Raw genomic sequence first — 72,089 nt, 5'->3', positions numbered from 1 at the left:
ACTCACAAATGCCTTTTATGAAAGGGAACTTCCATCCTTACCTGGTCTGTCCTATATGTGACTCCAGACCCACAGCCATGTGGTTGACTCTTAGCTGCCCTCTGGTCAATTAGGGATGAGCAACTGGCCAACTAGTGATGCCCTCATCCCACTAATGAATAAAAAAATAAGTTGGACAGTGGGAGCAGTGTGCATCTTCTGCTGGATGCATTACAGCAAGGCTCCTGCTACAGCACCCCCCAAACCCACAACTCTACTACATAGAAAGATAAGTGCAGGAAATGCAGGGGAGCACAACCATCTGCAATTTATCCTCCAAGGCATGCATCATCCTGACTTGGAATAATATTGCTGTTCCATCACTGATGCTGGATCAAAATCCTGCAATTTGTAACAGCTCTAAAGGTGAACCTATGTTCCAAGGAATGCCACAGTTCAAGAAGACAGTTCATCACTATCGTTTCAATGGCAATAAGGGATGGACATTTACTGCTCACCAACATAGAGTCATAAGAATTAAAATAAGTAAAAGAAACTTACAAGGCTACAGAGAATAGAGAAATGCAAGAGATTGGATTAATGTTACGGAATTAATGGGCCGAATAATGGCTCAATTACACTCAATTAGCATAATTCACTATTATGAGACAACAATGGCAATTGCATCTCCTCAGGTGTATTCAATCACAGCGATAGGACCAGTAACAAATATGTAGTTGTGGTTATCAAGAGCAATAATGCTTGATAACCATAACTAGATGAGCCCAAATAAATTGAAGTGAGCCCAGAGCAGCGTATCCCTTGCCACATCCTAATGCTTTCTCCATCTGTGTCTGTGTTTGCATAAAGACTTATCATAATTCACATGCAACTACACTTTCAAAATCCCAATTATTGAGAATTTGGCCCTCCATTTGACACAATATTTCTACAGCTGCAATATTTACTCAGTTGTAGCCTTTGATGCCCTGATCTCCACTAAAATCATTTCTGTCATCCTGACTATTCCTCTTGGTTATCTCTGCTTCCTTAAATCCAAGTAGTGCAGACTTGAAAGAATATGGTAGACAAATGGTTGAATAATTCACTGTTGGATCTGGCTGGACCACACAAAGCACTATTGGTTCCTGCAGTCATCTGCTTAAACTGCTTACTCTTTCAGGATTATACAAATATAACCCCTGGCTTCAAAACATAATAAATGGGAGCAACTCAGTATAGTCAGTTGAGCCTGTATGAGTTCAGTATGATCATTACTGACCTTAGATTTCAGCTCTGTGTTCCCACCTACTCCTCATATCTACTGAGTCCCCAAAACACCGAAAATCTGTCTATTGCACCCTTAAACGTTATTCAGCAATGGAGTAACTACAAGCTAGGTGAATTCTAGCCAGGTGGTGAACTACAAAGTATGACACAGATTTGTCTCCTTGTCAGTGGATTGAATCACAAAATATGTCACTGCAGATCCTTGTCTCAAAAATATTAACTCCTACCGTCTCTTCTAATAATCTTTCAATAAAATCAATAATCAATGAGATTAAGAAGTTATCACTATTGTTAACATGTTATTATATCTTAAAACTAAAAATTAAAATAACATTTCCTGGGGATGATAACGCAGTCCCTTTTAATACTCTCCTGAGCAGTCCACAATATTTGATATTCTCAAGCAGTCACCCATCCAAGTACTAAATGTTGTGCATTTGTGTGCGTATGGTGAACTATCACTTTAAAAGTGATATTGCATGATGTAATTATGACATCATTGACTATTTTGGGAAGGAAACAGCTGAGTCTAAACACACTGCCTGAAGAGTAAATATCTGCATAATACAGTTCCTGCTGTTAACATTTTGGACTCCTGGTCCTTCTTGGAATTTTACACGAGAAGAAAACTGGTGGTAAGGATAAAAACTGCTTTGAGATCCACTGGGTCAATACGCTCATAGGTGCTCATATAAAAAGGAGAAAATAAATCAAAAAATGTCATTACTCTACCAGAAGCATGTATCATCATTGAATTAAAAAAACAGAATTCACTCCTGTGACAATGCTGTCACTTTAAAAAGATTATTTTGTCCTTGATTTTTTTCAAGTGAGGTCGTAAAGGTAGAGGTGCAGAAATGTCATGGCAAAATTGCAGGGGAGTTGTCAGTTCTCCCAGTTCAGATTTTTTCTGGTTTGCCTTAGTTGTAACAGTGAGAAGCTGCTGCAGTGTGGAAAGGTTGCAGGCTTCAGCAGATGGTTCCGGACTGGCTTTCTCTCTGAAATTTCTTTGGAAGTTGTTCCTTCCTGCCTGCAAGAACCTGAGTTTGAATTTACTTTTTGCCAAGGGGTGTGTTTATATGTTGCAGGAATTGAAACAGCTCCTTAGTTAAGTTGTGGTATGGAGTCAGTCCTGATGAAGGGCTTATACCCAAAACATTGATTTTCCTGCTCCTCAGCTACTGCTTGACCTGCTGTACTTTTCCAGTGCCACACTTTTTGACACTGACTCTACAGCATTTGCCGTCCTCATTTTCTCCTGAGTTCTCAAATAGTTAAGTTATTCTAAATACTATTTTCTTTTCTTCATGTTTCAACTGTAGTATTTGAATTGATTCTATTTTGCTTAAAGTCAAGGTTAGCAGGGTTAGATCTGATGGGATACAGGGAGAACAAGTCATTTGGATGCAGAACTGGCTCAAAGGTAGAAGGCAGAGGGTGGTGGTGAAGGGTTGTTTTTCAGACTGGAGGCCTGTGACCATTGGAGTGCCACATGGATCGGTGCTGGGTCCATTACTTTTTGTCATTTATATAAATGATTTCATTGTGAGCATAAAAGGTAAAGTTAGTAAGTTTGCAGATGACACCAAAATTGGAGGTGTAGTGGACAATGAAGCCGGTTACCTCAGATTACAACAGGATCTTGATCAGATAGACCAATGGGCTAAGAAGTGGTAGATGGTGTTTAATTTAGATAAATGCGAGGTGCTGCATTTTGGGAAAGAAAATCCTAGCAGGACTTATACACTTCATGGTAAGGTCCTAGGGAGTGTTGCTGAACAAAGAGACCTTGGAATGCAGGTTCATAGCACCTTGAAAGTGGAGTCACAGGTAGATAGGATAGTGAAGAAGGTGTTTGGTAAGCTTTCCTTTATTGGCCAGAGTATTGAGTACAGGAGCTCAGAGTTCATGGTTCATGTTGCGGCTGTACAGGACATTGGTTGGGCCACTTTTGGAATATTGCATGCAATTCTGGTCTCCTTCCTGTCGGAAAGATGTTGTGAAACTTGAAAGGGTTCAGAAAAGATTTACAAGGATGTTGCCACTGTTAGAGGATTTGAGCTATAGGGAGAGGTTGACTAGGCTGGGGCTGTTTTCCCTGGAGCGTTGGAGGCTGAGGGGTGACCTTATAGCTGTTTATAAAATCATGAGGGGCATGGACAGGATAAATAGACAAAGTTTCTTCTCTAGGGTAGTAGAATCCAGAACTAGAGGGCATAGGTTTAGAGTAAGAGGGAAAGATATAAAAGAGACCTAAGGGACAACCTTTTCATGCAGAGGGTGGTACGTGTATGGAATGAGCTGCCAGAAGAAGTGGTGGAGGCTGGTACAATTGCAACATTTAAGAGGCATCTAGATGGATATATGAACAGGAAGGGTTTGGAGAGATATGGGTCGGGTGCTGGAACTAGATTGGATTGGGATATTTGGTCAGCATGAACAAGTTGGCCTGAAGGGTCTGCTTCCTCGCAGTACATCTCTATGACTGTATGACTCTATGAGTGTTTTGACCAGTTACATTACACCTGGACTATCCACTTCATATTTGCAATGAGAAACTTTAGGGTCTGAGCTACCTTCTTACTATATTTTGAGGAGGTCTGGCCTGGTGGAAGAGGTGAATAGAGCAGGAGAAGCTCATTACATGCTGCACTCTGAAGGAACACTGTGAGTAATGACTTCCCTACATGGAGGAAAATCTTTTTGAGCTACGAGTGCAGACTTGGAAAGAAACAGGCAGCCTCAAGAATACTTTGTTTTAAACAGGAAGAAGCAAGATAGTGCTAAGGTTTTCATGGTGCACAACGGTGCAGAGCCTTCCAATTTAATAAACAAAAGGCAGGACATTTTGATGCCAGCGGATCATATGACAAAAACATAGAGAGCTAGAACTCTTACACGGAAAGATTCCGTTGTTTTATTCAGACTAGCAAAGTTGAAGCAGACATAGTCACCCCTACCTTCTTGAGTATTATGGGGGGGAAATCTCCTAACCTCCTGAAGAGTATGGTACAGCCAGAGATGTCAGGTTCCAAACCTTGTGAAGGAATAGTGGAAGTTTTACAGAGCTATTTTTCACCAAAGTTGTTGGTGATTGCTGAGAAATTTTGCTTCCACAAACGCAATCAGCATATGGTGTATCTATCTCCCAGTTCATAGCAATTTTAAAGAGGTTTGCAGAATTCTTAACTGATGCTATCGGAGACAGACTGGTATGTTTAAGATGTAAAGCAATCTATAAGAAATATACAATTAGACCGGATATGAGACTTAAAGAAAACACTGGAAATAGCAATATCAATGGAACTCGCAGCCAATGAAGCTCAACAGCTAAGCTTCAGCATGAGCGTTCGCAAAACAAGAATTGAGAACCAACACAGACTCAAAACTACCATCAATGTGAAAAAGTGTGTCATGCAACAGCATATTGTTGGTATAACTAAACTGTGTACTGAAACTGCAGCAAAAATGGGCACATTAAACAGGCATATTAGAGGAAGAAACATGAACAATATACGGCAAAAGGTAAAAAATTGAAGAGTCAAAAGAAAATCCCCTCAGTACAAAAATGGCAGAAGAAAGGCCCAGATTCTCAGTCTCTAGAGAAGCTGTTATTAAACATACTGGCCATGGCTGGTGATGCCAACTGATATTGGGTCACTCCCTTACTGAATGACAAATTGTTCAGCGTAGAAGTGGATACCACAGTGGTTTCATTGAAAGCATGTGTCACAACATACTGCAACCCTCAAAAATTGTATGAAGAATGTACACAAGCAAAATGGTATCTTTTAAAGGGTTGTATCAATGTGAACAATAGAATTGTTCCCTCCAGCATAAGGTCAGAGGTGGGATGTTCTCTGATATTGCACAATGTTGAGCACCATGCGCAACTCCTCAGATACTGAAGCAGTCCGTGGTCAAATACAACAAAGCCTGGACAGAATCCAGGTTCAGGGTGACAAGTGACAAGTATCATTCACACCACACAGACATCAGTTAATGACCATCTTCAATTTGAGATAATCTAACCACCACCCCTTGACATTCAATGGCATTGCTGTCATTGAAATCTCCACCATCAATAACCTGGGAGTTACCACTGACCAGAAACTGACTAGACTCATTACGTAAATACAGTGGCTACAAGAGCAGGTCAAAAGCTAGGAGTCCAACTCGGAAGACCCCAAATGCTGTCCACCATGTACAGTACAAACAAAAAAATGCATCGTGAGATTCGACTTTCATCTAATTAAAACTGGATGCAAGCTCAAGTCTTAGAGTTGAGAAGTTGATATACTATTTCACTAATCATTAGTTTCTCACATAATTATGCTTTAAAAATAAGTCAGCAGAAGGTCCAAGAACACTTCACACAAGGATGCCGATATTTACAATTTGAGCCATCTTTACGGACAATAGAGGTAGGAAGATAGAGGAGACAGGAAGAAAATAATAGACTATAACAAGAAGCAACAGCCTGAATTTTCTATTATGAATGTTAAATCAAAATGAATATTGATAAATTTGCATCTAACTTATTACAAATCGTTAACCTAGTTACAAGTGTAGTTTTGGATGAGTGACTGTAAGACTTAATTTTTCATTTAATACAATTGTAGCTGATCTTCAACCCTAATTCCACCATCTTGCACAATCTTCCTATTCTTCAATTCCTTTAGTATTCAAAAGTCTAGCCACTTCAGCATTGAATATATTCAGTGACTGAGCATCCAGGGCACATTGGGCTAAAGAATTCCAAAAAAATCACAAACTTGAGTGCTCATTCTTTTTCCTCATCCCAGTCCTAAGTGGACATTCCCTTACTCTAAACAAGGAAGTGCATTAGTGTTGAAAGGTAAAAGTGATTGTAGGTAAAATATAAATAGAGAAGAACAACTAAAATGAAGTGTTTTTTAAAAACCGTCAAATTCTAAAAGGCCTATTTTTAGAGATAAAAGACATCGAAATCCATCAATAGTTTATTTTCCCCCAGGCTTAAAGGAGAGAGATTGGAGAAGTGTTGGGAAAGGGGATGGAAAGCCAAGATACATGCAAGTGAAAGAACTGTCCAGTGCACTGTACCCTGTTCAATGGCTGCCAAAGTGCCATCTTCATTGATCAATATTGCAAGACACAAGGAGGGATAGCAAAATTCAAGTAACAGTTGAACATGAGAAGCAGTGGATGTCTCAGCCCATTACTGTCTCTGACAACAGATGTCCTTGCAACCAACAAATATTTATACTTCTGTTCCTCTGATTACCTGTATACTGAGAAAGTATTCTTCATTGTCTATGCCAGGTTGATGAACCAGGATCTGCAGAAACACTCAGCAGTCATCTTGATAAATTAGGACAACATGGGCATCATTGGCCTTCTAGCAGCCTGGTACACTTTCATTCATTCAGAACTCCTAAAGAATGACATACTGTGATTGGGGTATTTACTGAATACGTCCAAGTAGTAAGGTTTTCTGGCATTCACTTTCTTATTGATAGAATTGGAGGTCTGCTATCCCAGCTTCCTTTGAAAAGGAGGGCCTCCATCAGGACTAATTCTCATACAGAGCCATGTACATTCACTGTCGCCTGTGGTTGAAAATGTATAGATACTAGCTGGAAGTCACTAAATACTTACCATGCAGCCTCACCTGCCTGGCATCACCCCTTAGGGTCACCTGTAGCAAATTCAGATATTCATTTCAAATGCACATTCTCTACATCTATCATTCTGATGGCAGAACATCAAGGAATGGCAAGCAGGACTAACACAGTAGTAAATGAACCACTAAATGATAGCAGTTGAATCAAACGCTGCTAGTATTACACATTAAAAATTACACAGTGGCACAACTCAAAAACTATGACTGTTTTTATGTATTGAAAGGACCTTTGGATTTCTACACATGAAAGAAAACATTTAGATTATACGATTAGCTCAACTTTGTTGTACCCCTGAGAATATCGTAACTTGACATGTGATCCAACTCCACCTTACTATCAAGTATTTACAAATAGTATGCTAGTCTTCATGGGACCTACTGCATACACCTTGGTAATATTTAATGAGGGAAAGAGTTACTTCACTTCGTGGAATCCCAGGAGGTCCAGCCTCTGACAGCAGTTACTCATTATCCCTGTGAATGCACTTTGTGTTTTTTGTCTCACAACCCATAGCCACTGCTATAATTTACATTGATGGGAAGCTAAACCTGGACCTTAATTCTCAAAACATGACCCCTTGAGAAATTTATTTTCTTGTTAAGATTTATTTCCTTTGGAGATGGACTAATGGACAATCCCAGAGCAGGCAGGTCACGGAGTTCAAACCATTTTCATGCGCTCAGCTGAGAATAGGTTATACTATTCCTAGCAATATCCACTTAAATTGTAATTTGAGCTCAGATTAATCTATTAAACTAGAGAGCATCTTCTTGATTAAACAACTGACAATACACATTCAACCAAACACCATTAACAATAAAAACACAGGAATTTATTAGCGATAATGTCTTTTTGTCTTTCAATGCTCTTGTTTTTATCCTTTTTGACTCATTGCTTTCTCTGATTTGCTTCTTCTTTAATCCCTCGTGTGTGTGGAAATGTGAAAAAAATGTAGCACAAGTATTATTTGTTCTGTCTGCCATAGATTGACACAGGACAACAATTGCTGGAGCTCACCATCTCCTAATGAAATCAGATGAATTAATACAGGTAGCTGTTCACTTATATATTATCTTTTGGATTTGTGCCATTGAATGAGATGACATCCTGAGAATAGCCACATTACGGATAAGAGATTATAATAGTCCCTGACCTTAATACAGCTGAATCCAATAAAAACTCACTACTTATGGTAAAAGTAGTGAACATGCAGCTGTCCATATTTTTTAAATGAGCTGTTTAATGTTATTAGAAAGCCATGAACACACTTTGTTTGAAAAGGATTACAATTAGTAAGCATTGAAATTGCAAGGTGACAAAAGACTACGGTCCATCTAATTTACTAATCTGCTATTGTACTTTGGTTGGGTCTAGGAGAGGAATTGGTAAAGATTCTAGGCATCCTTTTTGTTGTCAATTATTATCTTTTATTTGAACATGGTAAATACTCTATACAGGACATGACATCAACTCTTTCTCAAGAATGCTAAAGAGAATCATCTCCAATCACTTAATCTTACATCATTCCCAATAATGATATAAACTATCTCATTTACATATTCACATTAACCATTGACAGTACATTCCCCAAGTATCTGACTCTACCCATTACCTCCTCCTTACTATTTACTTCTCCTTATCTTACATCTCCTTGTAAGTCTCCAACTTCACCTCTGAATAACACAGATAACAGCTGTAGTGGTTTTGCCAATCTGCATGATTATGTTTTCAGCTATAGGAGGAGATTGAGAATTCAAGTTCTCTGCACTTTCCCTCAAGCTCAGTCAAGTAGAATAAGAGTAATCAGATAATATCAATTCATGATATATAGGTCTCATAAGGAATTGGCCAACCCCATCAAAGTTTCCCTCTTTATAGAAATTAGTGTACTTCTGTTTCTTTTCCATATTCTGTTTTTTGCTTCCAGAAGATAGAAACACAGATGTCTGTTTTCTTAAGAAACAGGCCTTGACGACTTTGATAATGAATTCAGACTACTCTCTGGCCTGGAGATTTTGGAATTTTTGTACTTGTGTATAGTGATTATTGTAAATCTACATTTGATCAAAACATCTTTCTCCCCCATCTCGTTCAAATCTGCTGCCACAAGACATGACATCGGTATATAGAAAGTTGAGTCTTCAACCTTCTTTTTAAAAAAGGCCCATTCAGAGCCTGCCATTCTGAAGTGGGGTATAATGATAGATTTGCAGTGCCAGCTTAATGTCATCATTGCTTTTTTAAATAAAGCTTTTACCATCTGAATTCCACTATCAGCCTCACCGCTAGTGTGCAGACATCTCAATGACCTATTCATGTGGACAAACCTTTCAGGAAATCATTCAAGTATTCCTTCATTAGCAAATTGTGGGCCATTGGTCCGAGATAGTAATATCAAAAATCGTATGTAGTGCAAATTTCTTTCAATGATACAATAACAGTTTCAGAGATGTGGCCATTTAAATGTTTTATCTCTACTCACCTTGAGCCATTATCAAAAATGTCTTCCCTGTGAGCTCAAAAAGATCCATTCTGAGTTATTCCTGCAGCCTGGATAGAAATACCATGAATAGTTAAATTTATTCCTGCTGACAGGATACATGATGCAGTTTGATATTATTTCTACTAATGATATGGAGGCCCTAGTGAGCAGAGAGATCTCAGGGTCCAGGTACATAACTCCTTGAAAGTTGCCACCCAGGTTGATAGGATTCTTAAGAATGCATACGGTGTGTTAGCTTTTATTAGTAAATGGATTGAGTTTCAGAACCATGAGATCATGCTGCAGCTGTACAAAACTGGTGCAGCCACATTTGGAGTATTGCGTACAGTTCTGGTCGACGCATTATAGGAAAGATGTGGAATCTTGGAAAAGGGTTTAGCGGAGATTTACTAGGATGTTGCTTCGTATGGAGGGGAGGTCTCACAAGGAAAGGCTGAGGGATTTGGGGCTGTTTAGAGGTAATTTAATTGAGACATATGAGATAATCATATGGTTAGATAGTTTGGATAGTGAGAGCCTTCTCCACGGATGGCGATGGCTAACACGAGGGGACATAGCTTTAAATTGAGGGGTGATAGATATAGGACAGATGTCAGAGGTAGTTTCTTTACTCAGAGAGTAGTAGGGGTGTGGATCACACTGCCTGCAACAATAGTAGATACGCCAACTTTAAGGGCATTTAAATGGTCATTGGATAGGCATATGGACGAATGGAATAGTGTAAGTTAGATGGGCTTCAGATTGGTTCCGCAGGTCAATGCAAAATCGAGGGGTGAAGGGCCTGTACTGCACTGTAACGTTCTATGTTCTAACCTCTGAAGCTACTCAAGTCTGAGGACTCTAGGTATGACCAGTCTCTCATCATAAATCAACACCAAATTGTTTTCTGTTCTCAAAATATTACCTCAGAATTTATTTTGGCCACCATTGATTCAGTACTCATGGGTTTGAGTACTTTCATTGTCTGACTTTTGTACAATTCTAAACTCATTTAAATATATGTTGTGCTGGTATGTACTTGGTCATTAGTGAAGTAAAGATCTCCACACCTTCAACAAAACTTAAATCTTTTTGTATGGGCCTTGCTGCAACATGCAAAAATGCATTTGCTGTTGCCATTTCTCCCTTCCACATATTCAGTCATAGCATCAAATCTCAACAATTTTTAACAAAATCTCTGCATTTTGATGGTATATTTGCTCATTTCTTAGCATTCAATAAAATAACCAAAGGTTTATAGTGAGTTTTGATTGTGAGTTGAAGGTCCTGTATATAGACTTAAAATGTTTGAAAAGTCCAGGTAGCAGCTAAGGTTTCTTTTTCAATAACTGCATACCTGGACTGCATACTCCTGTTTCAGTCAAAGAATGAGATGCATGGTACAGCTTGCAATCCGGTTCATGATATATCTGTGGCCACAATCGTAGACAGTTGTGGATCATACTGAGGCAATATGTCTAGTGAGATTGACTTTTCTTTGATTCTTTCAAATGTCTTCTGTTGGGCCTCTTACCATCACAGAATCTTAACTTACCTTAGCAACTGACTTAATATTTACATTCACTAAATTGAATAAAAACCGCTCCAAACAATTTGTAATCACCATAAATAACTAAAATTCTGTGATTTTTCAAGGAGGGGAAATTTCTTTAATTGTTTTGGTTTTCAGAGAATCTTTCCTGACACCTGGTGCATGTACAATGTGCCCTAAGAACCTAATCATCCACTTTCATCTCACTATGGTATCATGCTCATTTGTGTTGGAATCCATGGATTAGGACATCATTCACATGGCAAATTACTCCCTCTAATCTTTCCAGGATAGTTATAATTGTCCACTGAAAAAAATTATGGTGAAAATGTGATACCAAAGGGAAATCGATTAAAACAATAATTTCCTATTGCATAATCAAGAGTGTAAATAATTTTGCTTTCTCATCTGAAGGTAATTCTGAAAGCCACCAGTCTAGCCTGTGAAAGTTGAATTCTTTTGCAGCTTTGATAGACTTTCATTCACAGGTGATTTTGTATGAATTTCTCTTTTAAATCTCCCTTTATTTAACTGTGTGATGTCTACACAATGTTTAGTGATGCATTTGGTTTTGGTATGGAACCATGTCTGAAAACGAACTTGTAGGCTCTGCTACAGATGAGATATCTCCTTTTCATAACATTGAGTCAACCTCTTGCTTTACTTTTTGCAAAAAATGGATGAGGAAGTTTCCTCAATGTAGCCAAACACATAGTCTTTGCTTCTTGGTGAAAGTGATGTCATTATTTACAGCTTCCCACCTTTACACTTGCGTGAAAATACAGCTCTAAACGTTTTGAGCTTCTGTTGATTTCCCACCTCCTCTACTTTATAAATTAGCTATAAATCTGACAAGTTCTTCTAGTTAAAAGTGGACAATCCTGGTTCTTGATTGCATACATTATAAGGTTTTTGTTATTTCCTCTGTTTGTAGCAGTCACCTATGACTTTAATTTATATGTCTCCTGATCCATGGATTTTTACCTTTGATGGCCAAAGAAACACTTGCTCCAACTATGATTCAATATGATACAGAACAGGAGTAGGGTCTTTGGCCCACCAAGCCTGTGCCAAATCCTAGTCCTTATTTAGACCCACTACTTATGGCTCATGGGTGGTTTCTATCCCTCAGTTCACCTCCCATTCATGTGTCTATCAAGATACGCTTTAAATGTTTCCAATATGCCTGCTTCCACCACCTCTACTGGCAGTGCGTTTCTGGCACCCATCATCCTCTGTGTGAAAAATATTCCCCACACATTTCTCCCCTAAACTTGCCCCCTCTCACTTTGAACCTGTACCCTCTTGTATTTGACTTTTCCACCCTGGGAAAAAGCCTCTGACTATCCACCCTATTTATGCCCTTCAGCTTCCACCTTTCCAGTGAAAACAATCCAAGTTTATCCAACCTTTTGTCATAACTAAAAGCCTCCAAAATAGGCAACATCCTGGTAAATCTTCTCTGCATCTTCTCCAAAGACATCTCCATGTCCTTCTGGCAGAGTGACAACCAGAACTGCACATAATATTCCAAACGTGGCCTAACTAAAGTTTTGTACAGCTCTAACTTAACTTGCCAATTTTTATATTTTATGCCCAAGCTTATGAAGACAAATTTGCTGAAACCTTATCCACCTGTGTTGCCACTTTCAGGGATCTGTGGACCTGTATGTCCAGATCCCTCTGTATATCAATGCTTCTAAGGGTTCTGCCATTCTTTATATAATTTCTACCTAAATGTGATCTACTGAAATGCATCACCTCGCATTTGTCTGGATTAAATACCATCTGTTTTTTCTCTGCCTAAATCTGCAATATATCGATATCCCATTGTATCCTTTGATAACCTTCCTCACTATCTGCAACTCTGCCAAATTTGATGTCATCCACAAGCTTACTAATTAAACCACCTACATTTCCCTCTAGTCACTGATCTCCAGTCTGAAAAGCACCCTTCCATCGCTACTCTCTGTCCTCTATGACCAAGCCAGTTTTGTATCTATCTAACCAGTTCACCCTGGATCCCATGAGATTCTACCTTCTGTACCAGCCTGCCATGATGTACCTTATCAAACACCTGACTAAGGTCCATGTAGACAACATCCACTGCCCTTCGCTCATCAATCATTCTTGTCACCTCCCCAAAAGACTCAGTCATTCAGTACCAGAAAGAACTGAAAGCTCCAGTTTTCAGTTTAACTATATTGGTGTTAAACTTTTATACCAATATGGTTATTGTTCATGTGTAGTGTCAGATGTTCATAGTTTTTTTCAATCCAAAATGCATTCACTGTGTACATTTGGATCAAGTTAAATCTCACATTCCTGTGAAGTAATCACTATCTGGATTTCACTAATCCATCAATATTAAGGGAGATGTAAGATTCTAATTTTACGAGCACATAAAAATGATCATAGTTATTCATTACTTGTGCTCGTAATGTACAGCCACGTGTTCAGAGGCATGTGCATGCACAAAGCCCACCACATAGCAAACAGGAACAGAAGTACTGATCTACTTTTCCCATCCTGAGTTCAGTACCATTGAAGTAAATTAAACATCTCAGACTGTTCATTGTCAAAGGTCATCTAACATAATGCAAGCTAGAACTGAAACCTGCACTTGCCTTTAGCTATTACAGCATCAGAGATTAATCTACTTAATCCTCACTTATTATATGTTTGTATCTATCCTATATGTTTAAATCTAATATATATTTATATGTTTTAAAATAATAAATAATAACAAATATGCCGCTCTATTGATGAACCTAACTTTTCCTGATCCTATGGCAAGGCCAAAATCAGCAAGCACAGAACTGGCTCGAAGGCAGAAGACAGAGGGTGGTGGTGGACGGTTGTTTTTCAGACTGGAGGCCTGTGACCAGTGGAGTGCCACAGGATCGGTGCTGTGTCCACTACTTGTTGTCATTTACATAAATGATTTGGATGTGAGCATAGGAGATATAGTTAGTAAGTTTGCAGATAACACCAAAATTGGAGGTGTTGCGGACAGCGATGAAGGTTACCTCAGATTACAACAGGATCGTGATCAGATAGGCCAATTGGCTGAAGAATGGCAGATGGAGTTTAATTTAGATAAATGCGAGGTGCTGCATTTTGGGAAAACAAATCTTAGCAGGACTTAATGGTAAGGTCCTAGGGAATGTCGGTAAACAAAGAGATCTCGGAGTATAAATTCATAGGTCCTTGAAAGTAGAGTTACAGGAAGAGATGATAGTGAAGACAGCATTTGGTATGCTTTCCTTTATTGGTCAGAGTATTGAGTACAGGAGTTGGGAGGTCATGTTGCAGCTGTACAGCACTTTGGACAGGCCACTTTTGGAATATTGCGTGCAATTCTGGTCTCCTTCCTATCAGAAGAATATTGTGAAACTTGAAAGGGTTCAGAAAAGATTTACAAGATTGTTGCCAGGTTTGGAGGATTTGAGCTACAGGGAGAGGTTGAATAGGCTGGGGCTGTTTTCCCTGCAGCGTCAAAGGCTGAGAGTTGACCTTATAGAGGTGTATCAAATCATGAGGGGCATGGATATGATAAATAGATAAAGTCTTTTCCCTGGGTTGAGGGAGTCCAGAACTAGAGGGCATAGGTTTAGGATGAGAGGTGAAAGATAAAGAAGAGACATAAGGGGCAACATTTTCACACAGAGGATGGTGCGTGTATGGAATGAGCTGCCAGAGGAAGTGGTGGAGGCTAGTACAATTGCAACATTTAATAGGCATCTGGATGGGTATATAAATAGGAAGGGTTTGGAGGGATATGGGCCAGATGCTGGCAAGTGGCACTTGATTAGGTTGGGATATCTGGTCTGAGCGGACGAGTTGGATCGAAGGGTCTATTTCCATGCTATACGTCTCTATGACTGTATGACTCTATAACTGATGTTGTAACTTCTGGTTGTAACTTCTGGTAGATACCTGCATGACTCATTCTGTCTGCACTGATATCATTCCATGCTTATCAAATTCTGCTGTTAATCAATATCAAATGGTAGCTGTCACTGAACCATTTCTTCATCCAACATTTTCCACTTGTCCAACTAATATACCTAAGAATAAAGCAACTTGCCTCTTCCAGCACTGTTTCTGGAAAGGTTTATAAGTCCCATTTGAGTCAAGGTTCATTAGCTCCCACTGTAACATATTGCATTTTTCAGAGAATTATAGAAGGTCACAGCACAGAGGCCAATTTCAGGCAATTTTGTGCTGGATCTTAGATAATTAGATAATTCAACCTAATTTCCTTGCTCTTTCCCCTTTAGCCCCCTAATAGTTTTCCTTTCAAGCATTTATCCAATTCTCTTGTGAATGTCACCAATGACTGTGTTTCCACAATCCTTTCAGAAATTATGTTTCAAATGTTTCCTCCATTGCCATTGGCTCTTTTGCCAGTTACCTTAACTGTTTCTGTTGGTTCCTGAATGGTCTGCCATTGGAAACAATTTCTCATTATTTACTCAGTCAGAGACTTTCCTGATTTTGAAACTCCATCAAATCACTACTAAAGAGTTTCATTTTAATATTAGTGAGATTTAGTATATTCCAGTATTCACGAAGTTGTTTACAAAAACTAAAATTGTAAATGATGATGCGTGATATTCTTTGTGTAGGGGCATGGTTCTTCCCTTATACCTTCTACTCATATATACATCAACATCTGTCTTGGTTTAGCTTTTCTTCACTGAGAACAACCCAACCCCACCAGACAATATATGTCAGAACTTGGAACAATAGGGGAATGCACACAGTCATTAACACAGCATGTTCTTTGGTGAGGCACAAGCCCTGGGCATCCTTTTCCTTCATTTTTGCCTTAAGACAAGCTTCCTCTGTACTTGTTTCCTGTTTCCATGCCTTGTAATGCAACTCAGAACCTTAAAGTCAAGATCGGTTTTAACAGTAAATCACCTTCTTCAGCAGTTCCTCGGGACCGAGGATGACTTTCTTCCACTCAACTTCAATGGGTTCTGAGATGGCTGAACAGTCTAAATTTAGCTTTTGACATGCCTTAACCTTTTTATAACAATAAGAAATAAATTGAAGGGAACAAGCCGATGGAGCAGAAATCTTATAATTGAACTACAATTTTGCAAAACTTATTGCTGTGAAATTGAAAATGGGAATTATATTTGATTGTATTCCAACAGCCCATAAATTTTTTGTGCCTTCCCATGTAGAAAAAAAATAAAAGATCAGGTTACTGGCATCATTTAGTGTCACTCTTATTTCCCTCACCCAGAAATAATAAATATTTTCTGCGATAACCAAACTGTTTATAATGCTCCATCTACCAGGGGCCAACAGACAGTTCTTGGCTGTACAGAGTAGACCTCCTGCAGTACTGTCCAGCTCCCAGGGGCTGCCAGTCCTGAGGCTGGTGTAATTGTGAAGGGGTAGGCAAGACCTCCATATCGCGGTTAGGGGCCACTCACCACTAAAAATGCCCACTCCACCACTCCCCTCCTCCAATACCATGTACAAAGTGCACTAAATCCAGTCCATGGCATTGGGACAAATTCCTGACATTACTCTGTTAAACAATTTTTCAAAATGTGAGTCAGTGGTTAATGGATTGACCACAAGTAATTTAAAAAGGCTGTTAAACAGCCATTTGACTGAAATTTCAAGGGTGTTTTGATTTTGTGAAGCGTGTATGGATTTCTTTCCACCGGAGACTCTCCATTGAGATTAATGTGTTAGCTCACTGGTAAAGAGAAGTGGTAGGCGTTGCTTGCAGCTTTCTGCTGAAGTAAGCAGATTACACAAGATACACAAGCTTATCATATTGTAGCCTTGCAGAGGAGAAGTGCAAACTTTGAGTGTTAATGGAAGAGTGTCTGTCAGAAGGTGTCAGCCATTGTCAGGGCAAGGTTCTTGAGAGTTTCAGTGCATTGGAGGCTTCCTTTCGCTGTGGTTTCAGCGTTTGAATCCTCCAGCAAGGAGATAGCACAGAGATGAGCTTGCAGCCGTGTGGATTGGCTGTCCAGTGGCCAAAGGAGCTCCAGTAAGTTCAGGGAGCCATTGAGCACGAAGTAATAGGGTGAATGGGGGTAAGAGGGGAACTTCCTGGTTGCAGAAGACACTATCCAATTTAAAAGGTGCATCTTCAAAAATTTCAAGATATCTAAGCATCAATGTCTGTGAAAACTGGCTCTCTCCAGAGATGAGAAGGTGCTGGTGTTGGACTGAGGTGATCAAAGTTAAAAATCACATAACAACAGGTTATAGTCCAACGGGTTTATTCAGAAACAATAGCTTTCGGAGCACTGCACCTTCTTCAGGTAGCTACCTGACAAAGGAGCAGCGCTCCAAAAGTTAGTACTTCCAAATAAACCTGATTTAGAGATACTGGTGTTGGACTGGGGTGTACAAAGTTAAAAATCACACAACACCAGCTTATAGTCTAATCTGTTTGACTATAACCTGGTGCTGAGTGATTTTTAACTCTCTCCAGAGAGGTATTGTTGTAGCTGTGCAGAAAGCTTGAGCCTAGGTTGTGGTGTGAGACATGACGGATAGGAAATACTTGTAGCATTAAATATGATGGTAGTGCCCAACACTTTTTGTCTGTGGTTCATTCTGAAGATCAGTGCTGCCATGGTTCCTTCTTTCTTTCCACCACTACTTTTTCTGAATAACTTTTAGCCAAGAATATTATGTTCACAAGTGTTTTCTTCTCTGAGGTAGATCTCCGTTACTCCCACAATATCATAGATCCATGCGCCAAATTATGCTTACAGTTTGTAAACCTTATTTATTACCCTTTGTTCATTTACACATAGAGTCTGATCTCACTGACTGCTTTGCATTTGCTCCCATCTGATCTCTCCTAAACATTACTATGCTCGATGTAAATCTATTGTGAGCTACAGAACCTCAGGCTATACTATTAATTAGAGTAAAATAGTTCAATAAATGTTTGATATTTTCTAATGATAATTCCATAAATTTAGGCATGATTGAAACTGACAACTTTAATGTAATTTGAAATGTAACATTATACAAAATGCCACAATTATACAAGTGCACTTCTTCCAATGAATGCATGTTCTGCGTCAATACATTGAGACATTCAGTAACCAGTGAAGAAAGGACATTTGCCAGAATATTTTGGGAACTTAAATGTTTTTAAAGTTATGCTGAAATGATTAACCATTTAGCACAGCAAGAAAAAAATTGACACAGTAATATCAAAAATGTTTTATTTGACAATTCATGAAAGAACACATCCCAACATTTTTACAAAGATAATTATTGACATATATAGTCACTGGTAATTATATTTGAATATACAGTAACTCTATGGTTTGCTTTTTTTCTGCCTTTAAATGGATAAACGATAATTATCCACTCTTGGGACGTGGGCATCACTGGCTGGCCGGCATTTACTGTCCGTTCTTATTTGCCCTCAAGAACCTGGTGCTGAGCTGCCTTCTTGAACTGCTGCAGTTTATGTGCTGTACATTGCCCTCAGAGAGGGAACTCCAGGATTTTGACTCAGTGACACTAAAGGAACGCCAATATATTTGTCAGTCAGCATGGTGAGTAGTTTGGAGGACAAATTACAGGAGGTGGTGTTCCCATGTATCTGCTGCCCTTGTCCTTCTAGATAGAAGTGGTCATGGGTTTGGAAGCTGCTGTCTTTGGTGAATTTCTGCTTTGCATCTTGTAGATAGTACACACTGCTGCTACTAAAGGACAGTGGCAGAGGGAATGGATGTTTATGGAGGTTGTACCAATCAAGTGGGCTGCTGTGTCTTGGATGGTGTCAAGCTCCTTGAGAGTTATTATTCTTCAAAGAAGCAGCTTGAACCTTTCTTTCGGAAAATAACCAGCTGACTGTTTTACATCATTATAAAGCAATGTGATCTGATTAAAAAACCAGATTGTAAAAATGATTATGTTGTTGGTGAGCTATATGTTATCATCTAATATGGTCTGGAGAGATGCCCAAGATTGGATGGAATAAGGAAACAGATGACGGATGTATTAAGTAAGGATTAATTGGGTGTGAATCCATTGTGTATATACCATAAGCTTGGAGAAAGACCTTTGTGGTGCAGTGGTGTAAGGATCTAAAATCTGGATTTAGGCTGTTGTCAAGAGCAACCATTTAATATATGCTTCTACTAACTACAAAATGGCTTCTTAGTGCAAGTAACATAAAATAATATAACAATTGGCTTCTAGGAGCAATGGCATCTAACTCTGATTAAAACTGCATTCCTGAACTAATTGAAAGAGATTAGCAAACAATGCCCTGTTCATAGTATGAATTAACTAAGTAAGACATGATATTATTAAAGTATTGACCTTGGAAACCAGGTGTCCCAGAGATAAAGACGCATAAAACAAATCAGTTCCCAGGAAATATCATTGGTTTAATTTTATGTCTATTTATCATTTTATTTCATTTTGTTTGATTAATTTTGCAATTAAGGCTGCTCTGTTTGTTAAGAGACCGATAAAAGTTGCATGTGTTTAAGCTGAAGTACAGCAACTTTTCCAGAGTACACAGAGGTGCTTAACCCCTGTGTTGCTGGATAACCTATGCCTGGTATTGTAATAAATTGTTGAATCAGACTGAGCTGCTAGCGTTTATTTGACTGATCGTGGAACTGAGAGGCCCGTCCCGGGGTTCCAGATTTACAGTAGTATCCCTACCTCTGAGCTCGGAGGCCAGGATTCAAATCCCACCTAGTACCGAGGTGTTATTAACATATCCGAGCAAGTTAATCAAAAATATGAATAGGGGACTGGGAATCAGGAGGGTGTGAATTTTTTTTTAAGAATGTAGTTATCAGAAATACATACTTCACTAAATTGTGGGTTTGGACTCTGTTCAAAAATATTTATCTTTTTGTATGTAACACTATAAAGCAGGTTAATAGATCTTTGGTGGGAAAGGCCCACACTTCAGGTGGAATATGATAAATAACATAGAAAAATCAAATACAGGTTTTCATTTGTCAAAACATTTACTCAGCAATAATATTGATACCAAATTGTATATGTTTTCTCAAAAAAAATCTTTTATCTCTTGCATAATGCATGTAAACACAAACTAACAAGGAACATAACAGTAGATGATAAAAACCTTTTCAAGAATATGAAATGAGGTCTCAGCAAATGGTTGAATTTTACCAAAAGTCAACTAAACGTCAAATTTCAGAAGTATCATGGTGGGTTTCTCTCCATGAGTTCCAGTGACCCATCACACACTTGTCCACTGTTCACCTCGTTAGACATACACCACTTCCCTATGCTCACCAGTGGCAGAAATATTTACTATTGCCCTGATTCTTGCCATTCTTACTGTTGCATTCAGCATCTTCCTTCATTGCTCTAAGCTTCCTGCTCACTTAAACCACCATTCCTCCAGCTGCATTGTCTCACTATTTCAAAGAAACCCAAGGAAATTTTGATGAAATTGAATTCAAAGCAAGAGAAAACCTGTCAAATGTTGACTACGTGTGTGAATAAGTGTAAATGAATGAAATAAAAGGTCATGTTGATGATGTGCCTAATGCAGATGAAACACTTTCTCCAGGGGACAGGTTTTGAAGGAAATCCTTTGATCCTATGTTGGATGCATTCAAACCAACTTGCAGAAAAGATCAATCAAGAGGAAAAGCGGCAAATGATTGTTTTGGTTGTCGTTTGATTTAGATGCCTTGGAATAAACAACGTTTTGAAGTTGTAAAATTTTTGATGATGTTGATGTTGATGTTGAAGAAATAAAGCACTTCTAAGCCTAATTCATTGAAAATTATTTGCCTAAAGGACATCTGTATCATAAGAACAGTATCTGTATCATAAAAAAAATAGGAGCAGGAGTAGGTCATCTGGCCCTTAGAGCCTGCTCCATCATTCAATAGGATCATGGCTGGTACTTTTGTGGCCTCAGCTCCACTTAACGCCCTCTCACCATAGCCTTTAATTCCTTTACTGTTTAAGAATCTTATCAATCTTAGCTTTAAAAGTCACCATCCATGATACAATTCAGTTGGCTTTCCCTAATTAGAAACTATTTTACAGCTCTCTTTTAGTACAATGGTAACTGCTTGGAAAAATATCAAGATTGAATTGTGGTCAATGGCACTGCAAGAAAAACTGTTTCATTAAACAATTTTCATATATGCTAATTAAGTAATCATAAAGTATACTTATTCAAAAGCACTTCAAAATGCAACTTGGCTTATTTCAAGGTATATGTTTTAATTAATTTACAAGTTCACTTATAAGCACATGGAAATCATGTACTTGGATGTTACTATTTTTATTGTCCTACCCGTTTGAATACTAAGCCTTTATTTTGGAAATGTCATTGGGCCTCTTACACTTAAAGCCTCAGCATGTCCTAATCTGGCCTGGTTTTGGGATGTTTCCACAGGCATTGATAATGGTCCAGCACCTAATCCTATTGGCTCTTATTAATGCATAAGAATGACCAATATATATTTGGAAAGTTAGTTGACCACAACACCTGATATTCTCCTCGCCTAACCTAACACTCACATATGTATACTTTAAGCAGGATTCAACTGAAAGCAATCAGGATTGAGATCACAGCCCAATATTCTTCTTCCCGACATTGAGACAAGTCATAAAATCACTTAACGCTGTTTTGCTTGATGTCAGCTAACTCAGCACTGGCTTAGGATTCACTGATATGTGTTGTTGGACTGAGTACTTCATCATTTAGATTTGATTTTGTTTGTTGTTGCTTTTATATAATAATTCTGTTGTCATGCTAAAAGATTTTTCTGGATATTTCACTATGCAAGTCTTTTGTGAAAAGTCATTGATAGGACCCCTGTTGCTTGTAATATATGCAAATGATTTGGAAGAGAATGCAGATGGCATGATTAGTAAGTTTGTGGAAGACATAAAGACTGGGGCAGCTGCAGATAGTGAGGAGAATTGCCAGAGGATTGGTGGGCGGCTCGGTGGCCCAGTGGTTAGCACTGCTGCCTCGCAGCGCCAGAGACCCGGGTTCAATTCCCGCCTCAGGCGACTGACTGTGTGGAGTTTGCACATTCTCCCCGTGTCTGCGTGGGTTTCCTCCGGGTGCTCCGGTTTCCTCCCACAGTCCAAAAGATGTGCAGGGTCAGGTGAATTGGCCATGCTAAATTGCCCGTAGTGTTAGGTAAGGGGTAAATGTAGGGGTATGGGTGGGTTTCGTTTCGGCGGGTCGGTGTGGACTTGTTGGGCCGAAGGGCCTGTTTCTACACTGTAATGTAATCTAATCTAATGTAATCTAATCTAAAAAAGGATACAGAAGGATATAGTTAGGCTGGAGATTTGGGCAGAGAAATGGCAGATGGAGTTTAATCCAGACAAATGTGAGGTGATGCATTTTGGAAGATCTAATGCTAGAGGGAAGTATATAGTCAATGGCAGAATCCTTAGTAGCATCAACATACAGAGGGATCTAGATGTACAGGTCCACAGTTCCCTAGAAGTGGCAACATATGTGGATAGGGTGGCCTTCGTCAGTCAGGGCATAGGATATAAAAGTTGGCATGCATTGTTGCAGCTGTATAGAATTTTAATGAGGCCACATTTGGAATAATGTGTACAGTTCTGATCACCACACTACCAAAAAGATATGGAGGCTTTGGAGAAAGCACAGAAATGATTTATTAGGATGTTGCCTGGTTTGGAGGGTATTAGCTATGAGGAGCAATTGGACAAACTTGGGTTTTGAGTTTAGAAAGACATCTTGCATTGCACAGTCTTAGCGGGCCAAAGGGTATGTTCCTGTGCTGTACTGTTCTTTGTTCACTCGGAATGGTGCAGAAATCTAGATAAACCCTTAAAAGGGTTTTCCAAATATACTTGGCAACATGGCCTCCTCTTTGTTTCTTTATTGATGCAATTGTTTACTACCCATTAATATTGCCTCCATATTTTTGGTTGTGTGTGACTTGATTGTTGCACTGTGCAGCATGTTTTGGATTGTTATATGGCACACATTCCCATGCAGCTTGAGGGGAAAATGCTGCCTATATTTCATTTATACCTTCTTTATCCTTTATGATTGGTGCTTTTCATTACTACTGTTAATTGAGACCTGCTGCCTGAATCCTAGCACTCTTTAATTCCCATTCATTCATCAGCCTGTATTGACTGACATTTATTAGTTCCTCCTCAATTTTTAAAGTCTCATATAGCTTTTAATTTCCTCCATGGCCTTTGTAATCCAGCCCCACAAAGTTCCTTCAATTCCAGCCTCTTGAGCAAATCTGATTTTAATGGCTGCAATACTTAGGCATGACTTCAGTTGTCAACACCCTAAATCAGGAATTTCTTTGCAAAACCCTCCACCTTTCTCTCCTCTTACAAGATGATCCCTAAAACCTAAGTCTTTGACTGAGCTTTGGTCACCTGTGCTTATGTGACATCATGTCAATATTGGTTTGAAAACATCTCTATGAACCAGGTAGAGGTTGCACTGCCTAGGTAGTATATAAATATTTTTCCTGATTGGTACATTCCCTGTACCTGTTTCTGATGATTTCTTGCTTACTAACATGGTGTGACTTCAGAAAACCCCATGGAAGTGTGGGACATAATTTGCAAAAGATTGCATACCTTTTGAAATTAGAAGCAAGCAGTTTTGTATGCTTCTAAATTAGGGGTAGACTGTTCCCTGTCTATTGCACTAAAGTCATAAGATCATGAAATCTATTACTGCTGTCATGTAAACTGAGACTGCTGCCATCATGGTTGTGGATCACAGTCCTCAAAGCGACATGCATCAATCTATCTACTGGTTATTGTTCCAGGAATACAGTTTAGCAGCAGCTTCATGCATTTCCAGTTAGGGGACTCTGATCCTTTGTGAAGTTTCTTTTGTGATACGTTAAAATTCTCTCACCATTATTAACTATATTTGCTGTCAAACCTTTAATTCATTTGGAAACTTATAGTTCAATGAGAAACATATTTGACTCAATTCATTTCTTAAATTCTGGTTTGTTTCTTAATAGTCGTAAGGATTTGAATTGATTTTTCTCTCAGAGTCTTCCATTGCCACCTGCAGTCTCAACACATTAATATTTCACATCCATCAGCTGTCTTATTTCCATGGGTGCCTTTACACACATTTGCAGAAAGAAACCAGCTAATATTATTCTGCTGAGATAAACAGCGCCTGAAACCATTCATTTCCATTCTGATCTGGGTCACTAAACACTGTAATTCATTTTTATAAGCCCTGCCGTCTATAATAATAAACTATGTTGTGCTAATTATTCATGAGGCAATGGTGCTAAGGCTTCACAGTGTGGGTCAGGCATGGTTGATCTGCATTGTATGTTTTTGAAATACCTTATATTAAGCTGCAGTGATTGGACATTGACACCTGGCGTTATGGCATTCTTATAAATGTCCATAAACTCTCTATAAAAAGTTGCATCCATCAGTAATTTGCATGAACGAGAGCACATACTATTGGCCTTAGTTGCCACAATACATACCAGCTTTTTGATTGCCATTAAAAAATCACAAAATAAAATGGTAAACATGCAACAACAAACGTGTCCTGGTTAATCTACAGTTAAAGATCTCTGTGTCAGTTTGAGTACTCCCCATACAGACAGAATATTGTGTCCATAGAGAATACTGCACCACTACTTCTGGTGATGTCAGTTGCTGAAGCTCTAAGCTCTGGACTTTCCTTGCTTAACCTCTCCAGATTGCTACCCTTCTGTCATTCTTTCAGACATTCTGTAAAAGCTCCCTCTTTGGACAAGCTTTTGATTCCACAGATGGGAGAAAATGGTCAAAAACACAAAAGGCACTGAGGTGTTTTTAACAGTGCTTCTAAACTTCTGATGGAGTGTACAGATAAATATTCTTTCCTTATTACAATTCCTTTCTGAGTCAGAGGGTGTAAAATTGATCTTTTCTCACAGCTTGAAAACTTCTATAAAAGTACTTTTGGTTGGAAACTCTACAGGCAAGAGAGACTTCTGCTAAGGTGACTGGTTCCTCTATACAGACTGAAAAACTCTTTTCTCCTTCTAAAAGGAAAATTTCCTCTTCTGAACTGTACTCTGAGCTCTCTGCTCTGAAGTCAAAACAAATTTCCTTAATGTGTTTACATTGCCTTTCATAAACCCAACAGTATAAATCTCTTTTCAATGACAACATTGACCTTCACTGGAACACTTCTACTGTGTAGACTTGGGACAGAATGATAGCATGGAAGCAAGATGGTTTATTGAAATTGCATGCAACTGGAATAACAGGGTCATTCCTACCGATGGAGCAGAGATGTTCCACTAGGCAGTCATCCAGTATGCATCTCACCAATGTAAAGGAGACTGCATTGTGAGTAGTGAATACAATAGACTAGATTGAAACAAGTACAGTAAAATACTGCTTCAACTTGAAGGTGTATTTGGGGTCTTGGACAGTGAGGAGTGAGATGTTGAATTGTTAAGTGTTACACCTTGTGCAATTGCATGGGAAGGTTCCATTGAGGTTCAAGGAAGTGTTAAAAGTGATGGAGGAGTGGACCAAGATGTGACACAGGGAATGGTCCCTGCAGATTGCTGTCAGTAGAATACTCAGGCCATTCTTTGTATTTGCAGTTTTAGAGCAAGAGTATGAAAGCCATTTTTATAATGGTACTTGAAGTTATAGGCCTGTTAAGGACAGTGGCCCAACTATTCTACCCTCCCAGGTCAATCAAAGCTTGGCAATGGCATCATTGAGGAGGCTATTGCTGAGGTTGCAGGGAGAAGTAAAGACCACCTCCATGTTAAGGTCTTGATGGTCAGAAGGGTCAACCCTCCGGAGAATGGTGTTGAAGCCACTGATGGCAATAGACTGATGGCAAGGAAGGCCTCACTTTCCCCAGGAAGCCAGTGACTGGTCACTTTTTTGTTCATTGCAAGCTGACCATATGGTGGGGGGACCATTACAACACTGTTAAAGTGACGACGGCAAAGCTATAAATAGTCACAGTTAAGGATCTTAATTGACATGCATCAGGTGGTCAAGCCAAGCAGTTCCCACCTTTCAGAATATCCCGTGACAGTCCAATGTCAGGCTTCCCTTCCAATGCCTTCCATTGTCATTTTACCAGTCCATCTCTAGAGGGCTGTAAAATCCTTGTCAATGAACACCCATGAAATTGGCAGTGGGAAAGCTGTACTGGAAATCAGCATTGTTACACAGAAAACCAGTATTACTTATCTTTCAGGTAGACATTAAACTAAGGCTGTATTTGCCCTCTTTAGTGGCCAAGAGGGATTCCTTGGCATTATTTTGTAGAATAGCCAAAGAGTTTAGTGGGTGGCATGGTGGCACAGTGGTTAGCACTGCTGCCTCACAGCACCAGAGACCCGGGTTCAATTCCTGCCTCAGGCAACTGAATGCGTGGAATTTGCACATTCTCCCCGTGTCTGCGTGGCTTTCCTCGGGTGCCCCGGTTTCTTCCCACAGTCTAAAAACAAAATGTGCAGGTTAGGTGAATTGCCTGTAGTGTTAGGTGTAGGGGAATGGGTGCGAGTCGGTGTGGACTTGTTGGGCTGAAGGGCCTGTTTCCACATTGTAAGTAATCTAATCTAAGCATTCCGTCCAACAACCTATCTATTAACTATTCTCAACTAAAACTACTAAAATAGATTATTTGATTGTTTTCAGCTTACTTTTTGTGGAAGGTTTCTGTGCTCAAATTAGTAGCAGTATTTCCTCCATTACAATTGTGACAACAGTTCAAAAATACTTTCTTGTATACAGCATACTTTGGCATGTCTGTGGTGGTTAAAAACTGATGTATGATGCCAGTCTGTGCTTTTCCTTTTCCCTGGAATTTCTTAGGGGCAAGAAATCACTCACCTGCTACTAGAGTTATGTAAAAATAAGATAGCATTAAGCCAATTCTCTACCTCTGTTTCCAGATATTTAGTGTGGCTTTCTTCTTTGAGTTGAAAAATGTGTTGCTGGAAAAGCACAGCAGGTCCAGCAACACATTTCTCAGCTCTGATCTCCAGCATCTGCAGTCCTCACTTTCCCTTTCCTCTCTGAATACCTCAGTAGCAGCTTCAAAATATTTTAAAGGGGCAGAGCACATTTTGCAACTTGCTATACCCTTTTCTCTCCCAGGACAATTACTCAAACAGTAAATATAAGTTGTTCAAAAATCATCAAATATTCTCCCCAACTATGAATGCTCACAACACAATAATATATATTTAATAATTTCACATTAACGTACAAGGGGAGTTCAGTGCTGGAAATCTATACACAATGACTAGCAATCCATGATACCACATACTCCATTATAGGACTACAAAACTGGTAGCTATTAGAAAAGAGAGAAAACTGAGGAAGAAGATTTTTTTAAAACTAGTCTTTACAACAGCAATGAATATACGGACTCTGAAAGGGGCTATTATTTGCACCAATCCCAACATTTGCACATTTTTTATGATCTCTTAACATGACAACACAAAAAGGAAATCATAATGGACTAGAGAGTTGAGGGCAGGAAATTTGTTAAGTGGAATCAAAGGAAAAAAAAATTAAAAACATGGCAGACTTTCAATTACTACAAAAGACAACAATCATGAGTACTTACATAATTTAATTTATTCTAAAAATGTAACAAATATCATATGTACGCAGAGTAGATACAAGTTAAAATGTCAAATATGTAAGAGAATATTAACTAAAAGTAATGACAACACATGCTACTCAATAATACAATTGTCATTAATTATACCTAGTTAGTTTTTCAGTACTTCAGACCTTTCCAAAAATTACTTTTTTTTTATAATTTGTTCTGAGGTCTTTTATTCATAACAAATTATTTTTGCATTGCAAATATATTCAATGGGAAAATATTTCTTATTACCTGAATGCATGTGGGCATCATATAGCCAAAAAAAAATTACATCTATACAAAATGCTAGAATCTGAATACAAAATGCTTAACACGACAGCACTGTATTTCATCATGTCAGGTTCTTACACTAGCCATCAGGATTTCCTTTGTTTTGTTGATCTCTGAATGTTCCTGAGTGAGTTTAAGAACACACACATAAAAGACATTATCATAGACACATTATTATAGTGTTTACCTTTAATTGCTGATAAAGCTAATTTATCTGCTCCCTGTCTCTTGGGACATGTGAACCTCAGCTTTGATTCTCACCTCGGTCGTCCTGCCTCTTTCAGATATTCCCTTAGAACCAGAAACTAAATATAGGTGCAATTTGGCTTTGTGCAGTCAGATTCAAATCAATCTCCCACCTATCTATCCCCTCCCTACCATTAAAAATACATATGAAAATGCAACATTTTGATATGTGTTTCCATTTCTCTTACGCTATATGCAGTGTTCAGCAAATAGATAAATTCCCTCTCTGTGTAATCTGACACATTGTCCTCTTTAATTCCTACTGCAGTCAACAATAACATTGATTCTTTCTATGTTAAAGTTGACTATCAATTTTCTTTTCATTTTTTTCCTTGGAGTTGATGATAGTACCATGAAGAATGAGTGAGATCGTGCTGACAGTATTTCCTGCTCTGGAACCATCCAATCCCAGCAGTGCAGATTAAGAAGGCTTTTGACTCGTTTGTCATGTCAGTGCAAATGACTTTTTTTTCATTGGCACCTTTCCTCACACTAATGTTATAAAAAAAAGCCATAAAAGTATGCAGAATATCATCAGGTCTGAGCTGCAGAGCAAGAATTTCCTGGTTTCAAATGAGTCTGGAGAAGTGATTCCACAATCCCTTACAGGCAGTGAGTCAACTGTGTTTATTAGCAACATAGCTAAAATAATCAGAGTTATGATGCTACTGGCTGTAAAACACTTTGAATGAATAGACTTTCCTTAAGAGATTGTGGGAACACCACTGCAATTTAACCAATTGCAGATATTTTTTTAAATGAAAATGAAATATTACAATACAGAATATCCATTGAATAAACTACCAACTCCTCTGGTAACCAGTTCCAAATAGGGCTTGCTCGTTTTTTCCATTTTCTTGCATTAAATACATTTCAAAATGGACGCTGTTCAATTTGGCCCATTTTCTCCCGTGTGGACGACATTAGTTGCTTTCTGGATGATGTTGAGCTCTTGCTGCTGATTGATAAAGCACAACTAAAATGTTTTATTAACTGGCTGATTTCATTGTTAATTTTTACCTGCTGTTAAGCCTAGGTGGGTGCTTTCAAAGCATTCATCTGGTTAAATAGAACAGGAGGTGATGAGGGCAAAGAAATTAAAAGCTCATAGAAATTCTAAATTCCTGTTAAGAAGCAATCTGTGTAACAGCACAAATGTACTTCATACGGTCACTTGTTAATAAGCTTTCTGCTGTAATCAGTTCACAGCTAAAAAGAAACATCAGCTTTGTAGTTCATTTTGCTGTCACATGAGCAAAGAAAATAGATTTGCAATAAGGCTGCAGCTTTTAATCGGACTTTTACCAAAATATCCTGTGCACCTTTAACATTTCTTTGGATACTGTCAGAAACATTGTAAATGTGATGGCATATTATTAATAAATAAATACTTGTTTGTAACATATTGCTCATAACATATGCTGAAAAACATGTGAAACCCATCATTCACAAATTGGGCTATCTGTTAGAGGCCATGTACAGAAGAGGTGCAGCAGTATTTTTTTTCCAGTTGTACAGGAATTCTTATAGTATTACAGTATGCTAAATGTTAGTAATGGGCTCAATGCTGTAGGAAAGTTCTGTACATTAAATGGAAATTGTTAGGATTAAGGGCCGTACCTTTAATAATACCTATCTTTCGCACCGGTCAGTTGCACTTCAAATTCACTGTTCACTGCTGCAGGAACTGACCAAAATGGTTGAGGATAGTCTGTTAAGGACATGGTTCTGCTAAGTCATGTCTGCAATGCTCTCCAGCCTCGGTTCTGGATGAGCAGTAAATTATAAGTGTATGTAGAAACAATCCCATTTTAATGAAAACTGCTATTTCACTCTTTCATAAGGTGCATAAAAAAATTTGTGAAACTTTTCTAAAACATAATGTGCAAGATACAAACTACTCCATGGTAGACCCAGAAGAGCCTGTACAGGGTATTATATTTCCCAAAACCACACTGGCATCAAACAAAAAAAACGAAGTCCATGAACTGCCTTCATCAATTCTGCCATGTCTTTTTTTAAGCGTGATCATGAAGTCCCCATTAATGATTTTAGGCAGTTTGGAGCCATTAGTTTAATTTACCTTGTGATGTTATTATGTTCTTTCAAGGCATATTTTTAAATTGCATGAAAACGACATTACAATTAAGAATGATCAGCAATGTGTGAAGTTGATGTTTGCAGTGACATCTCCACAACCAGTCTACTTATTGATATAAATCATATTAACATTAATATTTAAATAACTAGCATCTATTATTTAAACCACCAATGAACATGTGGTATAAACAGAAAGTATGATGAGGAGCTGTGGGATGCCAATTATATAAATCCCACTTGTAAACTCAGTAAGATTTCACTATAAAAGCTCCCAATTTCTCACTTGCAAGGTCAATTCAGTGTGTTTTTAAAATATGAATAAGAGCATATAATTCCCCATCTTGTCTAATTTTGCTCATTTGCTTTCATGTGTTTTTTCACCATTCTGCAAATATTCTTGCCTCCTTTACCATTGTCCTAAAAGTATTAACTCCTTGCCATGCTGCAGTCCCACTGATGTTTGCAAGCGTTTTTCTCTAGCATTAACTAAATTCAATATGTGAACACAGACAGTGAACATTGATAAGTTTTCACCGCACAAAGGGTTAATTAGTAGCACGGTTGTAATGCCATTGGACTAGCAATTCAAAATTCCAGGTCAGCGTTCTGGGGGAAATGGGTTCAAATTCCACCATGACAGATGATGAGATTTGAATTTAATGAAGGCTTTGTCTGCTGCTACTACTAATACTAATGTACTTCAAAACATGCACATTTAATTGATGCAGCCATGCAGAATAGGGGAGAAGAATGCAGGGAACTGGAGAGGGACAGAGCGCCTCCCTTTCTCTCAATTATCATTCCTCTGTGTTCTCATACACAAATTCCAGCCCATCTCCACACTGTACTCTGTTTCAAGATCTTGTTCTCTGCACGTATGCAGTACAACCTTTGCTTCTGGTATGATGACATAGGATCTGGAACTATGCACATGCAGGTTTTCAGATGGACATGCATGCACAATTGCTTGCAGTTGTAGGTGTCAGTAGACACTGCCTTCTGGAACAAGGAACAGGCCTAATGGTGATCATATAACAATAGTACAAATTCATCTGATTCACTAATGTCCTTTGGGGAAAGAAATCTACCATTCTTACTTGGTCTGGCATTCATGTGACTCCAGACCCACAGCAATGTGGTTGATGTAATTGCCCTCTGGGCAATTACGGATGGACAATAAATGCTGACCTGACTAGCAACGCTCTCATCTCATGAACTAATTAATAAAAATGATAGCCAACACCATAGCTGTTCTTTCATTAACCCATACCCCACCTCTCCTTGCCATCCTCACTACCGCAAGGGGTGACCACTTCAAGCAGGATCACTGGATACCAAGCAGAAGTAGGATTCCTGACTGAAGTATCTCCCCAAACTAAAGTCAATTATATGATCATTAGTGTTGCAACAGCTGAGACTAACTCTTTACAGACTCAGGGCAGAAATGGAGGAGTAGGTGTGGGTTGAGGTGGAAAGGGAAGGCAGCAGCAGAGGGGTGGACACAAGGTAGGGGAAGACAGATGAGGCTGTGGGGTGTGAAGTTTGTAATCTTGGAACTTTCCAGCTGAAGTCTGGCTTGAATTGGGCTACAGCAGCCTGACCAATGGCACGAGCTCTGATCCCACAATAAATTCCATAGCCAACATCACTGCACAACAGACAATCTCCAGGCATTGAAAGGTTGCCCACCCACTGGGCAGTAGTAAGCTGCTGTGGGAGTCAAAAGCTGCTAAAGTGTTGGGTATCCTAATTGTTTTAATTGCAGAAATATCAAGGAAATAAAATGTCTGGCTAGTCTATAGGAGCGTTTTGCGCTCCTGGTTTAATAGATCCTGCAGTGGAACTATTGTTGGAAGAAATGAAGCCGAGGAGGGAAACCCTTATGCAGTGGGGGCAGTGGACTCCCGAGAGCCAATGTATTAAGTTCCATCATCTGCAACCTAGAGTCCAAATAAAGAAGGAAGTAGCTTAAAGATGTTGTTAGGTTAGATAGAAGAGCCAGAGATATTTTCTCCTAGCATGCAATGCAGTAAACTAGTCAATCACTTTCAAAAACTCCCTGTTTTACTTGCTTACCATCACTTGCTTATCTTCCCCCCAACCCCACCTCCTTCCCATTTATCTCTCATCCCCGACCCCCAGCCTCATTCCTGATGAAGGGCTTATGCCCAAAATGTCGATTCTCCTGCTCCTGAAATGCTGCTTGACTTGTTGTGCTTTACCAGCATTACACTCTCGACTCTGAGCTCCAGCATCTGCAGTCCTCACTCTCTCCTTACTTACCATCAATGCCCATTAAACAGTATGGTGTATTTAACATCCTTGGCTTTCACTGAGAAGTGTTTATTTAATCAGATTCTAACATCCATTTTCTCTTTCATTAAATGTAACAGGTCATTTAATATATCTATGATCTCCCAGTATGGGCTACGTGCTGACAATTGGGATTTACCACATATCATGTTAATGAAAAGTCCTTCTCACTTTTGACATTCTTTTCCAAGAACAGAACAGCCCATAACAAGCATTAAAGAGCTTTGGAAACTTCAAACTGTTGGCCTTCAAGATCTACCAATCCTGTTTCTCATTATCTCACTGATGCAGACTTTTCCCCTTCACAGTAGCTCTCTCCATTCTTTTTCCTCCTTTATCATTGTCCCTCTCTTTGCTACTCCAGTTCAGTTTCTGTTATTTTGCAGTATGATGCAGAAATCAGTAAATTGGCAAATTGGAACTATGTGCTCCAACATTTAGTTGATGCCCCATTCTCTAATATTGTCAGTAGGGTAGAAGAATAAAATGAAATAATTTTTCAAGTAATTAATTATTTAAGTAATTAATTAAGCATTTTGATAACTGTATCAGTGTCATGTTAACTCTGACAATGAGCCAAAGAAGAAAAATTGTGACATGTTAACAAAAACATAGTCTGAGAGGTGCTTTTGTAGAAATGTCTTGTGGAAAAACCATGAGTTGCAGTGGCAAAGGGAGAAAATTCCAAAACCTAAGAGCTGGAAAATGGAATGAAAGATCTATAATCAACTTAAACAATTTACTACTTTTCCTTGGTTGAGGTTTTGCTTCCCCACTTCCCTTCCTTTCCTCAATCTCTCTGACTCCATTACTGGGGTTGACAATCTATTAATGTTCAATATAAACTCACCACTGACTTCCACAGCTAACCCAACTACATTTCTTCAATATCCTATTTCCTGTAAAGACTCCATTGCACACTCCCAGTTTCTCCTTCAAAATTTGACCTGATGATGTAATCTTTCACCACAGCACCTCTAATATGATTTCCTTTCCCCTCAATCCTGGATTTCCTCCTACAGTGACTCAACCACATACAATCCATTTCCTACATGTCTACACTCATCGCTTCAGCTCCTTCCCAGAGATTCTCCTTGTCCATCAGCCTTCACATTCAAAGGATCACCCTTGACGATCTTCCAAGCTTACAGTTGCCTGCCATTTAATTCATTATCTCGCTGTCATGCTGACATCGGTCTACTGCTGTGTTCCAGTGAAGTTCAGCATGACCAAAAGACATTATCTCAACTGGACATTCTACAGACTCAAGATTGAGTTCAACAATTACAGACTATGAACTCTATCCCCCATTTTGCCATGTGCTAGTTGGAATTTTGTTTTCGGATGTTTTCTGAGCTGTTCATTATTCTTCCATGTACACTTGCACTGAACAAATACTTTGCATCTTGCCACAGCCAATATCTTTTGTCGCATGGCATCTTTGTCATTTACTTTCTCCTGCCCTCTAACCTATTACCATTAGACCATTGCCCCCTTTCTATGGCATAAAATCTATCACATTTCTACCGTCCTTCAGTTCTGATGAAGAATGATGCTTGACTTGAAACATAACTCTATTTCTCTCTCCAAAGAGCTGCTTAACCTGCAGAGAATTTCAGGCACTTTCTTTTTATTTCAGATATTACAACTGGGCAATACTAGTCAGCTCAATGCTCACTGCGAAGGTGGCAGCCTGAGAGTTATGGATATACTGCCAAATGAGCAATATTAACCTTTTCAACAAATTTGTAAGTGACAGAAATAATTCCAGTTTGAAAAGCATGCATAAATGCAGGCCCTTTCTTTGTTAGGTGCATATCAAATTTGTTTCCCTATTTTGTTGACACAATCTGGACAAGGGTTACCAGACACATATAGTAAACATTTATTGTTTGGAAGGTAGCTCTATTTTATTAATGGTTCTGCATTTATCCAAGGGACTCTTTTTACTGAAAATCTCTATTGATATACGTGTTGGCCTGAGTGACCCATGTATGAAAGAAAGTATATATATATAGGGATATATATATATATATATACGCATCTCTACTAACTTTTTAAAATCTTTATATTCCTACATACTAATTACACACGAACATCATTAGAAAATCAACACCACAAAAACAGATGATCTGGTTATTATTACTTTGCTGTTTGTGGGAGCTTGCTGTGCATAAATTAGCTGCTGTGGTGTCCTTAATTACAACAATGAACAAATTTCAAAATCACTTTATTAGCCGTAATGCTTTTTAGGACATCCTTTGGCTGTGAAAGGTACTATATAAAGCCTTTATTAATATTCATACTTATGTGATATATTGTTGCTCTGTCAGGATATCCCTACCTCACAGCACCACAGGTACTGCAGCATATTGGGAAGATAATCCACTTCCAGCTTCTCAAGAACAACCAGGATAGGACAAAAAATGTTGGCCACATCCTGAGAATGAATTTAAAAAGAACATTCTACATGACAGAGGGTTAAGTAAATGTTTCCTCCATCATCCCTCTGTCCCTGTCCATCATATCACAGAGCAGTATTATTATTATACTCAAAGTAATGTAAAAGAAAAGGATTAGATTTAGTTGATTTCTAGCTAGTTTATGTATTTAAAAGAAAAGAAAAAAAGTAACAGTGTGAAGATATTGTTAAATAATGTGGGTATGTTTTGAGAAAATTCAGACATGCCCACAAATGCAAAACGTCACATATCCTTGATAGTTGCTCGGGCTGTTACAGCTCAAATGCCAGAAGTGCAAGTTGTACTTCTTTCAATCACCTGATTTCTGCTATTGCTAGACAGAACAGGTGCACAATGCATCAGGAGATATAGAAAGCGACACTGCAAGTGATTTTGTGCCTTGGCCAAATAACGTTTATAGGTAGCAATCAAATTGGAGAAGTTGGTGATTTAATAGGACTTCAACTCAATGTTCTCTGCCCTTTGAATAAATTCGCTCAGTCCTGTGCTGAAGTGTCAGCCTAGATTATGATCATAAATCCTACAATGAGAGGTGAGAGCATAACCAACTGAATCAAGATGGCATAAGCTGGAATGCATTTGAGTGAAAAGTCAGTTTTTACTATATAGATATTGACATCTGGGACTAGATTGGGTTGGGATATCTGGTCGGCATGGACGGGTTGGACCGAAGGGTCTGTTTCCATGCTGTACATCTCTATGACTCTATGACTCTATCTCCAAACTACTTTTTTCGTTCAATGCCTATACTGCATGTAATTTGCTTGCAAGGCACATAGTCACATCAAACAATTCCCATACTGTTATTATTTCTGTATATTCCCATTACATTAACTTGTTTTAGTTTCATACTGATCATAGCAATTCTCTATCCTTCCACCCACTTCCATGAGGGCCTGAAACTTGCCAAGATGCTGTTCCACAGACACCAACAGTCCTCTGCAATCTTCATTGGTTTTTGTTCAAATGGGGGTCTAGCAGTGAGTAACTTAAATTATTCAATCCTGGGGAATACTATCATCAGGGAAAATCCTGCCCTCACCAGATGTCTGACATGTGCACAATCAGTAATGGAAACGCTTGCTGATATTTCCTAGTAGGCCCACAAGCACTGCAGATGCCCAACAATCCTTTATCTAAGAGACTCTAAATCAGTCTAATCTAGGAATTGAACCTGGGATTTCCTAGTCAGGCACAGCACACTTACCCTCCAAAGCAGCAGGGCAACTACTTTTATTTTTGTCTATTGAATCAACTAAGCGTTCAAGCTGTGTGACATTCTTTGAATGAAAAGTACATTAAATTAATGTAATTTGAACACAATATAAAAACAACCATCCTTAACCGACAGAGAGAGACAACATTCAAAGACATTTAAACAGCCAAACATTTTGTCTTTATCAGTGGTGTTCATGTCTCTCCGGTGAAGGGATCAATGCTGGGAGCTGACCTGGAGATCATGGTAGGGTCAGTTTGCTACATGTTGACCACCAGCACAGCGATGGACAGGATGGGGGTAGTCAGTCCATACCACAGTGACCCGGAGGAACCTTTCAGGCTCTCTCTGTTTGATTCGCTTCTATCGGAATTTTCCATGGTACCAGATGGTCTCACTCTTGAGCTGCACAGTTCATGCAAGTTGCCTTCAAACTGTAACTTTTTCGACTCCTTCCTCAGAGACTCCCAAATGGAGGCGGTGTCTGCAGGGCAACCTTCCAGAACCGAGTCTGCACATGCGTGAAAATCATCCCAGGACCTGCACAGAAACATGGCACACAGTAAGTTGACCTACTCAGGTGTAAGAGGAATGTATACACTTAAGAAAACAAACGTTCAGTGGCAGCTATTTCAGTAGTCTTCAACTTTTGTTGGATTAAGGAACCTTACAACATTCTGAGAGACTCTGTGAAGGAACCCCAACCAAAGTAAAGAACTTTTTAAAACAATGAGAAATTAAGTTAAAATCTGAAAATTTATGACATACTATTATGGATTATTCAATGGTAATATTTTATAATTATTTCATTTTAGTTTTTTGTAGTAAGTTTAAATGGAATTCTTCTATATTTGCAAATGACCTAAAAATTGTGGAAACTCGTGGGTTTTGGGAAAAACCTGGTTGGAAAATACTAAGTTAAAAATTCCTTAAGTGATTAGGAAAGTTTATAATCAGAGTACTGTGCTCACTACAGTGGTAATGTCCCTATCTTTGGGCAAGGAAGTCCTGGTTCAAATGCCACCTGCTCCAGAGATGTGTAATAAAGTTGATTAGAAATGTCCATAATAATAACTTGTTACAAGATCACTCTTAAGTTCCATTGGGATTCATCACATGGCCAAATAACTTGCCTGATGCTCTAAGTTGTCTTGTTGACACTAATTTACACTAGCCACAGTAATGAGGACATTGCAAATTGACAGTGCACAATATGAAGTAGGAATACAGTTTATTATCATAGAGTAAGAAAGACATCATTGCTCTTTCAAAGATCTTTCTTGTATTTCATATCAATGGAAGGATTTTCATGGATGGAAATATATTTAAATACTGTAATATACTTTGAATGTTTACATGCTTTATACTCTCTGAGAAATGTCATCCTTGTGCTGGCCAAGTGCATAAGTGCAGATGTATTCTATGCAGCCCTTTCCAAATCAGTTTACTTTGTCTTGTGCAGCACAATATATCATCAGCCTAGTCTTCCGAGCATACTCGATTACATAACAACAGTTTACATTTATACAATGTCATTACAACAGTAAAATGACCTAAGGTGCTTCACAGTGATATCAGACAGAATTGGATGCCAAGAGTCATAGAGATGTACAGCATGGAAACAGACCCTACACTCCAACCCATCTATGCTGACCAGATATCCCAACTGAATCTAGTCCCACTTGCCAGCACCTGGCCCATATCCTTCCAAACCCTTTCTCTTCATGTACCCATCTAAATGCCTTTTAAATGTTGCAATTGTACCAGCCTTCACCACTTCCTCTGGCAACCCATGCCATATATGTACCACCCTCTGCATGAGAAAGTTGCCCCTTAGGTCTCTTTAATATCTTTCCCCTCTCACCATAGACCTATTCCCTCTAGTTCTGGACTCCCCCACCCCAGGGAAAAGACTTTGTCTATTTACCCTATCTATGCCCCTCATTATTTTGTAAATCTCTATAAGGTCACCCCTCAGCCTGCGATGCTCCAGGGAAAACAGCCCCAGCCTGTTCAGACTCTCCCTATAGCTCAAATCCTCCAACCCTGACAACTTCCTTGTAAATCTTTTCTGAACCCTTTCAAGTTTCACAACATCTTTCCGATAGGAAGGAGACCAGAATTGCATGCAATATTCCAACAGTGGCCTAACCAATGTCATGTACAGTCGCAACATGACCTCCCAACTCCTGTACTCAATTCTCTGACTGATAAAGGAAGGCATACCAAATGTCTTCTTCACTATCCTATCTATCTGTGACTCCACTTTCAAGGAGCTATGAACCTGCACTCCAAGGTCTCTTTGTTCAGCAACACTCCCTAGGACCTTACGATTAAGAGTATAAGTCCTGCTAAGATTTGCTTTCCCAAAATGCAGCACCTCACATTTATCTGAATTAATATCCATCTGCCACTTCTCAGTCCATTGGCCCATCTGGTCAAGATCCTGTTGTAATCTGAGGTAACCTTCTTTGCTATACCTCTAATTTTGGTGTCATCTGCAAACTTACTAACTATACCTCTTATGCTCACATCCAAATCATTTATATAAATGATAAAAAGTAGAGGACCCAGCACAAATCCTTGTGGCACTCCACTGGTCACAGGCCTCCACCACCACCCTCTGTTTTCTACCTTTGAACCAGTTCTGTATCCAAATGGCTAGTTCTCCTTGTATTCTGTAAGATCTAACCTTGCTAATCAGTCTCCCACGGGGAACCTTGTCGAACGCCTTACTGAAGTCCATATAGATCACATCTACCACTCTGCCCTCATCCATCCTCTTTGTTACTTCTTCAAAAAACTCAATCAAGTTTGTGAGACATGATTTCCCATGCACAAAGCCATGTTGACTATCTGTAATCAGTCCTTGCCTTTCCAAATACATGTACGTCCTGTCCCTCAGGAGGATGTGTTCCATGATCTGTGACTCAAGGACACAATTGCACTTTGAGTTCGCCTTCACCTGCCAGTTGTAGAGAAGGTAGTTGTATCATCCATTGTTTGCCTGCCAATTGGTTACCCATTGTCTTCAAGGGAATTTGAAGTCAGGGTTGTCTGCTGTTTTGGAGGAGCAGGTTACATAGTACCAGGTTAAAATCACATAGTACCAGGTTATAGTCCAGCAGGTTTATTTGGAGGCACTAGCTTCTGAAGCACTGCTTCCTCATCAGGCAGTGGTCACAACTGCGCAATGAAGAAACAGCGCTCCGAAAGCTAATGCCTCCAAAAGTCACAAAAGGAGACATTAAGACTGGTGACAAAAGCTTGGTCAAAGAGATACATTTTGTAAAGGTTTACTGGAAGTTAAAGAAGTTAGGGGCAGAATCACAAAGCTAGGCCTTGGCAGTTAAAAGCATGACAATCATTGGCAGAGCAAAAACAATAGGACATGTACAGAGGGGTGAGGGATTGCAGCAAACATTTAAAGAATCGTAGAGTTTCTGAATGTAGTATGCAATTATCAGTGAGTATGAATCCACAGGTAAAACAGTTATTGCATGATGCTATGGGTCACGTTTTCCACAGTAACCATTTTAGCAATGCAAAATTTTGCTCATATTAGCATTATGGCAAAGACCCTGCAGGGCAACTCCAGACAGAGAGGACTTGTCTGCGTGCACAATAGACTTTTAAAGATGACATAAGCACAAGGGACGCTGGTCTTTTTTGGCAAATATCTGCAGAGTGGCAAGTTATTCTGGAATGGTGTATGGTAAGATGTGATGCTGCACCCCCCTTTATCTTATGACCTTCAACTTTTCTGACTAGTGCATTATGTGGCTTTTTATTAATTGATATTTGGAGGTCCTTGCAAATCACATCAACCACACTACTTTCATCTCTGTTATCCCATCATAAAAATCTCAATCAAGTTGATTAAATATGATTTGCCGTCATCACATCTCTGTGGATTGAAAAAGTATTGCCATTCCATCTGCAATTTCCACCCTTAATTCCCACAGTTTCATTTCATCTTTCAATATGGTCCTTATGCTTTCTGATACCCTAGAGATTCTACCCCACCAATCTGTAAAGTGAGACACTTATCACTGTCAAGAAGCATGGTGGAATATGGTTCTGCTTTGGCTTGTGGCTTCATGCAGGTTTGGAGCCCAGTTTTTCCAATGTGGAAGTGGTGACCAACTCTATGAAGATAGTTGAGGATCAAAACATGATGCAGTGGCTAGTGGCTGAAGTCTCATCTTCCATTTCAACACAGGGCAAAACCACTCAAAGTCTGAGTGGATGCTATAGCTGATATCATGAACTCCGGGCTTGTTGCCATGCAAGCCCTGACTGCTGCCAGCATTACTGTGGACACCAACATACAATGGGGGTTCACAGGATTACAAAGGTCCAGCAATCCGTGCTTCAACAAATTGTGGATTGTTGAGGGGCTGCTGCAATGAAGAGTGTAGCTCCACAGAGCACGAGCCTGCTACCTCCCCCCAGGTGACCACATTCATGCTTACTCCACTGCCACTTAGGCAATGCCCCTGCTGTTGCCTGTTTGTGAGCTAAGACCACTATCACCTATACTGAGGTAGTGAAGTCCAAACCCAAGCCCTCAAGGCTCCTTGGGATGGGCTTGCAAGGCTACCTGCTGACTGAAAGTCAACAGCCTTCCACAGCAAGGTTTAGCTATTGGGAGTACTAAAACATGCAGAAAACACGTATTAATGGAATGAATAGTTGAGTTTTACATGTGTCATTGGAAATGCTGGGGGATAAAGCTGTTACAAAATGGATGGATTGTGGCATCTTTTATTTTCAGATTTTGGTCAAGGATATTGTGATAGTTGATTTTAAAAAAGGGATAGAAAGATGAGGAATTGTAGAGCAATAACGATATGAGATATTTTCAAGGGAAGCACTATCTGATGAGATGTTTAGAATGAGGAAGTCCTGGATGCCACCTTCTTCCATCTCCACCGACACGACGCTCCCCGCCCCCCAGCTTACCCGCACCCCCCCCCACCCCCCAGCTTCCACCACCACACCCCCCAAACTTCCCACTTCCCACTCACCATCACTTTCTTCCTGAGAACTTGGTGGAATTTGATTACACGCTGCTGTGAGTATTGGTGGGCACTGAGAAGTGGCCTGGGCAGGGGAACTACTTTTTAAGAATATTGACTTGCTGTGACTGTATGTGCATTGGCCACATATAGTCAGGTGGCAGGGGGAAGTCAGGAGACCCATGTACAATGGGTAGTCCTTGAACCAGAATGTGACATTTTACTGCCAATATAGCTCAAATTGTGGGACTGGATAAAAACATTCACCACACTTATGCTCGTGCATGGTCACACACCAACTACATGTTCAGGGGAGTGTAACCCTTGTGATTCTAGTACATCTCCTCAATGAGATGTAGTACCCACAGAGCCACACGCCTGCAGCTGATGGCTCAGCCATCACTGAAAATACAACTACTTGAGCAAAGCCTGCTTTTCCTACTTCTCTCTGGTTAGTGAGAAAACAATGAAATCCTCATTCCTCACATAAAGGACCTCAAAGATCTCCCGGATGCAGCAATTCCCAATCAACTGAGAGACATTGACAATGTCATCAACAACATATCCTTAGGAGTACAAATTGAGGGTAACAATGTCATTAATATCCACTAACAGGGCCATTCTAATCTGAATCCCTGTCTTTAGATCCGGTTAGAGAAGGTGGCTTGGTCACTGCTCCTGCCTGAGGTGGTGATAGAAAAAGTGCTGAGAACCTTTGGTAGATGCAGCTTTCTGTTAACAGTCCTCCCTCCTTCTTCTTCCAGATGCAGCGTTTCCTTTTTGCTGTCCATGCTGCATCTCCTCGTGGTACTGAAGTCCAATATGAACTACAACTGTAGCACACATGACTGAGAAAAAGCTTTCTGCTCAGTGGCCACAATAATCCACTTTACTCCTTGCAAAGGGTGAGCACCACTCCCTACTGACCAAAATGGTTGTATGAGTTGCTTCAGCAACACAACACACATATGACGTCCCGTAATTGTCAGAAATTGTCAGAAGAACATCAAAAGTGCCTTAATGGAAAGGCTTTTAAATTGCATTAATGAGGAGTGAGGGTCCCTCACATGGTTACATTTTTATCCTTTCTGGCCTCTTGTGACAATGAAATCAGTAGTTTTACGGAGCCCAATTTTAGACCTGATGAATTTACTAGACATCAGAAATGACTTGCAGAAGTTATCAATCCAAGTGCAACTTTTTGATGTTGCCGTGAGGAGTTTGCAAGCTCGAATCTCAACAAATTTTCATTTTTTTATTGAAGCACATTAAAATAGATGCAAGAACAGCAGCTGTTACCAGCTGAAGTCCAATATGAACTACAACTGTAGCACACATGACTGAGAAAAAGCTTTCTGCTCAGTGGCCACAATAATCCACTTTACTCCTTGCAAAGGGTGAGCACCACTCCCTACTGACCAAAATGGTTGTATGAGTTGCTTCAGCAACACAACACACATATGACGTCCCGTAATTGTCAGAAATTGTCAGAAGAACATCAAAAGTGCCTTAATGGAAAGGCTTTTAAATTGCACTAATGAGGAGTGAGGGTCCCTCACATGGTTTCATTTTTATCCTTTCTGGACTCTTGTGACAATGAAATCAGTAGCTTTACGGAGCCCAATTTTAGACCTGATGAATTTACTAGACATCAGAAATGACTTGCAGAAGTTATCAATCCAAGTGCAACTTTTTGATGTTGCCGTGAGGAGTTTGCAAGCTCGGATCTCAACAAATTTTCATTTTTTTATTGAAGCACATTAAAATAGATGCAAGAACAGCAGCTGTTACCAGTTCCCTGTTGACCGAACTGCCCCAGTAATTTGCTTGTGAAATATTATAAGGTTATTGAGGTGACAGAGATATATATAGAAAGAACACTGCAATTGGAGAGTGAAGGTGGAATGAGAGGAAGGGGATAAAGAAAGCTTTTCTGTTATCAGTAGCTAGAAAGCAGAGCTGTCAATTTGACTCCAACCGCAGCCACGGGAGTGAGGGAAGATGGTAACAGACCTATGACAACATCAATAATAATGAGAACTAACTTCGGATGCACATGGATGGCCTCTGCTGAGTCACAGTGGTCGATGCAGAAACAGCAGCTGTGGATGACTGTGGGATATCACTGTGGGAGCTCCCTGCTCTTTTACCCCAGAGGGTGGGACACTGAGGTAAAATGATGAAAGCAGCATTCACGTACATGAAAGAAAGACTTTCATTTCTGTAGAATCTTTCACAGCCTCATGACATTCCAAGGTATCTCACACCTATCATTACGTGGTATCAAATTTAGTCACAGTTGCAATGTCAGAGATACTGTAAAACTGTGTGTATTGTTTGGACCCACAACAGCAATGAAATAAATGACTGGGTAATCTTTTTCTGGAAAAATTCCCTTTCCTTTTTTCAAAACAATTTCATAGGATCCTTATTACAACAATAACCTGCATTGACATAACATATTTAATGCTATAAAAGATGTTTCACAGCAATGTGACCAGACAAAGTGATACCCCGTTTGGTCAAAATGGTAGGCTTTAAGCAACATCTAAAATGAAGAGAGAGAACAGAGAATTTTAGAGAGGGCATTCCAATCTGTCGGGCCCAGGCAGCTGGAAGTGTGGGTATGCTCAATGTTAAGAGATGTTCAAGCATTCAAACTTGGAGGAACAGGGAGATATAGGAAAAGGATAGGGCTGAAGAAAGTTATTAAGAAAATGAGGGGACAGACCATGTAGCAACTTGAAAATTTAAATTGTGGCCTTGTCAGATTTGACATCAAAATAGATCTGAGAGCGCAGGAGTGATGAATGATAGAACTTACCCTGACTTAAGAGGAAGCTTTCTCTTAGTACTGCACTGGTGATTTTTGTACTCAAGTCATATTTGTGGGTAAGCATAATAGCTGAGGCACAGCTGTTATCAAACTACTTTAATGAAGAAGGGCTTATGCCCGAAACGTCGATTCTCCTGTTCCTTGGATGCTGCCTGACCTGCTGCACTTTTCCAGCAACACATTTTCAGCTACTTTAATGGGTATTGTTGAATGCAGACAAAAAGGGCTGGTGCCAATGTTTGAGTGACCACCTTTACCAACTCCCTGTGCTTGTGACCATTGATGAAGAAGCAAAATACTAAATTGGATCTGAGAAGCAGGGTAACCAACGGACCAGTTGTCAGAAAACTCACAGGATTGGTTAGAAAATCAGTTTTTTACTAGGCCCATTGTAACTTTCCATTGACATCAATTGGACAGAAGGTGAAATCAGCATTAGACCTGTTCTAAGGGCCATTTCTATGATTCCTGGCAGCTGAGGAACAATGCTCAGGAATAATGAAGGAGGGTAATAGTGAGTGACACTTCAGGGGGATTGGATTCATTCACTGGCAAGGGAGGCAAGGGGAAGAGTTCAGTCACTGGTGAGGGAGCCACTGGATGAGCATTAAAGTTAGGTTAAGAATACCGCAGTTTTATTGATCTGCCTTATCTACAGCTAACAACCTGTAAACTCATTGCCTGCACATTTACATCTCAGAAAAGTAGCTCAGTCACAGCAAACGTCAGTTTAGGGTCCTAGATTTTGCCCTGTGATGTTACATGAGGAGCAATTAGCATTTGCAACTAGTCCAATAGCCAATGTCATGTCATTGTAGCTTACAATTCCCTATTAAAGCACTGCTCAAATTTTAAATAACTCTTTGCATAGGGAAGCCTGGTTACCATGTGAGTCAGGTAACTGACAGTAAAATGCCACAATTTCTATTTCAGTTAAGGATGATATCAAATCAATATAATTTGATAATCCCATAATGTATTTAAATCACACATCTGGTTAAACGTTTAATTGTGTAAAGAATTTTTTTTGAAAACCTCCTGCTTTTGTGGGTTTGTGGCTCAGCATGTTCAAACAAACAAATGATTGATCATGTGAAACTGGCTGCAGAAGACAATCCATTTAAAAAAAATTAAGACAATATCTAGCCTTAATGAGCAAATTAGCATGAGAGTGGACCCTGGAATTACATTGATAATGGCTGCTGTTACTGTCAAGTGGTTTCAGTCACAGAAATATTTACATATGCAGCCAGCCTAACCCATACTTATTTGTCTTCTGTGTCAACATTTTGATGTCTTTGTGAATCTTTTAATTCTGAAACATTTCGGTTATCGTGTCACACCACAATCCCGTTATGCCTTAATATCCTCTACTGCGACACCGCTCAATATCCTCTACTGTCATACCTCAATATTCTCTACTGTCATACCTCAATATCCTCTACTGTCATACCTCAATATTCTCTACTGTCATACCTCAATATTCTCTACTGTCATACCTCAATATCCTCTACTGTCATACCTCAATGAGACCCTAAGAAGCAGGAGCAATAGTAGGCTGTTCAACCCATCATATCTACTCCACTATTCAATGAGATTATGGCTGATTTGATAATCCTCAACTTTGCTACTTTTTCCAAATCCCTAGATTCCCTTACTGATTAAAAATTGTCTGTTTTGGCCCTGAATAAATTTCATAATTCAGCCTCAGCGGTTCTACAGTTTCGAATTCCACTGCTTCACAACCCTCTGGCAAAAAAAACAATACTCTTCATCTCTGTGTTCAATTATGAAGTCATGCCCCGGTGTTAGACTCTCCCAAAAGAGAAACAACCTCTCTGTATTTAATCTGTAAAGCCCATTAAGCTTATATTTTCAATAAAGTCTCCTCCTATTCTCCCAGGAACCGCAAATTCCTCTGTGCTGTGGCTTTCTGCAGTCTTTCCCCATTTAAATAATGCTCTTCCATTCATCCTGCTTTCTTTGATCATTGGAGCAAACAACTGACTTATCCTCCAGTCTTTCACATCAATAACCTCCAGTGTGATACATGAATATTCTTCATGTCATGCAGTATTGTCCTTCAGGGTGGCACATCTTTACCCTCCAGTGTGGCATTTAATTAACCCCTAATATAAAGTGCTTTGACAATCTGTCCCTTCCTAGGGTATTTCCATGCATGCCATTTAATGTGGAACAACAACAGTAGAAAACATAAGAGTACAAATTAATCTGAATATACATCACTAAAGTTATATATATATATGGTTTATATAAAGGGTGTTTGATAAGGTTCCCCATGATAGGCTATTGTACAAAATATGGAGGCATGGGATTGAAGGTGATTTAGCGCTTTGGATCAGAAATTGGCTAGCTGAAGGAAGACAGAGGGTGGTGGTTGGTGGAAATGTTTATCCTGGAGTTCAGTTACTCGTGGTATACTGCAAGGATCTGTTTTGGGCCACTGCTGTTTGTCATTTTTATAAATGACCTGGATGAGGGCATAGAAGGATGGGTTCGTAAATTTGCGGATGACATTAAGGTCAGTAGAGTTGTGGATAGTGCAGAAGAATGTTGTAGGTTACAGAGGGACATAGATAAGCTGCAGAATGTGTTGAGAGATGGCAAATGGAGTTTAATGTGGAAAAGTGTGAGGTGATTCACTTTGGACCGAGCAACAGGAATGCAGAATACAAGGCTAATGGTAAAATTCTTGGTAGTATAGGTGAGCAGAGCGAGCCCGGTGTCCGTGTACATAGATCCCTGAAAGTTACCACCCAGATTGATAGAGCTGTTAAGAAGTCATACGGTGTGTTAGCTTTTATTAGTAGAGGGATCAAATTTCGGAACCATGAGGTCATGCTGCAGATGTACAAAACTCTGGTGCAGCCATACTTGGAGTATTGCATGCAGTTCTGATCACCATGTTATAGGAAGGAGTGGAAGCTTTGGAAAGAGTTCAGAGGAGACTTATTAGGTTGTTGCCTGGTATGGAGGGAATGTCTTATGAGGAAAGGCTGAGGGAATTGAGGCTGTTTTTGTTGGAGAGAAGAAAATTGAGAGGTGATTTAATTGAGATAGATAAGATAATCAGAGGGTTAGATAGGGTGGACAGTGAGAGCCTTTTTCCTCAGATGGTGATGGCTAGCATGAGGAGGCATAGCTTTAAATTGAGGGATGATAGATAAAGGACAGATGTCAGAGGTAGTTTCTTTACTCAGAGAGTATTAGGGACGTGGAACGCACTGCCTGCAACAATAGTAGACTCGCCAAATTTAAGGGCATTTGTGTGTGGGCTCTGCCCACACTGTATCAAAGTGTTTACCACGCTTTTCTGCAAAAGAGACTCTGTTCATATTGACAAGGTCCATAAATGTTGTGCCAAAATGGTGGTGCACATAATGTTGAATTTTCCTAGTCCTGTGGTGACAGGCTTTGAGGTGGTGGATGGCAGTAGATCCAAGTCAGGTTGGTTCCCTGATGCAACCTCACCACTGGAGAGGTTTCTCCACCGGCCTGGGAAGTGAATTGGTGGGCCACTACATATAAGCAGGCAGGCAATTTACAAACTTCCAGCCCCAGTTAGGACCCAGGTTGTGTCCGATTCCACGAAGGCAGCCTCCCTGCACCAGGAAGGAGACCCAGCGATGCTGGAGGTTCCATTCCACCATGGAAAAGGGGTGAGAAAAGGTCGTGCCCTCAAACCAAACACTTCTGCTAGAAGGTCATACCTCTCTTAGACTCTGTGAGATTCTCATTTAGAATTAAACATCCAGTGGTGTCTCCATGTTGTTACACTCCTCATCTTTTCCCACCTGCCTCAACAGGCTGAGCCTGCCAACCCTCTGACTGGAGAACACACAATTAAAAGGACACCATGGGAAGTTTGCTCAGCCAGTCGCCCTCTCAAGTATGGTCTCAAGGGCTCCTACCTGTCCCAATGCTGGGAATCCAGAAGGGTCTGGGAACATTCTGCCTTCATTGTTTGCTTAAAAACACAGAGCAGCTTGAATTATATTTCTTAGAAATGAGAGTTTAATGGGAGATAGTGGAATAAATAGGGAACATCATTAGGAGAATCTGGAACATCAACTCAACATTGGAACTAAGTCAGTTAGAGGTGAATTCAGGGAAAATGTCTTTACATAAAGGCTTGTGGTTGGAAAACGTTGTCCCCAGAACGTCCTCAATTTGAAATGATTAAATCAGAAAAAGATACAGTACTTACTTCAAAAGTAAGGGCTAGATAGAAAGGCTAGAAATTTGGAACTTAACAATTAAGTACTTGTACGATTAACTAAATGAACTCATTCTATTTCTATGAGAGAAGCACCAAATGGAAATCAGAAGCTGTCCCATTGGAAAAGTGAGAAAACTTAGTCAAGAACTTAACATTTTTTAAGATTTATTCAGAACTTACACATCTGGAGAAATGACATAGTCTAAAGTCTATGCTTTATAAGACATCTCACAATGCTTTCAGTGATGTGTTGATGAGGCACCAACACAGACATTTGTAGTATTACCAACCAAGGAAAACTCTTGGTAGGGAATTAATGTTAATTATTTCCCTTCTTTCTCTTTCCTCAAAACCACCTGCCAGCCTGCAGTAAATGTTTTTCTTGCTGCCTGGATGTAAAACTGATATTGCTGAATGGCTGTGCATTAAAGTTTCCACTGATTTTAGTGGATGTATATCACAGAATCACAGAATTGTTGCTGAGCAAAGAAGGACATGCAGCCCGTATTGCCTGCACTAGTTCTGTTACCTAGTGCCAATCTCTGACCTTTTCCCCATATTTCTAAACACCATTACCATCCAAAAAATTATCCAGTGCCCTCTTGAACCTGCCTCCACCAAATTTCCAGACAGTGCATTCAATACCTTAACTACTTGCTGTGGGAAAAAGTTTTTTTCTCAAATCACGCTTGCTTCTTTTAAATCTACACCATCTTTTTCTTGTTTCTTTCACAAGTGGTAGCAGCTATTCCCCATCTACTCTATCCAGCCTGCTTTTGAAAATCTCTATCAACTTTCACAATAGGTGCCGTGTCAGCTCAGATAATATATTGAAGGGGTGAGGTTAAAGTTTGTCTGTCTGTGCCCCAATGTTCAGACTGATTCTATTCTAAAAAAGGGATTTACAGAATCTTACATGGATTCATGCAGTTTTTGCACAAAATAAAACAAAATTCTGCAAGTATAAATTCACCGCACAAACTTATGTGTGTGTGCATGTGGGAGTGGTGGGGGTGTGAGTGTCTGTGAGAGTGTCTGTATATGTATGTGTGTGAGTGTAAAGGGATATACATCGGTGTGTGTGTGTGTGTGTGTGTGTGTGTGTGTGTGTGTGTGTGTGTGTGTGTGTGTGTGTGTGTGTGTGTGTGTGTGTGTGTGTGTGTGTGTGTGTGTGTGTGTGTGTGTGTGTGTGTGTGTGTGTGTGTGTGTGTGTGTGTGTGTGTGTTAGCGGCAAGAGTGTGTAGTGCAGTGGGGTCACATGTAGTGTGACAGGAACCCAAGGTCCCAGTTGAGGCCATCCCCATGGGTACTGAACTTGGCTATCAACCTCTGCTGGTGGCAACTTTGTGTTGTTGCCTGCCCCGAAGTCTGCCTTGAGGATGGTCACCCGAGGATCTGAAGCCAAATGTCCCAGACCGCTGAAGTGTTCTCCAACTGTTGATTGTTGTGCAGTGTCCATTCATCCATTGTTGCAGCCTCTACTCAGTCTCGCCAATGTACCATACTTCAGGACATCCTTGCCTCTGGCGTATGAGGTAGACAACGTTGGCCAAGTCACATGAGTACCTGCCATGTACATTGTGGGCGGTGACCCCACATGTAATGGTGATATCTGTGTTGACACTCTGACACATCTTGCAGCATCTGCCGTGTCAGGGTTGTATTGTGTTGTCCTGAAAGCCAGGCAGTTTGCTGCGAACACTGATCTGTTTGAGTTTTGGTGGTTGTTTAAAGGTAAGAAGTGGAGTTGTGGGGAAGGTCTTGACGAAGTGCTCATCCTCATTGATAATGTGTTGCAGGTCACGAAGAACATGGCATAGTTTTTCAGCTCCTGGGAAATACTCGACAATGAAGGGTACCTGTCAGTTGCAACTCGTGTCTGTCTCTGAGGAGATCATTATGGTTTCTCACTGTGGCATGTCTGAGCTAGCAGTCGATAAGTTGAGCATCGTACTCCGTTGTTATGAGGGCATCCTTGAATACTTCCAAGTGTCTCCTCACGTTACTCCTCATCTGAACAGATCCTGTGTATGCATAGGGCTTATCCGTAGGGGATAGCTGTTTTAATATGCCTCGCGTGGAAGCTGGAGAAGTGTAGCATTGTGAGGTTTTCTGTGGGTTTGCAGTAGAGTGAGGTGCTGAGGTGCCCATCCTTGATGGAGATGCATATGTCTAAGAATCAGACAGATACTTAAGCGTAGTCCTTAGTGAGTTTGATGGTGGGATGAAACCCGTTGATATCACTGTATAGATGTTTCAGTGACTCCTCGCCATGGGTCCCAAGGAAGAAAATGTTGTCAATATACTTGATGTATAGTGTTGGTTGGACATCCTGCATAGAGAAGACATCTTGTTTGAACCTGTGCATGAAAATGTTGGTATATTGGGGTGCAAATTTTGTCCCCATGGCTGTTTCGTGTGTCTGGATGAAAAATTGGTGTCAGAGGTGAAGACGTTGTGGTCAAGGATAAAGCGGATGAGTTGTAGGACAGTGCTCGGAGGTTGGCAGTTGTTGGTGTCAAGTACTGAGGCTGTTGCAATGATGCCATCATTGTGGGGGATGCTGGTGTAAAGTGCTGTTACGTCCATTGTGATGATGAATGTTCCCAGTTCGACTGGTCCATGGGTGCTGAGTTTCTGTAGTGTCGTGACAGAAGCTGGGGGTCCCCTGTACAATGGGTTTCAAAATGCCTTTGACATAGCCAGAGAGGTTCTCACACAGGGTCCCAATGCCTCAAATGATTGGATGTCTTGCCGTGTTGGCTTTGTGTATTGTCGGAATTCAGTAGGAGTTACCTATACGAGAAATATGTGGGAAGAGGGCACGTAGGGAACTCTGAAGGACTGGATCCAAAGACCTGATCAATATGTTTAGTTCACGGGTATGCTCTTTGGTCAGATTGGCTGGTAATTGCCTTGTTATTCAGTTGTCGGTACACTTCGTGCAGTAAGCTGTTCTACTCTGAATGACAATGGCTCCTCCTTTATCTGCTAGTTTGATGACAATGTTGCGATTGGATTTGAGAGCATGGATAGCATTCAGTTGTGATCGGGTGATGTTTTGTTCTACCTTGTGTGTGCAGGTGATGAATCTGGCATTTATATATTTCCTGACGGTTTGAGCATACATGTCAAGCCCAGGGCAGTGGCCCTCTGGTGGGGTCCAAGTTGACTCCTTCTTTGGTTGCCCCTCTACCAATCCCTGTGATGACTGTTCCAGTTCTCGGTGGGCTCATTGGGAGAATTCTCAGAGACTCATTCATCTGATGAATTCCTCCGTGTCTGCTGCAAGACCCACAGGGTCCATTTTGATGGTGGGGCAGAAATTGAGACCCCTGCTAAGAACTTCAATCTTTTCTGGTTAAAGGGTGTGGGAGTTGATAAGTTGACAATCGACTTCCCCGTGGTGATAACGTTTTCCATGGTGGTGCCAGAGCAGGCTTGGCTACTATAGACAAGCCCACGTACACATAGGATCTGTTCAGGTGAGGAGGAACTTGGAAGTACTCAAGGATACCCTCATGACAATGGGGTACGATGCTCAACTCATCGACTGCCAGTCCCGACGTGCCACAGCAGGAAACCGTAACGAACTTCACAGGAGACAGACACGGGTAGCAGCCAACAGGGTATCCTTCATTGTCAGTATTTCCCAGGAGCTGAAAAACTATGCTACATTCATCGCAGCCTGCAACACATTATCGATGAGGATGAGCACCTCGCCAAGATCTTCCCCACACCTCCACTTTTCGCCTTTAAACAAACACCAAACCTCAAACAGATCATTGTTCGCAGCAAACTGCCCAGCTTTCAGGACAACTTTATACAACCCTGACACGGCAGGCACTGCAAAAGGGACACCACCCACCATGGACATGGCACGTACTCATGTAACTTGGCCAACATTGTCTATCTCGTACGTTGCAGGCAAAGATGCCCTGAAGCATGGTATATTTGTGAGACCAAGTAGAGGCTATGGCAATGGATGAGTGGACACTGCACAACAATCACAAGCCAGGAGTGTTCCCTCCCAGTTGGGGAACACTTCAGTGATCCAGCACATTTGGCTTCGGACCTTCGGGTGACCATCCTCCAAGGTGGACTTCGGGACAGGCAACAACACAAAGTGGCCAAGCAGAGGCTGATAGCCAATTTCAGTACCCATGGGGTTGGCCTCAACTGGGACCTTGGGTTTATGTCACACTACAGATGACCTGACTGCATTGCAACACACACACACACACACACACACACACACACACACACACACACACACACACACACACACACACACACACACACACACACACACACACACACACACACACACACACACACACACACACACACACACACACACACACACACACTCAATGCAGACCCTCTCTCATACATAAGCTTTCTCTCATACATTCACACATACACTCCCACACGCATCATCTTACAGACGTATACCCCTTTACACTCACACACATACACATATAGACACTCACTCTCTCACAGACACTCACACACCACCCTCCCCACACACACCCACATATATGTTTGTGGGTTGAATTTGTACTTGCAGAATTACATTTTATTTTGCTCAAAAACTGCATGAATACATGTAAGACTCTGTAAATCCCTTTTTTAGAAATAGAATCAGTCTGAACATTGGGGCACAGACAGACAAACTTTAACTCCACCCCTTCAATGTATTATCTGAGCTGACACAGCACCTATTGTGAAAGTTCGCTTGAGAACTTTTAAAAAAGTTCTGGAATTTACATCTGAAAGAACTGAAACCAACATGGTCATTCTAAAAGATGACTTGGAGGTGCCGGTGTTGAACTGGGGTGGACAAAATTTAAAACCACACAACACCAGGTTATAGTCCAACAGGTTTATTTGGAAGCACTAGCTTTCAAAGCGCTGCTCCATCATCTCATGTAAAAGATGAGAGACTTAACAAACAATGCAGGTCTTTTTCAATATGTCATTTCAGTTGTAAACTTTTGCTATAAATTCTGTGCCTTATGGTCTTATTCTCCACAACCACCCGATGAAGAAGCAGCGCCCTGAAAGCTAGTGTTTCCAAATAAACCTGTTGGACTATAACCTGGTGTTGTGTGATTTTTAACAGTGGAAAAGTGGAATTTCTATGCCTGACCATAAGAACACCAGGAGAACCATCTCCTTGTAGCAAATATCTATAAGCTCACCGGCAAACCGTGTCCAGTTCCTTCACTTCTTCGGCCTCCCCTTCGATATTTTTGGCCAGGCTATCTCCCAACTTCAACAAACATTCAGCAAATCCTTTGTATATGTGATTACATTTCATGCCAGTCGCACCAGCTTCACTGAAGAGGAGAGCTGGAAGTTAAAGTGAAGATCATTACACATATCACAGAGTTAGAATGAGCCTTCAATAATAAACAGTACTTTGAGTACAAACATGACCTGTTTGCATCTGCCACTCTTACTTCTAAGTGATCTTAAACTGTTTTCTTCAAAACAAAACATTTGGTCTAATTTTCTCCCTTATTTACCTCACACTAGTTTAGCTCCTATCCAGTTGAGAAACCCTCCTCAGCAAAGTGACAAGGCTTGAGAAGTTGTAAAATGATCTAGCCTGTGAATGTTTCTTTAAATCACTGCTATTCTCTGCTGGAACAAATGTCTTCCTTTAGAAGTGTTATTTCAAGATTACTTTTGTTCCAACTGAAAGTTGCATTGGCCGCAAAAAGGATTTCTTCATGCTGAGATTGTATAACCAGTGTGAATGCAATAGTCAATATAATACCCCCAGCTAGCAAAGCAGCCATTTGTTTCATGTTATCACACAGGCACAAGCAAGGTTAATATATAATGTTAATTCAAGATGTATACAAGCAGCTTGTGCAGCTGGAAATGAAACATGGGCAGGGGCAGAATTGACCAGAATTAAGTGTCCTAAGGTACTAGTCATTTGCATTGACATGAGTCTAGTTGCATTCAAATAGTAACACAAGAGCTAACTGAGCTAAAAGCTAAGATGGTACTATGAGCAGTGCTAGACACCGCACCTTAGAAACACATAATTTCTGATAAAGTTTGAAGTAGCTTTGCCAGGTTGATACTTTGACTCCATCGAATAAATTGCGAGGAGAGATTACACACACTAGATCTGCATTTCCTGGAATTTATAATGGTAAAGGATAATTTGATTAAAATGTCAAGATATGTTGGATGTTAGATTGGTTTGAAGGAAACTATTTCTGCTGGTTAGGAAGTCTAGGACTAGGGGGCATTGTATAACAATTGGAATTACTTTGAGGGTGACATCAGAAGAGAAAACATTTCAAGACAGGGTCGTAAAAGTTTGGAAATTTCTTCCATAAATGCTAAATTAATTGTTTATTTTATCTGAGATTGATTGTTTTTGTTCATCAAGTGTATAAAAGGATATGTGATTCACTAGTAGTGTCGCTATCTCTGAGAGAGGTGGCCTGAATTCAGGTCCTACCCATTCCAGAGGTGTGTAATAAAATTTTGTACACGTTATAGGAAATATATCTATAAGGGGGTACATGCTAAAGACAGAGTTAAGTCACAGGTGGCTGTAAACCTAAGTAGCACAACAGGCTTGATGGGCAAAGTGGTCTTCTCCTGTTCTTTAGTTCCAACATTTCTAATCCTGAAACAGTTCCCATCAACACAGAGGACAACTCGATGTAAACCTTTCTGAGAGATTAGCAGCAACAAATTACTGTCACTCTTTTCAAAAGCAAAACTAATCAAATACAAGTCATAGAGTCAACATCATTCTGACTACATCCAAATTGGCCAATCGCTCTTTGACATTTCAAATCTTAAATAAGGAAAGAGGAACAGTCCCATTTCTGATGAAGGGCATATGCCCAAAACATTGACTCTCCTGCTTCTCGGAAGATGCCTGACCTGCTCTGCTTTTCCTATGCCACCCTTTTCAAGTTGAACAGTCCCACTGGCCTGATGTAGCAATTGTCTGTTCATCACAGTACAGAATACTTTAGGGCCAAGCAGTTGCCTTCAGAATGGATGAATATTTGACTGAGCTGGTCATGATTCATTTTGCTTACCAAAGCCAAAGAGAATCTACAATACCAAATATTATCACTGAGGAGTCGAGGCATGTAACTTAGCTGGAAAGCTGAAAACTGAAATATAAGATTGCACATTGCCTACTGCAAAAGACAGCTACATAATAAGAGAAGAAAAACCTGCTTTTATGTAGCACCTTCAGATTGTCTCCCTGAGTGCATTATATCCATTTAGGTTTTTTTAGAAGTGTTGTAATGTAGGTGACATAGTAACCATTTGCTGCAACAAGCTCTCACATGGAACAGTGAGGCAATGACTGGATAATTTGCTCTTCTTAATGGTGTTTGATAAGAAACGAATATTGACCAGGACAGAATGGAGGATTCTCCGATTCTACCTATTCCCTTTTAAATATTGCCTTTAAACCCATCTGGGCAGAATAAACACTGGAATGTGGCCTGATGAATGGCTAATGGAATTTCAAATTAGCAAATTAAAGGTACTGCAATTAGAGAGGCAAAGCAGACTGTGGGAATACAAGCAAACTGTCTCTAGGTAACCAACAAGAGAAACCTCCGGCAGTAGGTGGATAGTTTACTAAAATCAACAGTATAGTGAGTGTCAGCAATAGGGAAAGTCAACCAGTTTGTGAAATATCTAAGGATAAAGGACAAATCTCCAGAGATGCTGTTAAATATGTACAAGGCATAGGTATGATCACACCTGCAGTAATGTGTACAGTTCTGCTCACCATTCTACAGCAAGGATGTCCAGATATTAGATGCAACACAGAAAAGTACACCTTGGAACATCTGAGCCATAAGGCGATGTTGAGAAGGCGAGCACAGAAGAACAGACAATTGAGCTGTTATAATTTGTTGGAGAAACCCACAAACTCTAGAAGTAGGGGACATGGTTTAAGCTTAGAAGTGAAAAGGGAGATATCTTAAAAGTTTTGTTCAGAGAGTGTTGAATAATTGTGAAATGGACAGACCAAGAAGGTTAAAAGAAATTCAAGCTAATTAATTAGGTATTTAAGGGAGTGAATGATTGAGTTATTAATTATTGCAAGTGCAGTCTTTCCAGTCTTATATATTCCTATATTCCTTTATTCACTCATTCTGCTGGTATGATTTCAGTCATCAATACTACTTTAGAAACAAAAATATATCTTGCAGGATATCAGACTGAAATGAACTTTTGCTCTCTGTTAACGCCGCTGGCTGTTGGGCTATGTCACTCGGCATAGTCCCATAAGCAAGAGACAAGTGTTCTGCTCTTTAAACACTGAGTTCACGTACAGCAGAATATTCACATCTGATCATTGTGAAATGATTGCCTCCTCCAATCTCCACCCACCTCCCACTTCCTCAATCCATCACCCAGAGAATAATGGGCTGCAGTAAACAATGAAAGAAAAAGGTTTTGACATGTGTTCAGCATGGACCAGTTTTTGGTCAGCATGGACCAGTTTGGGCCAAAGGGCCTGTCTCCATGTTATAGAGCTCTATGATTCTATGGCTGTATGTGCTATTGGGCATGGAGAAAAGATACAATAAATTGTAACTAAGAGATGGTCTGATAATGCATAATGAAGCAGGTTAAAATTACACTTTAATATGTGTGAATTGTTTCCTTCCAAATGAAAGACAGTTGTGAGTTTGGATCTTCAGGTCTTTAATAATTTATGTAACATGTACATGCACTTTACTGAAATTGAACTATACAGAAGGCCATGACTTAGCAGCAAATAATGCAGTCCCCTTGTCTAAACTAATTCTGCTATGCCCTTTGATCAACTTGCTCCCAGCTGTTGCATTTGTTTGAGAGGTCACTTTGTAAAAGAACACAGATATTCTGAAGCTCTTAATCTGCTATCTGATCTCACACTAAATGTAATTTAGCTAATTGTGTGATTGAAAATAAACAGTGACCATATGCACATTGTCACTACAAAGTTTCAGATTTTTGTATTGATCAATGCACAGGAAAGCAATGCTGTGTTTTAGATAAACCAAGTAATAACATTAGAAAATAGAAGAAAAAACAAAGTGTATACTGAGAATTGGTCATTAGCTCACCAAACCCACATCCTTAAAATTACTTATTATAAACTGTCCAAATTTAATAATTGCCAATTATTAAATAATGCACACTTTAATGGGGATCTGCTGGAATATAATTTAAACATTGTGTTTTAATCAAAAGATCTGCATAAAATATTGTACTCCATCAAATTAAAGCATTTCAAAATCAATATTCAACAAAACAACGATCAAAAACATTCCTTCAATTACAATAAAACATATAGTATAATGGTGCAATTTATCATAGAATGGGCTGGAAATGATGAATAAGTCAAGTAAGAGCGGTGAATCTCTCTAAAATATAGGCACAAACACCAAAATAATGTGGAGAGGGTGAACATGAAAAGGTTCTAATGAAGAGTCACCAGACTTGAAATGTCAACTCTCCTTTCTCCCCATAGATGCTGCCAGACCTGCTGAGTTTCACCAGTAATTTGTGTTTTTTTAATTCTCTTGAGGAGCATGGGCATCACCAGCTTGCCAGCATTTATTACCCATCTTTAGTTGCCCTAGAGAAGGTGGTGATGAGCTGTCTTCTTAAGCAGCTGCAGTCCATGTGCTGTAGGTAGACTCAGAATGCCCTTATAGAGGGAATTCCAGGGATATGACCCAGTGACAGTGAAGGAACAGCAATATATTTCCAAGTCAGGATGGTGGTATTCCCATGACATTGCTGCCATTGTCCTTCTAGATGGAAGGGTTTGTGGGTTTGGAAGGTACTATCTAAGGATCTTTGGTGAATTTCTTCAGTGCATCTTGTAGATAGCAGCAGTGTGTACTGAATGTCAGTTGTGGAGTGAGTGGATGCTTGTGGATATGGTGCCAATCAAGTGGGCTGCTTTATCCTGGATGGTGTCAAGTTTCTTGAGTGTTCTTGGAAATGTACCCACCCATGCAAGTGAGGAGTATTCTGCCACACTCCATACTTGTACCTTGTAGATAGTGGACAAGCTTTGGGAGTCAGGAGGTCAGTTACTCGTCATAGTATTCCTAGTCTCTGACCTGCACTTGTTGCCACTATATTTACATGGGAGGTCTAGTTGATTTTCTGGTCAATTGTAATCCCCATATTGTTGATAGTGGGTGATTCAGTGACAGTAACACAATTGAATGTCCCCAGTAGTTAGATTGTCTGTTATTGGAGATGGTCATTGCTTGGCATTTGTGTGTTACAAATGTTACTTGCCACTTGTCAGCCAAAGCCTGGATATTGTCCAAACCTTGTTCATGCTCTGTGTCAGTATCTGAGGAATCATGAATGGTACTGAACATTGTGGAATCATCGGTCAACATCCCTGACCTTATGTTGGAAAGAAGGTCAATGATGAAGCAGCTGAAGATGGATGGGCCTACGACACTGCCCTGAAGAATTCGTGCAGAGATGTTCTGGAGCTGAGATGACTGACCTCCAACAACCACGGCTATCATCCTATGTGTGTCAAGTGTGACTCCACTCACTGAAGAGTTTGCCCCCTGACTCTCATTGTGTCCAGTTTTGCTAGGGCTCCTTGATGCCACTTTGTATCTTGAAAGGATTACCTGCCATCCTGCCAAAAATATTTTGTATACTCAATACTGCCTTATTCTCCACCTCTAAATTCTGGAATTCCTCTTGCTGTTCCCCCCAAACTCAAATCTATATTTATGGTTGCATGTTTGAGCTAGTAACAGGACATTACCAACATTTCCCTTAATTTAACTATCTAATCTTTTTGCAATCTCCACTGACAAGTATTAGAGAATAAATCCTGGTTCTGGATTCTTGGTCACTGATACAAGATTGGTCATGATCCAGAAAGGTTTGTTATCAGATGGTGTTTACACATGGGGAGCTGAGAGAAATCCATGGATGTACATTTGGAGGGGTTTCATCACCTGTTTCTTGTCAGAAACCTTTACTGAAGGATGTGGTTCACAAAAAGGTGCAAGATGACAACATCACTGATGATCTGGTATACATCCACATTGGTAATATGCCTTGGATTAGAATGTGCTTCAGTCACAATTTTCAAATGGATCAATTGAGCCTGCATGGTAATTACTAAAATGTAGATTACCACAATGGGATTGGTGAACCCAAAAGTTCCAAGAGGGAATCCTGAGGTTCTCCAAACTAATTAGATTTCCAACTCTCTGCAGCCATGCACCATAAGTAGAATATTTACAGAATTCTACATTACTAGTTTTCCTGCAATTTCTTCTTTAATCTCAGAATATGATTTCTGTACTTCTATCCTTACATATACAGTAAGCCATTTTTCAATGATAACACTGTTTTCATCTGGTTCCATCTTTTTGAAGTGACAGTGAAGGACACTCTATGCTTTGAGACCTTTGCATAGATTAGTTTTGAATTTCATTGCCCTGAACAGCCAATGGCATTCTGTTTTCTTTTCTGGGTGGAAAGAGGATTAAAATCAATGCTGAGAGTCAAGGTCAATTTTGTAATGACAACCTCTGTTGACAATGATGCACTGTGACATGCTGTGTCAATGATGCTAACATATTGTATGTTTCCAAGCAATGTCTAAGAATTTGCAGCAATGTATCAGTGACAATATGCACTTTTAGCTTATTATTCACTCTCCTGAGCTCCCCGACCACCTCGTTAACCAACAAGATGATCAGTTTTGAAGAAAATATGCATATAGGTTTACTAATCATTTGTCAGCCCTTTATTTAACCATGAGGGTCATCAGCACCCATTAAATTTCCACAGAATAATAACCTTGTGTGATTGTTCCCCACACCCAGCTCACTAGCTATTGGAAACCAAGGTGAATGACAGTATCCCACTGCTTTTCAGCAGAGTATAGGCCATGAGTCATATCTTCTGAATATATGCCTGAGCTCCCTTCCAGGTAGGGCTACGGCCCATTAAGGTACTAGGAAGTTGTTTTTCTTTTAAAGCTATTTAAAATAACAAATAAGCTCATTTCCCACCTGGAGGATGTTGGGCTAATCATCAAATTAGGCTCTCAGTTCTCTTTGAATGCTGCTCTTGCATCATCCACTAGGGGGTGCATATGACCATTCAGAACCAAAATGACTATTTTTTCCTTCTCCCTTTTCTTCTAACACAGCTCAGGTAGGGTGTCATCAACACAAACCCGGTGCCTCCCACTGCTCTGAAGTATGCCAGTGAATGCAGTAAATTCAGAAAGATCAGCTCTTAGCAATCTCTCAGACTCCACTTTGTATTGTACACCTGTTGAACATTTGCAATAACCTTTTGTCCCATCACATTTCAGTTAAAAAGATACAATGCATTTCAAAGTACTCAAGAAAGAACTAAATAACATACTGACAGGTTGCTCAGTTCAAATGTCCCAGTTGCGTGCTGTGTTTTACAGGGAGGGAGCAGCAGGACTAAACATTGCGTGCAACAACTGCTGTTTACTTCAATTCCCAAATTACTCAAATAAATCCCTCGTGAACATCGGCAATTAAGAAAGTGCTTTTCACCACAAACTCAATCCTATACTTGATAATCCGTTCCGGGTACATGGGGGTGATTTCTTGCATCTTGGCCGTGTTCCTGCTGACTGTGACTACTGTGAAATTAGAATATTAACAGTTCAGTTTTGAGTTGATTATGAGGTTATTGTATTAATTTTGACTGATGCAAGCAAAAGCTTCAAGTAAACCTGGCTATCTGATCTAGAACTATTTAAACAGCTTGTCTTCAGTTGTTTATTTTCAAATTTCAGGAAAGAAGAACTACAATCTCATGGACAGCATTAATGAAGTGGCACACAATTAATATCTTCAAAGAATGAAACAGTGGCACAGTTAGATCTTTATACAGTTTCTTGACAATGAACTAATAATAAGACCTATTTGGCGGTAAAAAAGAAGTTTCAGAATCGAAATTATCCATTGATTCCAGAAAATTTCCCAGATATCCTTACAACCCTCATGGCTCTGGTGCCAATATAATCCATATACATCTAACCTGCCAAAGTAAAAAGTCAAGTTTATTTAAAAAAATCAAAAGGAGATCTTGGTTGGAATTCACACAAGAAAGCAGGGCTCTGCTCACATTCACAATGAATTGTTTTCTTTTGCTATTTCAAAAGTAAGTTATCCATTGAATTATAAATTGCTGCTTTACACACTTATGTTCACCTCTCCTCCAAACACATTTTTCTGTTCTTCGTCCTGTTTTCTCATCATCAGTGATATTTTTCAGATCTTATGAAAATGCATCAAAACCAATCAAGTGGATGTCATTTCTGACTAATCTGTACTACCATAGCTACTCTCAGCTGGAACAGTGCAATGGGCACTGAAAGGTCTGAGCCAAGAATAGCAAGAATATCTGGTAGACAAGCAGGAGGCTGGAAAAACACAGCAGGCCAGGCAGCATCAGGAGATGGAGAAATCAGGAAGATCTTGATCAGACAGGCTGATCAGAATGGGCTGAGAAGTGGCAGATGGAGTTTAATTTAGATAAACACGAGGTGCTGCATTTTGGAAAAGCAAATCAGAGCAGGACCTATACACTTAATGGTAAGGTCCTAGAGAGTGTTGCTGAACAAAGAGACCTTGGAGTGCAGGTTCATAGCTCCTTGAAAATAGAGTCACAGGTAGATAGGATAGTGAAGAAGGTGTTTGGTATGCTTTCCTTTATTGGTCAGGGTATTGAGTACAGGAGTTGAGAAGTCATGTTGCAGTTGTACAGGACATTGGTTAGGCCATGTTTGGAATATTGCGTGCAATTCTGGTCTCCTTCCTATTGAAATGATGTTGTAAAACTGGAAAGGGTTCAGAAAAGATTTACAAGGATGTTGCCAGCATTGGAGGATTTGAGCTATAAGGAGAGGTTGAATAGGCTAGGGCTGTTTTCCCTGAAGCTTTGGAGGCCGGGGGGTGACCTTATAGAGGTTTATAAAATTATGAGGGGTATGGATAGGATAAATAGGCAAAGTCTTTTCCCTGGGGTGTGGGAGTCCAAAGCTAGAGGACTTAGGTTTTGGGTGAAAGGAGAAAGATATAAAAGGGTCCTAAGGGGCAACTTTTTCACGCAGAGGGTGGTACATGTATGGAATGAGCTGCCAGAGGAAGTGATAGAGTCATGTACAGTTGCAACATTTAAAAGGTATCTGGATGCGTATATGAATAAGAATGGATTAAAGGGATATGGGCCAAGTGCTGGCAAATTATGTTGGGATATTTGGTCAGCATGGATGAGTTGGACCACAGGGTATGTTTCCGTGCTGTGCATCTCTATTACCATCTGACTCTAAGTTAATGTTTCAGGTGTAAGCTTTCTTCAGTATGGCAAAAATATCTGGCAGGTTCAACTATGCCATCTCTCCTGCTTGAATGGTCCACTGCCATTTTCTGTCTAACCTTGACAGGATTGGCTGACGAGCGCACAGAATCATATTCTAGCTCAAGACAGTAGCTTCCAGAGAGTCGAGAAATATGAAGAGAAAAGTTGATATATTTTCTCAGCATTGTTTGCATTTGATATATTTGATACCACAACAGTCAAGATTTTTGAATATATTCAATTAAAGCAGAATATATTAAATTAATTCTGCATATTTGATGTATAAAATTTAACCATATGCCATATGATTACTATGATTGAATGGGGGCAGGAATGCCTTTTTTTTTCCTTTCTGGCCTATTTGAGTGCATGTCCTGTAGCCTGATGAGAGGTCACAGTAAGGTCAAATCAATGTTATCTGAATCTGCAAATACAAAGGATGAGGTATTCTGATTTCGGAATTTTTAATACAAGGAGCAATAACCTATTTAAAAGTACCAGCTTGAAAATCCAAAAGAGGTCAAACCAAATGAGGAAGATACACTGCAAACTCATTCTTAGAATGCTGGTTGGAAATAGGAAAATAATATACTGGCCCTCATTCTCTTCCAGTCCCACTTAGAGAGCAGAATTAGCCCTTAACAGCAAGATTAGCAATTACTTGGCCTTCATGAGAAGGATTGGCAAGGCTGTAATTTGGAACTCTGACTTGAATATTGAATGAAATTCAAAGGAGAAAAAAGTTTCACTGTTTATTTTAACAGCCTTTGTTTTTAGAAATGTCCTCATCAGCTGTACAACAAGAATAATCTTTCAGCCTTGTGGCAAGATTTCCTCAGGATAGCTATCACCATGCCAACCATCTTGATGCATCTGATATCTAATTCTAGATATGGGTACAACCAGCAATCATTAACCAGGAACTTTGGCAATGGTCCAATCCCATTGTGAGGCTGACTGCTTCTCCTGGATGTCCAATCCCATCCTTGAATCAAACCTCCATCTCAGTCTGGTCCTGGATCATGATGTGAGCTGGTATGAGCACAATGGTTGAACACCTATGAATCCAATCCAGAAAAGATAGTTGGACACATCCTAAATGCCACAAGCTTAACTTTATGGATTTTGGTCCTGGGAGAAAAGATTGAATCCTGGGCCACATGCTAGCAAATGGAACTAGATTAGTTTAGAAAATCTGGTCAGCATGAACAAGTTGGATCAAAGGTTCTGTTTCAGTGCTGTACATCTCTATGACTCTATGTATCTCCTGGGATTCTGGAGGACTGTGTTGAAGCAGAAGGTGACCAGAGCTCTGAGGTATAAGAATGAGTGTGATAGATTGTGATAGAGTGTGAATTGTGATAGATGTCCCCCCAGCCTGCATTTTCTAAGCAATTCTTCTTCAATCCCTTCTTGTTACTTGCTGATACTTAACAGTGTATTTTATATTATCTTTAGCCCACTTCATATGACTTTGTGCTTTTCAGGTGTGTGTACACCATTGAAATCTCATAAACTGCCCTTGAGCAAACTAACAATTAACTGTAAATCTCCAAATCACACCCAGATTTTCATTTGACCATCAAGATAAACATTCTTCACTTTGTAGGCACAGTCCTTGTATTTGTGGAACTTCTAAAATATTTATAATGACTTGCCCATTTCATATCTCATTAAGGTATTTCTGATGTGATTCTGGTGTCCTGTAAATAATTAAACTGGGTAAATTCCAGTAATCCCACATTCTCAAGAATGAACTGCACTTATTGAGCATGCCTATTGGACAATCAAGATTAAATACGTACTGCTCTGCTTAGAAAGCCACTTTGATAGTGTACAGAAATTATTTGTGGTATTAATTTATTTTTGGTCAGCCAGCTGCCCAACTAATGCCTCAGTGAATCATTCCAGACAAGTGAACTCAATTTTCTTGGTGAGTATATATAGAATATTCTAAAGAGCATTTCAAATGTTATAGAAGGGTGTGGGGTGTTAGCTCTGTTAGTTAGGTATGATGCTCAAGAAAGTTTGATATAAAATAAAGCCAACAGTATGGGTTTGATCCATGGACTGCCTGTGGGAGTTCATGGAAGCCTTACCTCCTCTCCTTACCCATGTCTATAAAGGTTTACCCTCAAGCTATGCATTACCAATTAACTGATTGTGTCTCTGTAATGGAGAGATGTGTATGGTCTTTTTGTGGATTATATCTCCTTACTGTTGTAGGGGACCATGCCTGTGAATTTGCACATCACTAAGCCCGGAAACAACTTTAGCTAATCTGACTTATTAGCGATTGAGGCATGACTGTTGGTCATTACACCAGAACTTCCTCTTCAAATAGTGCCATGGAACATTTTACATCCACATGAGCAGACAAATAGATTAACAACTCACCCAAAAGCTGGCTCCCCAACAGTGTGGCAATCCCTCAGTACTTCACTGAAATGTTAGTCGAGATTATTTACTCTAGTCTTTGCAGAGTGAATGAGTGGAGGCTGAAACTTCATAAAATCAGGAGCAATTTGACTTTCTTCTGTGGTTTTAAAACACTTTCTATATATTCTATTTCATTTGGTGCAGACAGTTTGGAATGATGAGATAAGATGATTTTATTGAAACATGTATGGCCCTGGAAGGACGTGATAGAGTGAATGCTGCACAATATGTTGTCCACCACCACTAACAAACTAAAATCCCGGAATCACACCCAGTTTCTCATTTGGACATCATGGTGGCATTCTTCAATTTGTAGGCACAGTCTTTGGTTTTGTGGAATGAATGAAACATTGCCATTGTTGACTACTCCTACTTCAAATTGATAAACATAAAATATAACGACTTGTGCATTAAACTGAAAATCTTATCTTAAACGTTCCCTTTTCACTTTGTTTACACCTGAAAGTCATTGGCAACTCTTAAAGATTTAGTCACTTTCCTGGACAAATAAAAGGTCTGCCACAGGCCTCTGAAATTCACTTTGATTCCTTCTCAGTGTTCTACCTCTTTTCCAAAGTATGAAATTTCACTGGAATTCTTCCATTACCTTTTAGCTCTGTACCTCCAGTTTCTCTTCAGAACTTTATGACTATGGATTTCTCAGCTCAAATTTAGGCTTCATTAGGCTTCGTTGCATTTATCAGTGTGGGCATTGCAGAATAAGCCAGTATTTATTACCCATCCCTACTTGTCCTGGAATGGTGATGATGAACTTCCCTCTTGAAATGTTTCAGTCCTTGATGTGTCGGGTCACTCACAATACAGTCAGGAAGGGATTTCCAAGATTTTGACCCAGCAACAGTGAAGAAATTGTCGTAGTCACGACGATATGTGGCTTGGGTGGGACTTTGCAGGCGGTGGTGTTCCCATGAATCTACTGTCCCTGTCCTTCTAGATGATTGACGTCATGGGAACTAAGGTGCATTTGGAGTCTTGGATAAATTGCTGCATTGCCTATAGTAACAGTGGTTAATTGAGTTGTCCTTGGTAAATTCTTAGATTAATTAACCTTTAGCATCAACATCAATCATTGTGACTCTGGGACCATCCGGATCATTTCTATTTCTACTACAGTCAGAGGAATTTTCCTCTGACTTACTGTCTACAAAATTTCCTGATTAAATGAAGGCAGTCGGCCTTTCGCCCTTCTAACTCTGACCTTATAATGTACACACAAATCCTATTGAACTGCCATTATTTGAGGTACTCCAGCATCATCTAAAGGCCAGCATTTAAATTACTCTTGCAAATGTAATCATCCAAAACTAAAAATCACCTCTAAAATATTAATAAAATCTGGATGACTGTAACAACTGATAAATTCAAAATTGAATGCAGCATCTGCCTTTTATACTCAGAAGCAGGCACTAATTACCAATATGAAATCTCTCGTCCTTTACTGCTCCTTTTTGGTTGTTCCTGCTGAGTCCATGTTCTCTCCACAAGACCAAATTTGGCTAATATCTGATGATTCTAGTGGCAGAAATGCACCTGGCAGTCAGACCAATGTGATAGCTGTCTGCCAGATGCCTCTATGCATAAGCCAAGAGCTTCCTCACCTTATTTTCATGCTCACAATATCTTGGATTAGGAAATCACATGATTTATTGTGTTTTTGTTTTTGTCAAGAGCTCGTCCAATTCACTTTTGCTTTTAGTGAGTTTGGCAGTGATCATGAGAGACAGAATAATTAATTTTATGTGTCAAATCAGAAATTATTTCTGTACACAAGGAAAGAAAAACGAAAATGCAATTATAGAACACCTTTCGCAACATTGCAAAGCCAAGTAAGCATTTTTAAATTGTAATCACTTTTGTAATGTGAGGGAACACAGAAGCAAATTGCTCACAGCAAGGACCATAAGCAGCAATGAAGTAAGAGACCAGATCATTTGCTTTTGTGACCTTGATTGAGGGATGACTTCTCACCAGGAAACAAGGGAGAACACTGCTTCTTCTCAAATAATGCCAACGGGTATTTTAAATCTATCTGAAAGGGCAGCAGGAAACCAAGGTTGCACATCTCCTCCAAAAGATTGACCCTCAAACACTGTACTGCAGCACCCTCTTAGTATTGTACTGATATCCCTGAACTAAGACTTGAACACATTATCTTTTAACTAAAAGAGGAAAGTTTCTTCACTGAACCAAGGCTGACATATCCATTAATACCATCACACATTAACGTGTTTAGTATGTTCCAATAGCATAATAGTGGTATACTGGGAAGGGTGAAAGCTGCATACCTGGCCCAGAAAATACAGCAGGTAACAGCTGTGGAGCCTGAACATTAACCAGTTTGTTCATTTTTGTTCGTGGGGGGAAGGGGGTGGAGCAGATGTTTTGCACATTATGTGTGACAACAAGTTACATTGAGTGATGTCAGCAATAAACAACAGCTTCATTCACATAATGCCTTTAATAAAGGAAAAATCCCAAGGTGATGCAAAAAGAAACAGGCTGAGCCAAAGCTGGAGGTAAGAGGTGGAGTAATCAAAATGCCCAAAGAAGTTGATTTTTAGGGAGAGACTTTAGGGCAGCAAGAAAAGAGGAGGCAGACACCTTAATGGAGCAAATCCCAGAGAGATGGGGGCAAAGGTGACTGAAGCTAATTGTCAGGTGAAGAGTCCTCCCAGAGGCACAGATTTTGGAATGGGGAATATAGGGTTATAGCTGAAGTTGCAATCAATCTAATTCATCCTAAGAAGGGAGCTGCAGAGATAATTTACATCAATGATGAGGATACAAAGTTACACTTGGGAATAGAAAACAATGACCAGTCTTCTAATTAGTTGGACTAATTTATGACTAGGTTTAGTTGGAGGACAGATCTCACAAAGCCACCACAGACAAACTACGGTGAACTGAGGCCAGCACAAATCAGATAAACATGACATGACAGCAGATCTCCTGATGTGAGTGCTAAATTATGCTTAACAAATGCTAGATATTCGGCAGTGACATAGAGAAGTTGAGAGAAGTGGAGGAATGGTAGAGGAAATATGTGACATATGCTGTCACCAAGCGATTGTTTCCAGATGAGGAAGAGGAGGCCAATAATAATTCTGCAGAGGATATCAAGTTTTGCAAGAAACCATCACCAGTAACATTGATGAAGGTGAAGAATGAATTAGGACAGGAGCACTGCCTGAAGGACCCCTGAGTACATGATAAAAAAACAGGCAGAAATATCACAAAGTTTGCCTGATATCCGGAAGCTATAGATTCATTTGATCTACAGATTAACTCCGTTTAACTTGAGGTCCGTATGAGAAAGAGACAAAATTGTTAAATAGAGGTGAATTTATCATCAAGATACAGTTTTGAGAAAAATTTGAAATCCAGTGCTTGAGAATTAATTGATTTTTATACAGCATTCTGAAATTCTAATGTAACCTTAATGCCATTCTTGAAGACAGTACTAAGGAAGTTGCCACATTATTGATTCTCGGTTTAGTGCACAGTTGGAAGTATTTTCTCATTATTGCATTAGATCCTAATGATGGAAAAAGATGAAATACATCTTTGTGATAAACTCAGAAAAGTTAACTTTCTTTTATGTTCATTGTGATGAATTATATTGAATTTATATAAAATTCTACATGATCCAACATCGCAGCATGTTAGAGTGAGCATTCTCGTTGAATATTTAGCTGTCAGCTGTTCCATTCTCCAATGTCCTCGAAAACAGAACTCTAATTTCTTTCAACACATTCAGCTCTTAATAATGTGGGAAATCAGAGAGCAGTGCACAATTTAGACTGCTTGCCACAGTTATTTCTTATGCCAATTCTTCACTGTTAAGCACACTCTCAAAATCTCACGGCACACAGTTCACAGTCTGGCATCTCTGCAGCTTTGAACGATTACTTTTATGCGATAACCAATAATTTCAAATTCTACAACAGTTAAGTTAAATGTCAGCTTTCAAATATTTACCATTACGATTCAAACATCTGCCGATTGACTATATGCAGAAATCTTAACCAGAGATAGGATGGAATAACACATAATCGTGGAAAAAAAGAGGTCTACAGTGCAGAAAAAGGCCCTTTGTGCCTGAAGTCTGTGATGGTCAGAAACAACCACCTAACTATTCTAATCCCATTTACAAGTAATCCAATCTCCAAGGAAACTCTATGGATATTGACCACAATGAGTTAATAATGAGAAATCTATTTGAGACACAAGATGGTAAGTGTTGGGGATTTGAGAATGTTACTCCATACTGCCACCTAGTGACCATACCTATGATATACCATGACAGATGACAGCAAAATTCAATGTAAAAATATACCAATTTATAATGTAAATACTGACAGGAGTTATGAATGTCATTTTAGGAAATAGAGTTCGAAGCAGGAAGTTTGCTACACAGGTTTGTTCTAATAACAAAAAGGTAACTAGGAATTTTAGCAAAACTTCAAATGCTTCTGCCAAACTATGCAATTTCAAAGAAAACAATGTTAAATTAACACTCCCAGGAGTTCCATATCGGCTGGACAATAGGCCTGAGCTATGAGTCCAATTATTGCTATCTTCAAATGCCGGTTTTAATATTAAAAACCCTGTGGTATTCTGATCAGTGGATAAGAAAGGGGGCGCCTGGAGCTCTCAAATAGTTAGAGACCAATGCTCGTTTATTATGGCCAAAGGTTTCTTGCGGAAAGGTCTGGGAAAACTCTTGCCAAATTCAGCAGCAGAGAAATCTCTGGGGATTGTTGAGGATTACAGATTTTAGAGCTGCTGAACAAGATTTCGATGCTGAAACCAGATAGAGTGTTGAAACTGGGGGGTACTGATTTACCGAATTCATACAGTTGCACGGATTGAGTCCTAAACTACTAATGTCATCGCAACTGCACTCCACAGTGTTTAGTCAGGCCAAGTGTCAATACATGAGGTTTTCAGCACCACGGAGAGATCCCTAGCTTTGCTCAGTAAATACTGCATGTGACTAAATTGGCACCAACAGTATGTGGTAACCAATAGATCAATATCGTGTACATCACAGCCTGTTTAGTGCATATTTGTGGAGCAAGCCAATTATCTGCCAAAACGTCGCACTTTATTTGCAAATTCTCACTGCAGATAAATTAGCCTGTGATTTGGAGCCCTCAGTTAAGGTTTACCGCTCTCTGTATAGGGGAGGGAGGAATAGCCCGCTTACGCAAAGCATTTGCTCAAAGTTTCAGATTTAATCAGAATAACAAGTAAAACAAAAATGCTTTCGGTTTCACTCTCTGCTGCCTTGGCCAGTAAAGTGAACAAGTTTTTTGTTTTGTGATAGACTTGTTTCAGAGCTCCAGCTGTTTTTATAATGAAGTTAGTCTTTCGATCTGTGGGGGCTTTATTAGCGTGGCACCGCCAAGGTTTTAAGCACTTTCAACGAGCTTTGCACAACCATCGATTGTACCACTGTATAAATCTATACCATTGTTTAAGCAGAGGGAACGTTTCTGCCACAGTAACAATCTAACAGAAATCTGTCCGGAATATTCAAGGAGGGAGCGGACCCTGATACCGTCTCAGCAAGAGGCTGACGAGACCCCGTTAGTTTCTCGGGCAACTCAAACGAGCAGAACTTCCGACTAGGTTTAACATGACAAAGGGAAAGTACTGCAGATGTTGGAAATCAAAACAAGAACAGAAATTGCTGGAAACACTCTGCAAGTCTAGCAGCATCTGTGCAGTAAAAGCAGCGTTGACGGAGAGCTGCGGGTAAATCTTGTCATCGGCATATCTGACCTGAATAAGGACATGTCGCCGGGTTCAGTCCGGAAACACATTATCTTCACCTTTCTCTCATTTAAATCAACTCTCCGACTAAACATCTCTTTCAGTTCAACGCTTAATAGTTTTCCTACTGGTGCCTTTCAGAATTCCAGTGAGGATTTAATAACTTCTTTCATACAGTTACACCTTCAAAGTGAACTCTGGAACCTCATTCACTTACCCAGCAAAAGAACTAGCTTCAACAAAACATAAACCGATCCGAGGCGAGTGTCCATGGCAGCAGCAGCAGCAGCAGCAGATTTATCTTTTTGGTGCTAACCCGTTGGAAGCCAAATGCCACGTTAAATAATTTAAAAATAATCCCCTGAAAGCTTCCAGGAGCTGGGATTGGAAGGAGGGATGAGCCCAGAACCACGCCTCCTGCCAGCAGTTTCTGCACTGAGCTCTCCAGGGATGGGACCTTTCACGTAATAACCGCCCGGCCGCCGGATTAAAAACTCAGTGATTTCGTTTGGCTGCCGATGTGAAATCCGCCCTGTTGAGGGATTTAATGCGACTCGCCTGGCTCACGGTTTATCTCTGGGCTGAATTTTCAACTTTGTGGCAACGCTTTGAACGAGCTGGTTCCTGAAAGCGAGCCGAGGGACTTGTCTGTGAAAGCAGTTGCTGCTGCTCTCTGCTTTCTTAGGGGGCGAGAGGTCACTGCTGGCAACAGACTTCCCACATCAAACTGATAATTAATCTATTGCTTTATTACTGTTGTCTTTAAGTTGCTTTGGACTTAATTTCACCATTAAATTCTGCCTACGAACGTGGGCAGGGGTAAGTGGCAGGGAGTTCTCCAAGTAACTGATCCTCCTGAGGACAGACCCAGTGAGGACCAGAGGCTGGTGCAGTCCTGGTGCCTGTTTAGCTACATCTCACCAACCACCTCCCCCGCGAAGGTTCAGGCCGTTCAAATTGACTGCAAACTGGTTGTTGATACACTTTATGTACATCTCCAGTCAGCATTTCCTAAATCTCCGTTGGATTCTTTTGTCTGGTAGCCATTCCCTATGGCTGCATGCAGTAAGCGAGATGGGATAGAC

At 39.9% G+C, this 72,089-nt stretch overlaps 1 protein-coding gene across 1 annotated transcript; it reads right to left on the bottom strand.

Moving 5' to 3' along the window:
- Nucleotides 1–34,668: 34,668 nt before the first annotated feature.
- On the bottom strand, nt 34,669–71,258 carry nrn1la (neuritin 1-like a). Its single transcript, XM_043707472.2, has 3 exons — nt 71,222–71,258; nt 53,562–53,712; nt 34,669–36,800 (listed from the first exon to the last, which is right to left on the bottom strand). Exons 2-3 carry the CDS (start codon nt 53,678–53,680, stop codon nt 36,521–36,523), a joined length of 399 nt encoding a protein of 132 aa, XP_043563407.2. The 5' UTR covers nt 53,681–53,712; nt 71,222–71,258; the 3' UTR covers nt 34,669–36,520.
- Between the last annotated feature and the right edge of the window lie 831 nt (nt 71,259–72,089).

Source organism: Chiloscyllium plagiosum, unplaced genomic scaffold (genome assembly GCF_037043375.1).
Source record: "Chiloscyllium plagiosum isolate Xiang-an unplaced genomic scaffold, Cpla_swu_hap1 HiC_scaffold_17, whole genome shotgun sequence".
Lineage (NCBI taxonomy): Eukaryota > Metazoa > Chordata > Chondrichthyes > Orectolobiformes > Hemiscylliidae > Chiloscyllium > Chiloscyllium plagiosum.
The sequence above is the reverse complement of the archived record's forward strand: the minus strand, read 5'-3'. Positions and strand labels throughout refer to the sequence as shown.

Coding starts and splice junctions, on each gene's coding strand:
- nrn1la (XM_043707472.2), bottom strand. CDS start 53,680: ATGAAATGTAATCACATATACAAAGGATTTGCTGAATGTTTGTTGAAG. Junction 36,801..53,561: donor GAACTGGACACGGTTTGCCG/GTGAGCTTATAG, acceptor GTTTCTGTGCAG/GTCCTGGGATGATTTTCACG.